The sequence below is a fragment of the Cyprinus carpio genome, chromosome A7 (assembly GCF_018340385.1).
Source record: "Cyprinus carpio isolate SPL01 chromosome A7, ASM1834038v1, whole genome shotgun sequence".
Lineage (NCBI taxonomy): Eukaryota > Metazoa > Chordata > Actinopteri > Cypriniformes > Cyprinidae > Cyprinus > Cyprinus carpio.
In genome coordinates this window covers 1712641-1784729 of record NC_056578.1, presented here as the reverse complement: position 1 = coordinate 1784729, position 72089 = coordinate 1712641, and the positions used below count along the sequence as shown (strand labels likewise).

Genomic DNA, 72089 nt, shown 5'->3' with positions numbered 1-72089 from the left:
TCTTTCATTCTTTGCAGAAATAAAAAGCAAAGAAGCACAGCTGTAGTTAATTTCATAAACATGTTCCATTAATGCTTGACATTGTGGAAAATCAGAAAGTGTCTTAGGTCCTCATTTTGAACTGTCATGCTGTGCTGTATACAGACACACAAAGATGAAGATGAATATGTCTTTAATCCAACGCAGGTAATCCAAACACAAGAGTACAACATCAACAACACAACACAAAGAAAACACATACAGAACTGAACTAATATACATGTGAATACAAGACACACCTGAACATAATCAAAAGAATAACCACGATAACCAACTCAACAATGGGAAATGGTGCAAACGGAAAACAAAGTCTAAACTAAAACATTCTGTGACAGTACACCCCCTCCCGGAAGGCACAACCTCACACTGACAGATGGAAGGACAAGGATGAGGTAAAGGTATGGTGCAAACAAGCAGAGGGATGCATGAGGAGGCTTTGGAAAAATATACAAAAACAACAAGAATATAAAAAAAAAAAAAAAAAAGGTGCAGCAGGAAGAAAAGAAGACGAGCAACGAGCCTTGAGCAGGAGAGGGCAGATCAAACCCCAGGCCACAGCCAGGACTGCGCTCCATGGTGGTAGCACTGGAGGGAGGAGCCAAGGCATGATGGGAACACACAGCTCCGTGGGGACGACCAGAGATGATGGTGGTGATGGAGGTGGAGCCCACTCCACAGACAAAGAGCTGAGGAGGTGGATGAGACAGTCGGCACACACACCTCTTCGGACAGAATCCCCTCTGTCTCGCTGATGTTGTCAGACTCAGTCGCTTCTCTTGGCGATGGCTCTGATGTCGCGGCTGAAGCACTCTCTCCGTCTACAGTGGGCTCAGACTGTCACTGCTCGCAGTGGGGTGATGTCTGGCTGGGCACTGGGTTGGGAGTGAGGCTGGTGTAATCATCGTTTTTTTTTTTTTTTTTTTTTGTAGGCTCGTCATTTTTGATGAGGACACCACAAGTGTGACTTTGTTAAATTTTTTACAAGATAAATTAATTTTAAAACAAACTTCTCAGTTAAACATTAAAGCACTTAAACAGTGCAATTATTTCAAATTTGATTAAATATTGACAAAATTATCCACAAATAATGCATTCATTCAAAAACTAATGTGCATAAGCTCCAGATTAATGACACCTGCACTCAATTAGTAGCACAAGTGTTACAAGGTGGGGAAAAAATCCACAAAAAGTATGACAATTATCCAAAACATTTTGGGAAGTTGTTATACCCTGTGTGAGTAAAGTCAGTAAGTTTTAGTCCAATGTGATAGCATTAACTTGCATTTTTGGGTAAAAGAAAATTCTCTCTGGGTCAAAATGTCCTGAACACAAGATGAGGGTGGAGTCGATGTTTTCAGTGTCTAACAGGAAGTGAGGCTGTGTTTTCCAAACACTTTGACCTGATGTGGTTTGGAGTCTGTAGTTTGTTTTGTTCCAGTGAATAATTGCTGGTGTGAAACAATGATCACATTAATGCTATTATTTGCTTGTATAATGTGTGCAAGTGTGCAAGTACTTTACTGCATACGATAGATAGATAGATAGATAGATAGATAGATAGATAGATAGATAGATAGATAGATAGATAGATAGATAGAATACAAAACTTCAGAAAAAAATTAAAAACAAGCAAAAACACTTTGGTTGATCAGAATATCATCATGTGTTGTATATTGTGAACCTCAGTGGTTTAAAGTGATTATCTGGAAAGCAGTGAATCAATCAGTGATTCAACTCTCATATGAGTTCACAAGTCCTGTGACATCATTGTGTATGTTTATGTTAAATGATGGAGAATATCCTTTTTTCGGGTCTCTTGGATGAGCATCAAAACACAGAAAATCACTTTCAGCTGACACTCTAGAGGTGTTTCTGTGATCTGCATTGTGTTGAATCAATGGAAATACTTCATATCTGTTTCTTCTGCTTTTAGTGCTGATGTCCCTCATCCTCGCTGGACTCACTCAAGGTACTTTGCAGTACTAAAGTACTTGTCTACATGGATCACATATGTCTCTTTGCTGATAATTCATGTCCATATTTTGCTGTCATTCATTCTTCACCCAGCATAATTGTGTGTGTGTAGGTCCTCATGCTGCTAAAACATTTGTGCATTACTAAATCAGCCACAAAGCAGAAAACAGATACACAGAAATCAAGTGGTGTAGTGGAGGAAATCTTCTAAGTCTTGCAAAAATATTCAAAGTCTGAGTTTTAGAAGACAAAATTATACTTTACTTTCTCATGGTCTCCTCATTAACTGACTGTATTGTTCTTGAAAGAGTGCCAGACTGCTAACTAGCCTGTCAAAACATGTCACAAAGTTATTATTCAGTGTTTTCTTCATTATTTTTTTTTATCAAAAGACCATGTTTGAAGGCCATGTGACCTAAAAGTGCAACTTATCATCAGCACAGATGCCAAAATCTCATTCTTTCCCGTGTTACTTCTCTCACAGTCATGTAGGCCATGAGGCCTTCAAAACACGACTGGCTTTTATAATATATAATATAAAGTATTTCTACAATTGTTTTCTACAAGATAAATAACATATTTAATCCGTGGCAACACTATAAAACATCCACAATGTGTAACTCTGGTGATCTGGCATGCATGGTTCATGAGGACACAAATGTGTATGACAAAAGATTTCCTCTGTTACATAATAGATAAAAAAAAAAAAAAAAAAAACAGCTACTATGGAGAACACACTGAAGTGAAGGAGTGACGACATACATCCACGATGGAGAATAAATTGCAAACACACACACACACACACACACACACACACACACACACACACACACACAAAACACCAAGCTCAAGTTTTAGTGTAATATTGTAAAACAATTCTTAAAAAAAAAAAAAATGTAAAATGTTATAATGATTTAAATATCAACATAAATCTAATGAGCCATTGAGTGATCACTGCAGCCATCTAGTGTCTGTAGTTGAAATTGTGTTATTTTATTCTATGGCAAGAATCTACCACAAAACCATAGCACATTGTCCATGTTATCTCCATGAGTGAAAGTTAGAATTTACATAAAAAGTTATTTTCTTAAAAAAATAAAAATAAAAATACATACACAAAAACATACACATTAGAGGCCGACCGATAGTGGATTTTAACGATACCAATAGCTAGGTTGGGCCACACTGGCTGATACCGATTAATTAACCTATAGTTTTTTTAAATGGATATTGAACAAAAACAAAAAAAAAGTGCTTTATTAAAAAAACAAACAAACAAAAAAACAACAACAACAAAAAAAAAAAAAAACGGAACTGAACCATACTAGTAGTAGTAGTAATAATAATAATAGTAAAAGTTAATGTTGAAATTACCACACTCTAACAAGGAACAATACTTACACAGCTTTCATTAATCTTAATGCTACAAATGGACTCTTACTTTAAAGTGTTACCATTTCATTTCAACAGTCATGCTTAAAGATGCACATCTTTAAAATATATACACAAGTTTACTTCAAGAATGAACAATGAGGCATAGATAAGTTTGAAGTTCAGTGTTAAAAAATAGAGCAAACAGAAAGAGCAATCTATATTATAACTATAAATGAAGCATACAGACATCATTAGAGCAACAGAAAGACAAACATTTCGATGGAAATGCTCAATATATAATTCATAATGTACATCAACAACGAATCAGGGCGAATATAATGTAATTTATTGGAAAACTATGAATGGCGCTCTGTGGCGCGGCAGGATTTTCTGTCAGCTGCATTTAAATCCGGGTCTGAAGTTTCTTGCTCTGTTCAGCCTGCAGCATCACGTGTCTAAACAAACAGCACATGCTGTCAGTGATTTCAACCACTAGAGGCCGCTCTCGCACTGTATAATGAAAACAGACCCTTCTCAGCCGCTCAAGCAATGGACGCAACCCGGAAAACTATCAGCATGGATTTTTGCCGATAACCTATTGTTCCAGCAATCAACTATCGGTGCCGATTAATCGGCAAAACTGATACATCCATCGACCTCTAAAAAACCACTGAGCAGCCATATCACCCTGCAGCCCAACACTACCTACACGCTAAACCTAATCAGAAAAGACCTCGTCAACACCTATATCTGAGACCTCCCTAAAGAACTAGGTTGCTGCTGGAAGAGGTGCTAGGGAGGCCAGCAGGGGGTGCTCACCCTGTGGTCTGTGTGGGTCCTAACGCCCCAGTGTAGTGATGGGGACACTATGCTGTCAAGAAGCACCGTCTTTCGGATGAGACGTTAAACCGAGGTCCTGACTCTCTGTGGTCATTAAAAATCCCAGGATGCCTTTTGAAAAGAGGAGAGGTGTGACCTCGGCACCCTGGCCAAATTCGCCCATTGGCCTCTGACTATCATGGCCTCCTAAAAATCTCCATATCTACTGATTGGTTTCATCACTGTCTCCTCTCCACTTGGCTGTATGTCACGTCACTTTACATTCCCTGTATTCTAGCCCCTGACACAAACTCCCACAGAAGACAGAGGTTCAAACTCACTCCCCCATTTTCAATACCATAGAAGAAAAAAAAAAGGTGAAAAGTAAAAGAAAACAGAAAAGTGTGTTGTATAACATCTCTTTAACTCCTGATGGCTGACCACAGACAGAATCATGAATATTTAATGAATGTTTTAACCAACATCAGTCTGTGATGTTTAAAACCTTGAAATGCAGATGTTCTCTTTCTCACGGAGGAAAATATGTTTTGAAACCAAACAATCATAAGATTTAACAACAATAGCAAGCATTGCAAAAGCAGGTAAAGTATAATAATAAAATGAATAATTGATTAAATTGAATAATTAAATGATAAATGATTTTTATTAGACATAAATTAAAAAAGAAAGAAAAAAGAAAATAATTACACAGACGGATGGTCGCTCTCTTGAAGCAACACACACAGAGACTGTTATTGAGAATCCTGAGATGCTTCATGACGGAGACACAGCCTCCTCAGATTGAATGTATAAACTTTATAGTTTTATAACACATTTACAAAGTAATTCTTTCCACTGAAAGAGCTGTTTATATTTTTGTCTTTCTTCACAGATTTACCCAGATCTACACTGACTGTGACTCCATGTGATAACGTATTCACTGGAGAGAAAATTAATCCTAACAGAGTGATAAACTCTGATCACAGTGACTGGAGATATGAGTGGTATAAAGACAGAACTAAAGTGTCTGAGAGTTACACTGTAAAAGGAAACACTCTCACTATTGAACGATCTGAAACATCTGATGTGGGTCTGTACACGTGTAGAGGACACATAGATAGAGGATCATTCTCATCACAATTCAGCTCTGTTTCTCTCTCAGTGAAGGGTGAGTTAAATATCATTGTCCTCATAAATAAGACTATTTGACGATATTTAAATTTTATGATACTCTTAAATTATGTAAATGTTGTACACTATGAAATTGTGTAATATGTGAATTATAGAACATAAATGTTGACTGAATATACAAATCAGTGTTTCATTTAGTTGTTACCAATAATTGGAAACATTTTTAATAATCAACACCAACTACTTTAATTTTATTTTAAATTTATCAGATCAGTGTGTGTTCAGAGGAGAGACAGTCACTCTCTTTACTTTTACTGCTGTCTCTGTCACTATGATTACAGACAGGGCTTGACATTAAAGAGGTCACATGACGTTGCTAAAAAGAACATTATTTTGTGTGTTTGGTGTAATGAAATGTGTTTATGTGGTTTAAGGTTAAAAAAACACATTATTTTCCACAAAATGTATATTATTGTTTCTCCTCTATGCCCCGCCTTTCTGAAACACATCAACAAGTTAAGACTTGTCCACGCCCTCCTAAAACACTTTGTTTAAACATGGCCCCATGTATATGTCACTGTGTGGGAAGATTTGCATAAGACCTCCCAAATGTTCACGCAAAGAAAGAAGACGTAACTTTTATTCTCGCTGTAGTGTTGTTGTGGAGACAATGTGTTTCATTGTGAAAGCAAAACTACTTTGTTTGTCTTTCCAAAAGAGGACACGACTAGAAATCAGTGGTTAAGTTGTATTTACAACACTGTTCCAGAACAGTTCGACCCAAATATTTAGATGTGTGCTGCACATTTTATGGAGGACTGTTTCCTGATCCTGCAGAGTAGCCTACAGTGTGTCTGTGCTCAAAGGCTGTTTCTATAAAGTTGGGCAGTTCCAACTTTGCAAGGACAGTCTGGTGCTTCTGACTCACAGCCTGTAAGTATGTTTTTTATATTTAAAGAATTGATGATTCAAACGTGAGCTTTGAGCAATGTAGACTAGTGCATGTTGTTTGTCATTTCTCTGATCGCAAATGCAGACATGTGCTGTGTCCTAAACTGAAGTGCATGGACACCAGATCGTGTGCGTTTGAAGTGTGATTGCGTCACAGCGGCGTGACGAAGACTGACAACTATTATATAAGTCAATAGTCTTTCCCGTTGTTGTGTTTTTGTAGTGCTGTCATGCAAGACATGTCTACAAATGTTTTAACCAAACTTCAGTATTTTGTATACTGTGTCGTATTTTCTAATGTTAAGTTTGCATTGCAAACCTGTCTTTATATTTTCCGGAAGTGTTTCCATTTTCTCTTGTTTTAGTACTATTCTGGAGAAAATGAGCCTGCTGGGGAAAAATAAAAAAAAAACAAAGTAAGCAAGTTAATAGAGAGATTTTTGCTGAAATTCATTGTGCTGTTGTTGTTAATGCACCTGTCTTAAAATACAACAATGCATATATGGAATTCTGTAACCAGCTCCAGGCATATATACTGTATATATAGGGGGAAGTCGTGGCCTAGTGGTTAGAGAGTTTGACTCCTAACCCTTAGGTTGTGGGTTCGAGTCTCGGGCCAGCAATATCATGACTGAGGTGCCCTTGAGCAAGACACCGAACCCCCAACTGTTCCCCGGGCGCCACAGCATAAATGGCTGCCCACTGCTCCAGGTGTGTGTTCACGGTGTGTGTGTTACCTGCTGTGTGTGTGCACTTTGGATGGGTTAAATGCAGAGAGGGTCACCATACTTGGCTGTATGTCACGTCTCCATTGTCACTTTATATATATATATATATATATATATATGTGTGTGTGTGTGTGGGTATGTATGTATGTGTGTGTGTAGAAAAGATATTTGGGAGTTACCTTTGGCAAACCTTAACTCAACTTTGTTGTGTAGTCAGTAAAGTCTACTGGCTTCAAAACCTCTCTAGCAATTTATTTTGAACAAGGAAAATTCTACATCATTAACAGGCATGGTTTATTTGCTCTTCCGGTTGCAAGTGTCCTGGGACAGGTGAGGGAGTGAGTGTCCTGAGACAGGTGAGGGAGTGAGTGTCCTGAGACAGGTGAGGGAGTGAGTGTCCTGGGACAGGTGAGGGAGTGAGTGTCCTGGGACAGGTGAGGGAGAGAGTGTCCTGGGACAGGTGAGGGAGTGAGTGTCCTGGGACAGGTGAGGGAGTGAGTGTCCTGGGACAGGTGAGGGAGTGAGTGTCCTGGGACAGGTGAGGGAGTGAGTGTCCTGGGACAGGTGAGGGAGTGAGTGTCCTGGGACAGGTGAGGGAGTGAGTGTCCTGGGACAGCTGAGGGAGTGAGTGGAAGCTGGTGGAGCTGCTCAGAGAGGACATCAAACTCCAGAGAGAGACAGAGAAGAGAAGAGCACAGGAGAGAAATGAGGGACTGTTTTCTCTTCTTGAGAGAATGCTTAACAAATACATTATTTATTAGCCATTCTCTATTATCCAAGAGATAGCAGTGGAAAAAATAGGTAACGTTACATTACAATTTTTCAATATATTTTTTTAAATGTCACATTGTCAATGAAACAACCTAATTTCTGTAGTTTTTTTATGTGATGTAAGTTGTATGATATATATTTATTAATTTTTGTAGTGTAATTTATTTGTTAATGAGCCTGAGTACTTTCTGTACAATTTTTGTTTTGCATATTCACATGTGCAAATAAAAGAGTAATTATGTACATTGTTAATTTTTTAATGCAGCTTATATTCTTTTCACAAAACATTCTTCTATGATTATTTTTTTTGTCATGTAAATATATATTTTTTTCTTTTTCTTTCTTTCGTTTTTTACAAATTAAAACAAATTTTTCTAAACATTAGGTTTAAGGTCAGAAAAACAGCATCAGTTTGAGCCCAGCCATGCCTCCATGTGTTCTGGGGTCTTCAGGAGGCAGCACAGTCAGGGTCTCTCTGCTCAGCCCAAAACCACGTAATGTGCCATGGTACAACAGTAATACCCACTCTCTCAAGAAAGAAACTCGTAGTCTTGAGCGCAAATGGAGAAAAATTAACTTGGAAGTTTTTAGAATTGCGTGGAAAAACAATATGTCCAGCTATAGACAGGCTCTAAAAAATGCCAGGGCCGAGCATATCCACAAACTCATAGAAAACAACCAAAACAATCCAAGGTTTTTATTTAGCACAGTGGCTAGATTAACAAATAACCAGACGCCACCCCATCTAAATATTCCCTCACAGTTAAATAGTAATGACTTTATGAATTTCTTCACTGATAAAATAGATAACATCAGAAATACAATAACAAATGTAGATTCTACAGCGTCTAATACTTTAGTTTTATCCATCGCACCCAAAGATAAACTGCAGCGCTTTACAACTATAGGACAGGAAGAGCTAAATAAACTTATCACTGCATCTAAACCAACAACATGTTTATTAGATCCTGTACCCACTAAATTACTGAAAGAGTTGTTACCTGTAGCAGAAAAACCGCATCTCAATATTATTAACTCGTCGTTATCTTTAGGTCACGTCCCAAAACCATTCAAGCTGGCGGTTATTAAGCCTCTTATTAAGAAACCACAACTAGATCCTTGTGAACTGGCAAATTACAAACCCATTTCAAATCTTCCATTTATGTCTAAAATTTTAGAAAAGTTGTGTCTGCTCAATTGTGCTCCTACCTGCAAAAAAATGATCTCTATGAAGAATTTCAGTCGGGTTTCAGGCCCCATCATAGCACAGAAACTGCACTTGTTAAAATTACAAATGACTTGCTTCTTGCATCAGACCAAGGCTTCATCTCATTGCTAGTTTTACTTGATCTTAGTGCTGCGTTCGACACCATAGATCATGACATACTCATAGATACATTACAAAACTATACAGGTATCCAAGGGCCGGCTTTAAAATGGTTTAGATCCTACCTGTCCGATCGCTACCACTTTGTTTATTTAAATGCGGAGTCATCTCATCTATCACCAGTAAAATATGGAGTGCCACAAGGATCTGTCCTAGGTCCTCTGCTATTTTCAAAATACATGTTGCCCCTTGGTAATATCATTAGAAAATACAGGATTAGTTTCCACTGTTATGCCGATGATACTCAACTATATATCTCAACAAGACCAGATGAAACTTTTAAATTATCTAAGCTAACAGACTGTGTTATAAATGTAACAGATTGGATGACCAATAATTTTCTCCTATTAAATTCAGATGAGACAGAGATATTATTGGACCAAAAAAACATTACACAGAATCTCGTAGATTACAATTTGCAATTAGACGGATGTACTGTTACTTCCTCTACTGTCAAAAATCTGGGTGTTATATTAGACAGTAACTTGTCTTTTGAAAATCATATTTCCCATGTTACAAAGACAGCATTCTTCCATCTTAGAAACCTTGCCAAGCTACGAAACATGTTACCTGTTCCTGATGCAGAAAAGCTAGTTCATGCATTCATGACCTCTAGACTGGACTATTGTAATGCACTGCTAGGTGGTTGTCCCTGCATCCTCAATAAACAAGCTACAGGTAGTCCAAAATGCAGCGGCTAGAGTCCTTACCAGGTCACGAAAATATGATTATATTACCCCAATACTACAGTCTCTGCACTGACTATCTATTAAGTTCCGTATCAGTTACAAAATATTATTACTTACTCATAAGGCCCTTAATGGTTTAGCTCCTGTATACCTAACTAGTCTTCTACCACGCTACAATCCATCACGCTCCCTAAGGTCACAAAACGCTAGACTTTTGGTAGTACCTAGGATAGCAAAGTCCACTAAAGGAGGTAGAGCTTTTTCGCATTTGGCTCCCAAACTCTGGAATAGCCTTCCTGATAATGTTCGGGGCTCAGACACACTCTCTCTGTTTAAATCTAGATTAAAAACACACCTCTTTGGCCAAGCATTCAAATAATGCATCTCATAATTTTGGACTGCAGTTATATCTGATCAGATGCGCATTATTATTCACAAGCTTGGGTTAAACTAATTAATTTTACTTGGCTGGAACAGCAGCTACGCTAATTATGTCTCTATTTGTTTCTCTGTTTCTGCTGGGATTCACATCCCGTGGTAACTAGGATTAACACAAGCTCCAGTCTGGATCCAGAACACCTGAGAAGAGATGATGCCAACCCCTCAGAGGACCTCAGATGATGCTAACCCAGAGACAACATACAGAACTACCACATTTTGCTATAAGTTTGATTGTATAATTGCTGTTAATAGTGTTAATCGTCTGTTTATTTACGTCTTTTATTGATTTTTCTGAACATTTCTGCCGTATGCACATAAACTGACAGTCACCACTGATGAGCTACTCCTAAATATTGTAGAAACTCAATTGTCTGTAAAGTTGCTTTGCAATGATTTGTATCGTAAAAAGCGCTATACAAAAATAAACTTGAATTAAACACCTGTCCAGCACTGCCACATTCAGCTTTATCCTGCAGTACAGGGGTCTGGTCTGATTAAGGGAAAGAAGGAAAAGAGAAATTGTTTAGAGCTATGACAAAGTACTCAGTAGAAGAAATATTAAGATACTTTAGTAAACTACTTTTGGTAACTACTAATACCACACTGGGGAAAAACTACTAGTCATATGTATAACCTTAGCTAAAGGGATAGTTCACCCAAAAATGAAAACTCCAAACCTGGAACAACTTAAGGGTGAGTAAATGATTACAGAATTTAAATTTTTGGCTGAACTATCCTTTAAGTAAAAGTATTATCTTGCATACTCTTTTATACTTAAGGTATTAAGAGTAAAAGTAAAGGTATACTGTATTGTTCTCAAAAAAATAATTAGTCAGGATGGTTTTCCTTTAATATTACTGCTGCACTGATGTGTATGTTGCAGTTTACTTCTGAATATGTTCAAGGTTATTAAATTTAAAGTTGCCTACTAAATATACTGTTGGGTAGTCTAATCTACACCAATGCATCATGTTGTAAAAGACCATATTTTTGTAGTGCTGCTGTCCTGTGAGGAAAAAAAAAGGAAGATTAAAAGATTTAGTACTTTATATTTGTACGAGTATACTTAACAAATGTACTTACTACTTAGTCCGCTTCTGATTATTTTGAAAATGAAAGTAACAACATTTATTGTCAGAATATTAACAAATTGTTGCTAACTATATCATAGGCTGCATCTGAAGGACTCAGAACGGTCAAACAGAGCACTGTTCAGCTGTGACAGCTGCCGTTGAACATTGAGCTGTACTATGCTCTATTTTGTATATACATATTTTTTTTTTTTCCAGTTTTTATTTTTTATGCTTAACTGCCTAAAAAAAAATCCGGGTTGCAAACCTGTCTTCATATGATCACCATGGTCAAGACAATAAAACTATATAAAATCGCACCTTTGTAAGATAGCTGCTCCTGCTGTGTGTGTGTGTGTTTTGTAGTTTTTCATATGTATCATTACATTACTTAAAGTGGTCATATGATGCAATTTCAAATTTTCCTTTCTCTTTGGAGTGTTACAAGCTCTGCATAAAGAAGATCTGTAAAGTTGCAAAGACTAAAGTCTCAAATCCTAAGAGATATTCTTTATCAAAGATAAGACTCGTCCACGCCCCCCTAAAACGGCTCATTCTAACACACCCCCACATCTCTACATCACTATGTGGGAAGATTTGCATAATAATGGGTTTTGTAATGGGTTTTATGTTTATGTCTCGTCACTCCGGTTGGACAAGGCATAACAATATAAAAGTGAAAAAAAGAAAGTGAAAGTGAAGTGACATGTTGCCAAGTATGGTGACCCATACTCGGAATTAGTCCTCATCAATCACACCAAAAAAACTGCACACACACAACATGAACACACACCCGGAGCAGTGAGCAGCGATTGTTTTGCTGCGGTGCCCAGGGAGCAGCTAGGGGTTCGGTGCCTTGCTCAAGGGCACCTCAGTCGTGCGCTGTACATTCACTCCCCCCACCTACAATCCCTGCCGGTACGAGACTTGAACCCACAACCTATAGGCAAAAAACAAAAATCTCAAACAAAAACGAAAAAACTTCCCCATATGTTAAGGGCCGTAACATTTCCGCACAGGATAGCTGGCCAATCACAGCACACCTCGCTTTTCAGAGCGATGAGCTTTGTAAAAATCGATGCGTTTCAGAAGGTGGGGTATAGAGGAGAAACAATAATGTACAGTATGTGGAAAATAATGTGTTTTTAACCTTAAACCGCATAAACACATTTCATTACATCAAATACACAAAATAATATTATTTTTAGCATCATCATATGACCCTTTTAAGTAAGCTCCAAGCCAATTCCTGCATTTAAAGTTGTAATCCGACAAAGGACGCAGCCAACCAGTGTAACTTACCTGGCTTTGGTCTTTGCTAAGTCTGAGGTACATCACCGTCTCCTCCATTATGACGTAAAACATTAAAACAAAAACGAGCAGTTCTGGCTCCACTTATCCTGGCAAGATTGTCCTCTCTTCAGCTCTCCTCTCGCACCATTGCTATGCGACAGAGCGATAATCGGGAACACCTGGTGGTGGAATTAGGAAATCCTGCAAAGGCCGAGCATCTCACGCACTTCGGAGGGCCCTTCGTGCACTTTGGAGGCCTGGTCTTCAAAGTCCGTGGCCTTCGAAGTGTACACTCAACTTTGGGACACAGCTAGCATTTTATGTATGTCGCAATACGCGTATAACACAGTATAAGTCATTATAATCAGTAATTATGTCCTCACTGGATGCAACAAATGGCTCGTTTGTAAAGGGTTTTATTGGTTTTGTCTCGTCGTGTGGGGGGGAGATGGCATCACAGTATGTTAAGGGGCGTAACATTTCCGTCACACGCATGAGGCATTCGGTCAATCACAATGCACTGGATAGCTGGCCAATCAGAGCACACCTCTCTTTTTTTCTTTTTCTCTCTCTTTTTTTCTTTTTCTCTCTCTTTTTTTTAATTAATGCCAAGTTACAAAAGATAAAAGTACAGAAAATATCAACATTTCGTACAAAGAGGTGACATTACATGCGAAGCACCATTTATATACATATGTAACAATGCATAAATAATACAAAACGAAAGCTTTAACAAAACAAATTAAAACGATTAAATAAATTAACTGTTTTAAAAGCCTTAAGATTTTTGGAAGATGAAATAGTTTGGATATACTGTTGAACCTCTTTTTCAAAAACAATATACTGTATAAAGTATTTTGAAGAGTGGATTTACTGCGGTGAATATGAATATTGTAGTGTAATATGAAATTTTTTTAAATATGAAATTTTGCAAGAACTAATTATAGGTTAATAATAAAATATTAATTAATTTTGTCTTTTTGTATATTAAAGAAGCCAAACAGTACATCCTTAAAAAGCAGAGAGAAACCCTGGAGCACACTGCAATTGATAACATTAGATCAGGAACGGATTATGACCCAGCGGTGCCCTGGACACAGACCGATTAAAGGCCCCCCTCAGTTGAATTTTTGTTCCTTTTTATTTGAAATTTTCCCAAATTATATCATAAAATATCACGATTCTTAAATATAAGTAAATACATTTTGCACCTTTATAGATCATGTTAGTTTATCTATGGGAGAAGTAGCCTAATATTAGTGTAATCTATTAACTAGCCTATGTATAAAACCCATCTTTTAACTTGTACTAGATACAGGTGTCATGTCATAAAATATTTTTTAATACGACTGACTTTGCATTTAACGTACATTTAATAAAAACATTGTAAGTTACTAATTATAACACTTTTATTGTACATAAAGAGAGCAAAGAATAGTTGCATTATCAAATAATATTAACTTTAGTCTAGATTTAGTCTAGTTCAAGCACTCTCAAAAGCTCCCATTATAATCACTTAATCTGTTTATACTGTGAAATGAATATCTTACTTACATCGTGCACACATCCGCACTTTGATTATGATGAGAGAATTCTCCCAGAGAGCACAGACGTTTCAGTCAAGACTCATCTGAATGCCTCTGATTGGCCATTTTCATTCACAAGCTCAACCGAATCGTAAGTGATTGGTTTTAATGCGTCTGGCTCTACGCCAGCCAAAGCTCGAGTGCATATTTGAATTTGGCAGCTGATGCAGTGCGCACTGAACGTTCTAATCGTATCAAATATATTATTCAGCCATTTTTTGGGCTTTTGGAAGCTGCATTCAAATTCCACTTTGTTTAAAATCCTGAGGGGGCATGGTTGAAATCGCGTTCCTAGAGGAGCAGTATTTCGGCTGGGCCCCGCTCTGGTCTAGTGCCCGTGCGTTAATCCGTCCCTGAATTAGATAATTAAATCCAAAATAGCTGTGTGTGAGGAAAATCCCAAAAGATATGCATATCAGTTTCATTAGGGTCACCACAAAAAGAAAAGCTTGTATCAATGTCTGACTTAGACCTTTTCAAAAACACTTCAGCTGGGTAAAATCTGTGTAACAATTTGAATAAGATTTCTCTAACCTTGTCAGTTAGTATGTATTTCAAAGACAGAGACCTTTTTTCAGTCAGTATGATCCACCACATTCTTCCAATAAGATATCACATATGGAGTTATTACAAGCTCCTTTTGAAAAAGAGATCTAATCTTATAGTTACGTGATGAAGGAGGTGACAAAAAGCATAGTTTTCCTAGGATGATCTAACAGAGTCCCTTAAAAGCATAACAGCTCCTTTAGGAATAGCGTCCATGACAATGGAGAATTCTTTGGGAGTTACTGGAAAAGTACATTTACATAAGAATTCTTTGTAACTTAAAAGAAGACCTTCTGAGTTAAATAACTGGGAAACAATCAAAATGTTTTTCTCAAACCAAATACTAAAAAACAAAGAATTTCTCTTATATACAAAGTCTTGATTGTTCCAAATGAAGTACCGGTGAGGGGAGAAATTCTGCTTAAAGATTAACGACCATGCAAGTAATGCCTGTTTGTGAAATTTAGATAAATTGTAAGGGATTCTAGCAATATTATAATTACAGATCAATAAGAAAGGGAGACCACCTAATTTGGAAAGAAGAAATAAGGAATAAAATTCCGGATTGAGTTTGGATTACACAAAAACTGTCTAATCCAATTCATTTTGAAAGTGTTGTTCAAAAAAGAGAAATCAAGGTAATTCAACCCACCATTCTCATACATGTTCATTAATACAGACTTCTTAACATAAAGGATTTTGTTTTTCCAAACAAAATTAAACAGGATTTTATCAACTGATTTACAAATTTGTTGTCCACATATAGAGTGCAGAGTATGTAAGCCTTAGCAAGCAGTACTCTGCCTCTCAAACTCAAGTCTCTCTGCAACCATGCATTGAATCTTCTTTGGGCTTTAATTATTACTGGGTCAAATACAAGTTACATCTTTTATCTTGATTTTTAGTTATCACAATGCCTAAATATTTAATTTCAGATTTAACTGGAACATTATGAATGATGGGTGCTGTACAGTCTTAAATAGACATCAGTTCACATTTGCTTGTGTTTAGATTAAGATCTGAAGCTTCAGAGAACAGTTTTATATAATTAATATCTATAAAGAATCTCTAAAAAACAATTAAAAATAATCTGCCAATTCACTAATAAATATTTCTCAATCCTCTACACACGGATACCCTGAATACCACTTTCACATACAAATGTTGAAAGATATTGACAGTAGCTGCACACAAAGGAAAAACACCTCACTGCGATGAGCTTTGTAAAAAACAACGCATTTCAGAAGGGGGGACAGAGGAGAAACAATAATGTACAGTATGTGGAAAATAAGAAAATAATTTTTTTTTTTTTTTTTTTTTACCCTTGTGGGGTCTTCGGTCATTTCTGACCAGAATATTTTACGTTTTGAAATGTTAAAAATCACAGCTTCATTGGAATGATATGAAATGCAGCGACTTTTATGGCACTTGGGATGTGAACACACACACAAAAATTGAGGGCATGATTCGAACAGTCTAAGTGGGCGTAAAAAAAAATAGTAACACTCAAGGTCTTCGGTCAAAAATGACCAGCCATAGGAAATGAATGGGAAATAGAAAGAAACACAACAATTCAGAGAATATTTGTGTACACAATCTACAAATCAATCACAAAACTGAAAAAGTGCACAGTAGTGAAGGGATGACACTATAAAACATCAACAGACACACACACACACACACACACACACACAGATGCACACACACACACACACACACACACACACACACACACACACACACACACAGATACTTACACACAGACACCTATGAAACTACTGTGTCTGTAACACAGAGCAAAGTTTTGAGAATGTGAAATCCATTCAATAATTCAGTCATAATGCAGAAAAATCTCACAGCAGTGAAGGTATGATGCACTAAAATGCAAAAATCCAGTTTGCAAGAGACATTAATAACAGTTAGGCTAGCTGTTATGTAGAGTATGTAGGTAATATACAGTTATAGTAGTTAGTATACACAGCAGTTACATAGTAGCCCGCATAGGATAAAGTTAGAACAGTATTTATAACTCTTATTTTATTTTATTATTTCTCTTTTTTTTTATTTATTTACTGTTTCATTTTTTAATGCTTCCTGTTATTTGAGCTTGTTTGTTATTGTTGTTTCCTTTTGATTGCTATTCCTTCCTTTTGTTAGTGTTCATTGACATTTTACAAAAATAGACATGTTCATTGCAAAATGTTTACATAAACTGTTGCATGAGTTGCCTTTTTTAAATTAAATTCTAAATCAAAAAAGGTTAACAAAATGCTTACTTGTGTTCTCTTTCTAACATAATGTTCAGCTTTGATTGTAATCATAAACTTAATGCAAATAATGCATGAAATCATTATTTATGACAAAAAAAATCTAAAACTATACAAAAAGTACTCTTTAGAATGTATTAATATATATTCAAGTCCACTACTTAATATGAGTAAGCAATTATGTCTAAAAACAATAAGGGAATTCACAAGCCTCTCTATAGATTCCTATACTGGCAATACGTGGTTGCACCATGCACTAATATGTTTTTCTTTCTTTGCTCTGACCAGGTGGCGCTAAAAAAGCTTCAAAAAAAAAAAAAAAACAAGTATTTGAAAGGCCTAGTCTCTGTTTTAATCTGAAATACAACATTAATAAAAAAAAAAAAAAATTAAAATTTAGAAAAAAAAAATTATGTACTATTTTCAATGAGAACATTTGTTCATAATTATTGCATAAATTTTCATTAATACCTTAAAATTTTCTCAAAATACAAAAGAAAAAAGAAAAAAAAATATTATTGAATAAAAATATATTCCATTGATTTTACTGGGGAGGCAAAAAAGTTTCATTTCAGGTGTCCGGTCACTTTTGACCATGAAGAGCCTGAGTGTGACTCCCAAATGAGGGCCGCACAAGGGTCAAACCACATAAACACATTGCATTACAACAAATACACAAAATAATGTTCTTTTTAGCAACGTCATGTGACCACTTTAACTAAGCAGAATCATGAACATTTGTGTTCTGGTGTCTCTATTTCTCTCTGCATGAGGATCTTATTCAAGTCCATTCCTGATGTAACACTACATTTAGCTGTTTGTCTGAGCATGTGACGGTTAGAAGGGATCTCCATGTGTGAAATAAGTGAAATACTAAATAATAAAAATGAATAAATGATTATTTGATTAAATGGAACAATGAAATGATCAATGATTATGATTACACATTAATAAAAAAAACTAAGAAAATAATGTTTATTTGTTAAAAATAAGGTGGATTGAGATTCCTGAGATCCTTCATGACTTAACCAGAGCCTCCTCCTCCAAAAAAAAAAAAAAAAAAAAACACTGAAATGAGAAAACTAATGACAGTAGAAAAAATAAAACAGAACCAGTATTATGAAATATGACATAAAATAATAAATTGCAGCTTTATAAAACATTTACAAAATAGTTGTTCCCTGAAAGAACTGTTTGAGTCACTTCATATTTTTGTCTTTCTTCACAGATTTACCAACATCTACACTGACTGTGACTCCAGACAGTCCTGTATTCACTGGAGAGAGAGTGAGTCTGAAGTGTGTGATTGAGTCTCACAGTAACTGGAGATATGAGTGGTATAAAGGCAGTGTAATGTTACAGACGTCTGAGCGTTACACTGTAAACACAGACACACTCACTATCAGAGGAGCTACTGAGTCTGATCAGGATCAGTACTGGTGTAGAGGACAGAGAGATAAAAGACCAAACTCATCACAATCAAGCTCTGTTTCTCTCACTGTGACGGGTGAGTTAAATATCATTGTCCTCATAAACTCACTCTGTTATGATCACATGTCCATCTGAGAGACTGTAGTTTTGATCAAAATGGAAAACTCTTACAGTTTACCAAATTCAGCTCAATATAAACTCTATTCTGTCTTTTTTCTTCATGTGAAACAAATCACATCATACATCGAGTGATTCAAACGGTCACATGACTTCATTACATTGCACGTGTATTTCAGCACACTTTTTACACTCTTAAATTATGCAAATGTTGTACAGTCTGCAATTGTATGATCTGTGAATACAACAACATACTGGATATGAATATCAATGTTTTATGTTATACCAATATTTACAAATATTTTTATGTAATTAATATCAATGGCAAGCAAACCAAATCTTAAACCAAATCTCTGCTAAACCAAATCTTAAATTTAATGCACACTGTTAGACATTTCAAGGGGTTGGCACGGTTGCCAATAGGTTACTGTAATTAGATAAAAATATTAAGATACTGTAATTAAAAAGATTACTGTAGTCATATCTGTGATTCAGTTTTACAGTAAACTAACATGAAAACAATATGAAATACACAAACCTCTCAAAATCATAGTTTAGTTCTTCTCTCGTCATGAATTTTCAGTCTCAGTGTGGCTATAAATAATATATATATATATAAAATGGAATTTAAGATTTACTGCATTTGTGTGTGTTTTGAAGGCAACTGCACTGAAGCATCAAGAGACACATGAGCTTCTGCCAGCCACACTGAGACTGATAATTCATGACAAGAGAAGTCTCTGTATGTGGTGTTTGATGTCACAGAAAATTCCCATGATGCATAATTACAGTTATTTGCTGTAAAGGGGATGAAGGGTGAAGACCCTGAGTGTGACTCCCAAATGAGGGCCGCCCAAGGGTTAAACCACATAAACACATTGCATTACAACAAATACACAAAATAATGTTCTTTTTAGCAACGTCATGTGACCACTTTAACTAAGCACAGTGCCGGCGCTGTGGTGGGGCATTCGAGGGCCGTGCCCCCCCTAGCGGTCATTGATGCCCCTCCTACAGGCCATGGCGTGGCCCAAAAAAAAAAATCCCTTTTAGTTATTATTTTAATATTAAATGTTCAAACTGTAACTTAAAGTAAATAAAATAAAAAGAATGGGGAAAATGCATAATTTTGGTTGCTCATGGCACGTTACTAGGCTTCGTCATGGTGAATGCTTATTGGTCGCCCCGAGTAAACTTGTTACATTTGATTTGCAGCGCGCGCGCAAAATCCATTTCAAGTTGAAGAACAGTTTGTCCGTCTATATTATAGACAGTTGTTAGCAGCTAATTATAAAAAAAAAAAACACACAGGTGAATTGTTGATGAATGTTTGTGGGTTCTAACTGCATTTGTGTTTTATACTTGGCTGTCTGTAAATATATACGGGCTTTATGTCATTTCTGCTTGGTGCGTGCATAAAAACTGTTGGGAGGTGTGTAACCCAGGTTAAAACCAAATATTAGCATAAAGTAATAGCAGAAAATACATTTATTTTTGTCCTTTATTTATTTTGTTTAGAAAATGAGTCCTTTAGAGTATTTAAAGTCCTTGAAACCCTAAGAAAAAACGGTGTTTAAAGAAATTATTTTATTTGTTGAAGCACACTTTGTATTTTCTGTATTTTATTTTTTTCCATTTCCTGTATTTTCTTTTCTTTTATCTATTTCTCAAGTTCTACAGAATTTGCATTCTACGCAAATCAAAAACTACAAAATCAGTTAAACCTTATACCCTGTGTGAGTGGCTCATTATTGTTGTGACATCCTTATTCTCTGCAGGCGAATTTTAGTCTTCTGTTGGTCCATACGCAGACATTTGTGTGATGATGTCCAACTCGTTTTATTAAGAAAAAAAGCCTTAAGTTTTCAGAAACATCTATACGAAAACACTTTGTCTGATGGGGACATTTTTTTTTTTGCCGGTTTTTCAAAGCTTCAAACTGATTCAGTGTTTTTATTTTTTTGTCGTCGTAATTTGTAAATTATTTAAGTATAAAAAATATATAGCTATTCATTGTAGGCCAATTTTATGTTTTTTATTTAGCCTATATTATATTTATATTATTATTTTCTGTCCTGTTCTGTTGTTTAGGCTATCTGTTCTGGGCCGGGTTTCCCTCGATGTAGCCTAGCCTATCTTAGCTCTTAAAAGCGCTCTCTACGTGCAAGGTTATAAACGTTAGCCGCAATTCCTCGCGCGTTTCCCAAAAATGTACATTTTCCCAAAAAATGTAACGCGAGAATGAGTCGCTGTACATTCGCTGACGTGCTGAACTGCTATACTAACCTTATATTGAATCGTATTCTGAACGTTTAACCCTAACAATCGTCATCTGTTGTGTGTTAGGAATCAAGACAGGTATAAAAAAAATTTTTTAAAAAAAAATATATAATGACATTCTATATAGATAGATCATTGGAGCTAACATTATAGGGTAGAATGTCATTCTATATAGATCATTGGAACCGTATCCGGTCGGCAAAACAGCAAATTTCAGCGCTGTCTTCTGTTCCTCTTTTAGATAAAACCCAAAGTCTAAAGGCCCGTTCACACCAAGGACGATAACTATAAAGATAACGATAAAGATATAGTTCTAAAAATCGTTTTCAGTATTAAAGAACAGCAGCGTCCACACCACAACTATAACGATAAAGACAAAGAAAAAACGATATCGTTGGAATCACTTTCAAAACGATTTTTTCCAGCTGATGAACGATAAAAAAAATTGACAGCCAATCAGAATCCATCCTGTTGTAACGCGCTCGAGAATTTAAAGCGCCAGACGAGCGTGCGCTTAGAATAAACAGAAGATATCGTTCGCTGGTGTGGACGCTAATATCGTTATCTTTATAGTCATCGTTCTTTGTTGGAACGGGCCTTAAATCTTTCATTGTCATTCTATATAGATCTTTCAGATTTAGGTCTGGATTTCCATGCTACTATGATGTTGCCAATGCGTCAAAAAAATATTTATCAAACGACAGTGCCCCCCCGCCGATGATCCAATGCCCCTCCAGTAGATCTGCTCTGACGCCGACTCTGACTAAGCAGAATCATGAACATTTCTGTTCTGGTGTCTCTATTGCTCTATGCGTGAGGATCTTATTCAAGTCCATTCCTGATGTAACACTACATTTAGCTGTTTGTCTGAGCATGTGACTTTAAATATTGTATTCAGTCACTTCATCAATCTGTGACGTTAAAAACCTTGAAATATAGACGTTCTCTTTCTCACGGAGGCAAATATGTTTTGAAACCAAACAATCATAAGATTAAACAACAATAGCAAGCATTGCAAAAGCAGGCAAAGTAAGTAAATTAATAAAATAAAATGAATGATTGACTGAATTAAAATGATTTGCGGGACTACCGTAAAATAGAAATATCTAAACATAAAATATATCTAAAACAAATACATTTTTATTTATCTATCGCACAAAAGCAACATGAACTAATATAAAATATAAACGATTAACAGGTGCAAGCATATGCAGAGTTTCTATTTAGGCTACAACACGTGTTTGCAGCGTTGAGCAATGCAGTGCTGAAATTTGCGTGCTCACGAATCCTCTCATTATTATACACGAATTGTAGACATTATGAAAGATTCATTATGCATGTATTTGTTGTGTTATAACGGAGATTAGTGAGATTGCGATGAACTGAGATGTATGGCTCTTTGCTGGCATTCTGCCAAACCATGCACGCAGCAGCCGCTTATTGATTTAGTTAAAAATAACAATATTCTGTAAATGTTGATGCTTTAATAACAAATATTTATCGGAAGCGTGTATGCTGGGATTTCATAAATTTCATGGAGAAAAAAGTAATGTAACTAATTAATAGTTACTTTTGTAAAGTAATTAAGTAAATCAGATAGAGTAATCAGAACAGTAACGTGATTACTTTTAAAAGGAGTAATCAGTAATTAGTAATTTGATTACATTTTCAGAGTAACTTGCCCAACACTGCAGCAACACACACAGAGACTGTTATTGAGAATCCTGAGATGCTTCATGATGGAGACACAGCCTCCTCAAATAAACTGAGATCAGAAAACTTATCACTATACATACATAAAACACCAGAATTATAAAATTACATTAATGTATAAACTATATAGTTTTATAACACATTTACAAAGTAATTATTTCCACTGAAAGAGCTGTTTGAGTCACTTCATATATCTTTGTCTTTCTTCACAGATTTACCAACATCTACACTGACTGTGACTCCAGACAGTCCTGTATTCACTGGAGAGAGAGTCCATCTGAAGTGTGTGATTGAGTCTCACAGTAACTGGAGATATAAGTGGTATAAAGGCACAGACAGTGTAATGTTACAGACGTCTGAGCGTTACACTGTAAACAGAGACACACTCACTATCACAGCAGTAACTACATCTGATGCGGGTCAGTTCTGGTGTAGAGGACAGAGAGATAAAAGACCAAACTCATCACAATCAAACTCTGTTTCTCTCACTGTGAAGGGTGAGTTAAATATAATTGTCTTCATAAACTCACTGTAAATGTGCGGTCACAGATCTGATCGAGAGATTCTCAGACGTTACATTCACACCTGCTGATAAATACACTTGTCTTTTCTTTTGAGAATTTAATTGTTTTAATTGTTGCTGTTTAATATTTATTTAATACTGTTTAATAATATTTTAACTTGCTAATAGGTCGTTGACACGTCTTTTCTTGTGTTCAAAACAGAGCTAAACAAATCGCAGGAATCTCAACATGTATTTTAAGTTTGAAGTATTAGGGGTAATCTTAAAAACACAAAACCCATGGCTCCAAAATCCTGATAAGAACAGTGAGACACGATAAAGGTAAAGATAAAGGCTTCTGTCTGACAGACCTGGGCCAGAATTCACAAAAACTCTTAGTGCAAAGAGTTGCTCCTAGTGAACAAATTCAGAAAAAATGATTCGATGTGAATGTTTCCCCTTACTAAAGAGAAGATCCTAGTAAAGATAAAAGTTATTCACAAAGCGTCTTAACCCCTTAAAAGTGTTAGAAGTAGGGAGGAAGACTTTTAAAAGAGAGAGAGAGAGAGAGAATGGCTGAAAGACGAAGAAGCAGAAGAAATATTTCAGACAATGGATGACAATATATATATATATACTGTATATACACAGGGGTGTTGCACAAGATCCCGGGCCCTATGCATAGGCAGTCCTGATGGGTCCCCATGCCCCCCCGGAAATTATCAAGGGTAAAATAAAATATATTCCAGACTTTTCAAGGGCCCTCTCTTCCTTTGGGGCCCTGGTAATCAGTACTGGTTTTACCCCCAGTCCGACGCCCCTGTATATACATATATCCGAAGCGTGCAAACCCACATCCCGGAACACACGCAAATATTAATCTCTCTCTGAAGTATTGTGTTTGAATGGACAAATTCACACAAAAATTGTCAAAATGTCCGTCTTGGTAAGTATCCTATAGCAGACATAGCTGCACTGGATCAGTGCATTCTCTTAATATTAATCGAACAGCAACAACAAATAAATCACTCACTGCTCTTGATTGGATAGCTTTTGTGACTTGGATAAAGATTAATCTTTAATTTATACAGTCAAATATGCAATGCTGTATTATATTTGATTACTTTATTCAATTTCTGTACCTAAAAACTTATGCTACACCTACCTAACACCCCCCCCCCCCCTGTCTTTCTTCACAGCTTTACCCAGATCTACACTGACTGTGACTCCAAACAGTCCTGTATTCACTGGAGAGAGAGCGAGTCTGAAGTGTGTGATAAACTCTGATCACAGTAACTGGAGATATGAGTGGTATAAAGGCACAGACATAAAGTTACAGACGTCTGAGCGTTACACTGTAAACAGAGACACTCTCACTATCAGAGGAGCTACTGAGTCTGATCAGGATCAGTTCTGGTGTAGAGGACAGAGAGATGGACGACCAAACTCATCACAATCAAGCTCTGCTGTTTCTCTCACTGTGAAGGGTGAGTTTAATATCATTCTCCTCATAAACTCACTCTAAATGTGCGGTCACAGATCTGAATGAGAGATTCTCAGACGTTACATTCACACTGCTGATAATACACTTGTCACTTTTCTTTTGAGAATTTAATTGTTTTATACGCTGTTTAATATTTATTTAATACTGTTTAATAATATTTTAACTTGCTAATAGGTCGTTCACACGTGTTTTCTTGTGTTCAAACAGAGCAAAACAAATCGCAGGAATCTCAACATGTATTTTAAGTTTGAAGTATTAGGGGTAATCTTAAAAACACAAAACCCATGGCTCCAAAATCCTGATAAGAACAGTGAGACACGATAAAGGTAAAGATAAAGGCTTCTGTCTGACAGACCTGGGCCCGAATTCACAAAACTCTTAGTGCAAAGAGTTGCTCCTAGTGAACAAATTCAGAGAAAATTCTTCAATGTGAATGTTTCCCCTTACTAAAGAGAAGATCCTAGTAAAGATAAAAGTTATTCACAAAGCGTCTTAACCCTTAAAAGTGTTAGAAGTAGGGAGGAAGACTTTTAAAAGAGAGAGAGAGAGAGAGAATGGCTGAAAGACGAAGAAGCAGAAGAAATGTTTCAGACAATGGATGACAATATATATATATATATATTGTCATCCATTGTCTGAAACATTTCTTCTGCTTCTTCGTCTTTCAGCCATTTTCTCTCTCTCTCTCTCTCCTCTCTCTCTCTCTCTCTCTCTCTCCTCTCTCTCTCTCTCTCTCTCTCTCTCTTTTAAAAGTCTTATAATATACATATAATATAATATACATATATATAATATACATATATCCGAAGCGTGCAAACCCGCGTCCCGGAACACACGCAAATATTAAGCTCTCTCTGAAGTATTGTGTTTGAATGGACAAATTCACACAGAAATGATGTCAAAATGTCCGTCTTGGTAAGTATCCTATAGCAGACATAGCTGCACTGGATCAGTGCATTCTCTTAATATTAATCGAACAGCAATAACAAATAAATCACTCGCTGCTCTTGATTGGATAGCTTTTGTGACTTGGATAAAGATTAATCTTTAATTTATACAGTCAAATATGCAATGCTGTATTACATTTGATTACTTTACTCAATTCCTGTACCTAAAAACTAATGCTACACCTACCTAACCCTACCTAATTTGTGCTGTTGCTTGTAGTTAGATATAATATTCTTATTTTCTTTATTTTTATTTGAAAGTATAGTTTTTCCATAAACACAGCACATATACCGAACCATAATGAAACTGTGACTCTAAGACGTGATACAAAATACTAAATGTGAAAAAGTTGAACCATTCCACCCCTAATATATATATATATATATATACATATATATATATATATATATATATATATATATATATATATCTATATATATAGGGGGGTGTGTGTGTGTGTGTGTGTGTGTGTGTGTGTGTGTGTGTGTGTGTGTGTGAACAGTGCTTATCAGTGCTTTCTTTAATAGTTAATCCACCAGTACGTGTAAGCTCTTTAGTCACAGTGGTGTTTCTAATGTTAAAATATAATTATTGTTGACATTCAGTGGATTTAAAGATAGATTGCACTGAAACTTTTTTTTAAAGAAAGTTTCATCAAAAGTCTTTGAGAATAACTAGAAACTATTTGGAAGTCAGTAACAACACAGACTTTGAAAAAGTACATAAAAACAAGGCCAGCAAGAATGGAAGCTGATATCAAGACCAAAGGAGACCATATATTGCAGCCTGCACTGCAAACTGTGCTGAAGATACATGTCAAAGTCAGGCAACACAAACCTGTTTCATAATTTGATACTATCATCTACCAGCACAAACCCTAAATTAAAGTTGTGAAGATAATTATTTTCCTTACCATAATGTATTCTCTTGAAAATTATTTATTGTCAAATGTGTGTTGAATGTGAACTCCTATGAATTTAACCATTCAATGTGAATTATCTGAGAATATTCTTAAATAAGGAAATCTATTCAGTGATTTTCGTCATCCAAAATCCCATTTATGGCACAGCAAAGTGTTGTGAATCAACTTTAAGACTGACACTTAAGATTTATTCCTACACTCGCTTACACTATAACTGAGATGCTTGATAACTAACGTTTAAGCGCAGCTCTAAGCCAATAATTTTTTTACACTTAAGTCAATTCTTAGCGGCCCGGATGGTTTAATGGTTTAATGTTTTAACAAATACGGGCCCAGATATTTAATTTAGTGCAGTTTTTTTCTCATAAGGATATTTTGAGTTCATAACAGTAATCATGATACTGTGAAGCTGTTTCAATCGATATTTACTCATAAGTGTATTAATACATGGAGAGCAAAACATGTAGTAAAAGTGAGGCCAGATCAGCATGTGTCATTAGTGAGAGAGTTCAGTAGAGATGAGTTTTGTCCTGAAGTCAGAGAGAATGAAGTGACTTACAGATGATGTTAAATGAGTTGATGAAGTCTTCAGATAGTCTGTTGAAGTTGATTGAGATTCAGCTGCTCCTCATATGCAGAGGCGTGTCTACGTGGTGGCCAGGGGTGGCACCGGCCCCCCCTGAAATTTGGCTGGCCACCCCAGGTGCCCCCCCACCAGATGTCTTGCGATAGACATTGGTTTTTAGTAAATTTCTAATGGCAGTGGCGGATCCTGGCATGTGTAGTTGCCTAGGGCCACTTTCTTCTCCTCTTTATACTTAATTTTAGGCGGCTTCTATAGTGTGATATTTGACATATCGAGAGCGCATAATGTTTCGTGATCCATGTAATGCGCGAGCACGAATCTCCACTCGCAAGTGGATTTCCTTCATTCAAACAAAACTGGATGTGTGCTTTTAAATATACATTGTTCTTTTATGAATTGGCTCTGCTTTTGCTCAGAGATTACGTGTATGCTCAAACGTATTTGTATCACTGAAGACTAGAAGCGCTTTTGTCAGATGAGGAGTAGGCTTATCTCATTAAATGGAAGCAAGCTAATTATAGTCAGCCTTCTTTAGTTATTTATTTTATTAATAGCCTATTTATTTTAGTTAGGTGCTTAACTTATAAATATGCATTTATTCAATTGTTTTATTAAGTGCATTTGTATTTTGTTGTTTTTGTATATATTTTTGCAATAAAAGCGTATTAATCAGGTTCCAGAAATAATTACTGAGGGTGCTTCTAAAATTAGTGAGGGTGCTCTAGTCTTAATGCCCATTTTCACATCCCGTCTATTGCTTTGGTCATCATTGTGTCAATCACTGCTACTTCGAGAGTGAATCCCACATAAATAAGCAGATGTCATTCCCGAAACTTTGCAACGTGTGTGTGGCTGAAAAAAAGTTCTACATTTTAAATGGATCATAGACTAGAAAGCTTGCAAAGAGTGCTCTACCACTAAAAAAGCTGTCACTCTTTGTTTAGTGATAGTGTATACACGATGTATTTTAACATACATTGTGCCGCAAACCATAAACCCCACCCCCGGCCACCCTCTTTTTGAGCCAGTGCCCCAGACTGGCCACCCCATTTAAAATGCTCTAGACACGCCCCTGCTCATATGAGGTTGTAGTTGGAGGTCTTCAGCTCTCCTTCAGCAGGAGCTTCATTCTGCTTTCTATGACGAGTCAGAGGTGTTTGTCTGAGGACGAGACCGAGCCAGAGCCTCCAGAAAACACTCCCATCAGAAAACCAACCACAGGACAAAACCAAAACACAACAAGTGTACACTCTACTTTGGGACACAGCTATCATTTTATGTATGTCGCGATACGCATAAAAACATAGTATAAGTCATTATAATCAGTAATTATGTCCCCACTGGATGCAACAAATGCCTCGTTTGTAATGGGTTTTATTGGTTTTGTCTCGTCACGTGGGGGGAGACGGCATCACAGTATGGTGAAGGGCTTGAGGCATTCGGCCAATCTTTTTAGCAGCATCATATGACCCCTTTAACTAAGCAGAATCATGAATATTTGTGTTCTGGTGTCTCTATTGCTCTCTGCATGAGGGTCTTATTCAAGTCCATTCCTGATGTAACACTACATTTAGCTGTTTGTCTGAGCATGTGACTGTTAGAACAGATCTCCATGTGTGAAATAAGTGAAATAATAAATAATGAAAATAAATAAATGATTATTTGATTAAATGGAACAATGAAATGATCAATGATTATGGTTACACATTCGTATAACAAAGAAAATAATAACAGATATATATAATGGTCACTCTCTTGAAGAAACACAGAGGTGGTTATCAACCTTATTTTTTAATGTGGAAGTAAGTCATTTTCTGTGAATGTGCAAGACTTCTGGTTAATTAGCCACTGTAGAGAAATAACGAGAAGAATAACAAAGTGCAGTAAATGGTAAAACTCTGTGTGTGAAACCAGTTGTCACAATCATGGACTTCTATTATCCTGTTTCTTTTGAGTTTTCCTTATTTGGTCATGTTCCTTTTCTTGTTTAGTTAATTGATTACTCCCCACCTGTTTCTGTTCTCCCTGATTATGTTCCATCAGTTTATAAGCCCTGTCTGTTTTGCCTTCATTTTTTTTTTTTTTTGTCGGTTCTTAAAGTATCATTGTGTTAAGTTATGTATGTGTTTGTTTTTAGCCCTTAAAAACCAACTTCTTTTTGGATTTTCGACTGGCACCCTTCATTTGGAGACACGCATGTGTTACACCAGTGTGTTCATAATTAAAATAATATGGTAGGACACACCAGTTTGCAATATCAATATAGATGGAAGTGAATGAAACCATAAGCCAGACACATTAAACTTATAATTGGCTCTTACAAGAAAAAATAAGATAGATTGAGATTCCTGAGATCCTTCATGACTTAACCAGAGCCTCCACAAAAAATTGAAATGAAAAAAACTAATGACAGTACACAAATATAAAACAGAACCAATATTATGAAATATAACATAAAATAATAAAATTGTAGTGTTTTATAAAACACTTACAAAGTATTTTTCCCTGAAAGAGCTGTTCGAGTCACTTCATATTCTTGTCTTTCTTCACAGATTCACCCAGATCTACACTGACTGTGACTCCAGACAGTCCTGTATTCACTGGAGAGAGAGTCGATCTGAAGTGTGTGATTGAGTCTCACAGTGACTGGAGACAGAGAAATTATGGGTCTTATATCTGGCCATATTACTGGACACCTGAGTGGAGATATGTGTGGTATAAAGGCAGTGTAATGTTACAGACGTCTGAGCGTTACACTGTAAACAGAGACACTCTCACTTTCACAGCAGTAACTACATCTGATGCGGGTCAATTCTGGTGTAGAGGACAGAGAGATAAAAGACCAAACTCATCACAATCAAGCTCTGTTTCTCTCACTGTGAAGGGTGAGTTAAATATAATTGTCTTCATAAACTCACTGTAAATGTACGGTTACAGATCTGATCGAGAGATTCTCAGACGTTACATTCACACTGCTGATAAATACACTTGTCACTTTTCTTTTGAGAATTTAATTGTTTTATACACTGTTTAATATTTATTTAATACTGTTTAATAATATTTTAATAGGTCATTCACACATGTTTTCTTTTGTTCAAACAGAGCAAAACAAATCGCAGGAATCTCAACATGTATTTTAAGTTTGAAGTATTAGGGGTAATCTTAAAAACACAAAACCCAAACCAAAATCCTGATAAGAACAGTGAGACACGACAGATAAAGGCTTCTGTCTGACAGACCTGGGCCCGAATTCACGAAAACTCTTAGTGCAAAGAGTTGCTCCTAGTGAACAAATTCTTTTTGTGACCGAGCTTATTAGAGGCACTGCATATATATATATATATATATATATATATATATATATATATATATATATATATATATATATATATATATATATATATATATAAAACTAAACTAAGTTTTGCCAGTTTAAACATTTAGGAGCCAGAGCGCGAGCAGTGAGAAGATTTGTGCATGCGCTCATCGGAAGCGCGCAAACCCGCGTCCCGGAACACTCGCAAATATTAAGCTCTCTCTTAAGTATTTTGTTTGAATGGACAAATTCAAAATGATGTCAAAATGTCCGTCTTGGTAAGTATCCTATAGCAGACATAGCTGCACTGGATCAATGCATTCTCTTAATATTAATCGAACAGAAACAACAAATAAATCACTCGCTGCTCTTGATTGGATAGCTTTTGTGACTTGGATAAAGATTAATCTTTAATTTATACAGTCAAATATGCAATGCTGTATTATATTTGATTACTTTATTCAATTTCTGTACCTAAAAACTAATGCTACACAACTACCTCTTAAAAAAAAAAAAAAACAACTGAAAATCACTGTTTATTTTATTTGTATCTTTACTCTTTTGTATTTATTTGTGCTGTTGCTTGTAGTTAGATAGAATATTCTTATTTTCTTTATTTTTATTTGAAAGTATAGTTTTTCCATAAACACAGCACATACCGAACCATACCGAAACTGTGACTGTAAGACGTGATACAAAATACAAAATGTGAAAAAGTTGAACCACTCCACCCCTAATATATATATATATATATATATATATATATATATATATATATACGTGTGTGTGTGTGTGTGAACAGTGCTTATCAGTGCTTTCTGTAATAGTTAATCCACCAGTACAGTACGTGTAAGCTCTTTAGTCACAGTGGTGTTTCTAATGTTAAAATATAATTATTGTTGACATTCAGTGGATTTAAAGATAGATTGCACTGAAACTTTTTTTAAAGAAAGTTTCATCAAAAGTCTTTGAGAATAACTAGAAACTATTTGGAAGTCAGTAACAACACAGACTCTGAAAAAGTACATAAAAACAAGGCCAGCAAGAATGGAAGCTGATATCAAGACCAAAGGAGGCCCTATATTGCAGCCTGCACTGCAAACTGTGCTGAAGATACATGTCAAAGTCAGGCAACACAAACCTGTTTCATAATGTGATACTATCATCTACCAGCACAACCCTAAATTGAAGGTTGTGAAGATAATTTTTTTCCTTACCATAATGTATTCTCTTGAAAATTATTTATTGTCAAATGTGTGTTGAATGTGAACTCCTATGAATTTAACCATTCAATGTGAATTATCTGAGAATATTCTTAAATAAGGAAATCTATTCAGTGATTGGTCCATGTGTATTTCGTCACCCAAAATCCCATTTATGGCACAGCAAAGTGTTGTGAATCAACTTTAAGACTGACACTTAAGATTTATTCCTACACTCGCTTACACTATGACTGAGATGCTTGATAACTAACTTTTAAGCGCAGCTCTAAGCCAATAATTTTTTTACACTTAAGTCAATTCTTAGCAGCGTTCTTGAGAGTAATTCTCAGAGGCTTGATAAATACGGGCCCAGATATTTAATTTAGTGCAGTATTTTTCTCATAAGGATTTTGAGTTCATAACAGTGATCGTGATACTGTGATGCTGTTTCAGTCAATATTTACTCATATGTGTATTAATACAGAGACCAAAACATGTAGTAAAAGTGAGGCCAGATCAGCATGTGTCATTAGTGAGAGAGTTCAGTAGAGATGAGTTTTGTCCTGAAGTCAGAGAGAATGAGGTGACTTACAGATAATGATGTTAAATGAGTTGATGAAGTCTTCAGATAGTGTGTTGAAGTTTATTGAGATTCAGTTGCTCCTCATATGAGGTTGTAGTTGGAGGTCTTCAGCTCTCCTTCAGCAGGAGCTTCATTCTGCTTACCATAAAAATTCAGAGGTGTTTGTCTGAGGACGAGACGGAGCCAGAGCCTCCAGAAAACACTCCGATCAGAAAACTAACCACAGGACAAAACCAAAACACAACAAGTGTACGCTCTACTTTGGGACACAGCTATCATTTTATGTATGTCGCGATACGCATAATAACACAGTATAAGTCATTATAATCAGTAATTATGTCCCCACTGGATGCAACAAATGCCTCGTTTGTAAAGGTTTTTATTGGTTTTGTCTCGTCGCGTTGGGGGAGACGGCATCACAGTATGGTGAGGGGCTTGAGGCATTCAGCCAATCTTTTTAGCAGCATCATATGACCCCTTTAACTAAGCAGAATCATGAATATTTGTGTTCTGGTGTCTCTATTGCTCTCTGCATGAGGGTCTTATTCAAGTCCATTCCTGATGTAACACTACATTTAGCTGTTTGTCTGAGCATGTGACTGTTAGAACAGATCTCCATGTGTGAAATAAGTGAAATAATAAATAATGAAAAAATAAATAAATGATTATTTGAATAAATGGAACAATGAAATGATCAATGATTATGGTTTACACATTCGTATAACAAAGAAAATAATAACAGATATATATATGGTCACCTCTCTTGAAGAAACACAGAGGTGGTTATCAACCTTATTTTTTAATGTGGAAGTAAGTCATTTTCTGTGAATGTGCAAGACTTCTGGTTAATTAGCCACTGTAGAGAAATAACGAGAAGAATAACAAAGTGCAGTAGATGGTAAAACAGTGTGTGTGAAACCAGTTGTCACAATCATGGACTTCTATTCTCCTGTTTCTTTTGAGTTTTTCTTATTTGGTCATGTGCCTTTTCTTGTTCAGTTAATTGATTACTCCCCACCTGTTTCTGTTCTCCCTGATTATGTTCCATCAGTTTATAAGCCCTGTCTGTTTTGCCTTTTTTTTTTTTTTTTTTTTTCGGTTCTTAAAGTATCATTGTGTTAAGTTATGTATGTGTTTGTTTTTAGCCCTTAAAAACCAACTTCTTTTTGGATTTTCGACTGGCACCCTTCATTTGGAGACACGCATGTGTTACACCAGTGTGTTCATAATTAAAATAATATGGTAGGACACACCAGTTTGCAATATCAATATAGATGGAAGTGAATGAAACCATAAGCCAGACACATTAAACTTATAATTGGCTCTTACAAGAAAAATAAGATAGATTGAGATTCCTGAGATCCTTCATGACTTAACCAGAGCCTCCACAAAAAATTGAAATGAAAAAACTAATGACAGTACACAAATAAAACAGAACCAATATTATGAAATATAACATAAAATAATAAATTGTAGTTTTATAAAACACTTACAAAGTATTTTTCCCTGAAAGAGCTGTTCGAGTCACTTCATATTTTTGTCTTTCTTCACAGATTTACCAACATCTACACTGACTGTGACTCCAGACAGTCCTGTATTCACTGGAGAGAGAGTCGATCTGAAGTGTGTGATTGAGTCTTACAGTGACTGGAGACAGAGAAATGGCCTGAAATATGACCGGAGATATGACTGGACACCTGCCTGGAGATATGAGTGGTATAAAGGCAGTGTAATGTTACAGACGTCTGAGCGTTACACTGTAAACAGAGACACTCTCACTATCACAGCAGTAACTACATCTGATGCGGGTCAGTTCTGGTGTAGAGGACAGAGAGATGAAAGACCAAACTCATCACAATCAAGCTCTGTTTCTCTCACTGTGAAGGGTGAGTTTAATATCATTCTCCTCATAAACTCACTGTAAATGTACGGTTACAGATCTGATCGAGAGATTCTCAGACGTTACATTCACACTGCTGATAAATACACTTGTCTTTTCTTTTGAGAATTTAATTGTTTTATACGCTGTTTAATATTTATTTAATACTGTTTAATAATATTTTAACTTGCTAATAGGTCGTTCACACCGTGTTTTCTTGTGTTCAAACAGAGCAAAACAAATCGCAGGAATCTCAACATGTATTTTAAGTTTGAAGTATTAGGGGTAATCTTAAAAACACAAAACCCATGACTCCAAAATCCTGATAAGAACAGTGAGACACGATAAAGGTAAAGATAAAGGCTTCTGTCTGACAGACCTGGGCCAGAATTCACAAAAACTCTTAGTGCAAAGAGTTGCTCCTAGTGAACAAATTCAGAAAAAATGATTCGATGTGAATGTTTCCCCTTACTAAAGAGAAGATCCTAGTAAAGATAAAAGTTATTCACAAAGCGTCTTAACCCTTAAAAGTGTTAGGAGTAGGGAGAAAGACTTTTAAAAGAGAGAGAGAGAGAATGGCTGAAAGACGAAGAAGCAGAAGAAATGTTTCAGACAATGGATGACAGTGCTAGATTACATCGTGCAGGGATCATGTTTGTGACCAAGCTTATTAGAGGCACTGCATATATATATATATATTTATATATATATATATATATTATATATATATATATATATATATATATATATATACACACATACATACACACAGTGTTGGGCAAGCTACTTGGAAAAAATGTAGTAAGCTAAGCTAACAGTTACTCTTCGTTAAATGAAGCTTCACTACACTAAAGCTACAGCCCTGTGAAATGTAGCAAGCTAAGCTACAACAACACGGCAAAAGTAGTTTACTACATCTAAGCTATTTTTTTAAAAAAAATAATTTTTATATTGAACCAACATCATACCAAGTCAATGCTCTCTCAGTGATCAATACAACTGTCAGTCAAGCAGATAGACAGGCATAATAGTTCAGTTTAGTTGTTTATTCAACAGCTGTTCCAAATCAATTTGGCAACAAAAATCAGTCTTAACCATCTTCAAGAATCAAGAAATAAAAGACTTGCACTCTAAAAAAACATTTATTTACTAACTGCTTGTTTTCTTTCAAAGAAAAAAAAAAAAAACTAACACTTGCTTCTCTAATCTTTTTGTATTCTATCTTTGTTTTTCTTTTTATTTATTATACAATTAACAAAAGCAAAAAAAAGCCTCTAAAACCTTGCTACATGTTACTGCGTTAAGCTAACTGAGACTTTTTTATAGCACTTATATATCATTGGCTCTTTTGTTGATTTTGATTTCTTCCATTGTGCTCATTTGTAAGTTGCTTTGGATAAAAGTGTCTGCAAAATGACTAAATGTAAATGGTTACCCTTCACAATAAGGTTCATTAGTTAACATTAGTTAACTAGTGTAGGTAACACGAACTAAAAATGAACAATCCTTTCAACATTTACTAATGCATTATTAAAATCAAGCTGTGTTTGTTGTCATTAATTAATGCACTGTCTGAACTAACATGAACTACAAATGAACGACTGTATTTTTCATTAACAAAGATGAATAAATACTGTAATAAATGTGATTGTTCATTGTACGTTCATGTTAGTTACATTAGCTAACATTAATGAAATCTTACTGTACTGTATAGTGTTACCATACAGATGTATAGGCCTACAAATAACTTAGGCTACGTTTATTTGCATCGTTGCATGTGTCATTCATTATATTATTAAACGTTTCACCAAAATCAAGTTTTAAATACTACGTTTTTGAATGTTTCGAATGTTTTTCCCCCGTCATTAACGCCACATTCGAAGGCAGTGTACGGGCATCTACGGGCATCATGAACTTGCAGGTTGTACAGTTTTCTGTCGTCGCTATGGAAGGGCGCTCAGTTTTTTTCTGTTATTAGGCCAAAGTATCATATTCATAAAAGATTCAGCGCTTCTCACAAGCTATCTGACTGTGACTTCACACCAAATGCTAAGACACTCTCATCTCCGCTCCTCAAATACAAAAAACATGAGCCTTTATAAATAAAGTGTTTCTTGAGTAAAGAGAACGCTGTACTTATTGAACGCTGTACTTATTCAATCAACAGTTATTTTATTTACCTTCATCCTGCAAACAAACTAAGATCCTCCAAACTGCGTGCCGCAATTCATTCACGAGAGAGGCGGGAAGAATAATGATGTTTGACTGACAGTTGAGGAGCCAATGACGTTACGAGGTTTAGTGGCGGTGGCGTCACTTTTACTGGTCCAGGATCAGTGATCCTTAGCAGTTATATTTCCGATTTGAGCTTGAGTTTCAGAAATGCTTTGGATAATGTAACGTCAGCTTTTGTTACTGAAAAGCACGCTACTTGATCAAAAAAAGAGCTTAGCTACTGAAAAGCTATTTGATTAGAAAGCAGCGACGCTACCACCACGCTACTTAGAAATGTAGTTAAACTACTAGCGTCACTACTTCTAAAATATAAGGAATAGTTCACTCAAAAATATATATATATATATAATATATATATATATATATATATAGCGATAATATATATATATATATATAACCGTATATATATTAGGGGTGGGACGGCTCGCGACAAAAAGAGATAACAGACCGTTCGGTTCTCCACACACGGTTCGGCACGCGTTAGGACCGCGGTTTAAGTTAAATCTGACAACGCATCTGTATGGTTTCTTATAAATAACAGTAAAAAAAAAAAAAAAAAAAAAAAAAAACGGGTTTGGCTAATGTATGTTTCTGTTGATGGATGCGCATTCTGGCTTCCCAGTACATTACAACAACAGTGAGGAGAGAAAAAGAAAAAAAAAATTCCCTGGACACACCATTCACTCTTGTTCAATGCAAATGCTGTATGCTGGAATATGAGCAGTCATTTATTTTCTTTATCACCCGGGCGCACAGAGAACTGAGCAGCACATGTTGATTTCTTTGTTGAAACTACACTGATTTAAGTTTTGCCAGGTTAAACATTTAAGAGCCAGAGGCGCAAGCAGTGAGAAGATTTGTGCATGCGCTCATCGGAAGCGTGCAAACCCGCGTCCCGGAACAGGCGCAAATATAAAATAAAGCTCTCTCTTAAGTATTGTGTTTGAATGGACAAATTCACACAAAAATTGTCAAAATGTCCGTCTTGGTAAGTATCCTATAGCAGACATAGCTGGATCAGTGCATTCTCTTAATATTAATCGAACAGCAACAACAAATAAATCACTCACTGCTTTTGATTGGACACGCGCATAGCTTTTGTGTCGACTTGGATAAAGATTAATCTTTAATTTATACAGTCAAATATGCAATGCTGTATATATTTGATTACTTTATTCAATTTCTGTACCTAAAAACTAATGCTACACCTACCTGTAAAAAAAAAAAAAAAAAAACTGAAAATCACTGTTTATTTTATTTGTATCTTTACTCTTTTGTATTTATTTGTGCTGCTGTTTGTAGTTAGATAGAATATTCTTATTTTCTTTATTTTTATTTGAAAGTATAGTTTTTCCATGAACACAGCACATACCGAACCATACCGAAACTGTGACTGTAAGACGTGATACAAAATACTAAATGTGAAAAAGTTGAACCACTCCACCCCTAATATATATATTGTGTGTTTTATTAGACAACCACCCAATGTAAGGTTGTACTATTTTTTTTTTAATATATATATTTCTTAAATAGTTAATCCACCAGTACGTGTAAGCTCTTTAGTCACAGTGGTGTTTCTAATGTTAAAATATAATTATTGTTGACATTCAGTGGATTTAAAGATAGATTGCACTGAAACTTTTTTTAAAGAAAGTTTCATCAAAAGTCTTTGAGAATAACTAGAATCTATTTGGAAGTCAGTAACAACACAGACTTTGAAAAAGTACATAAAAACAAGGCCAGCAAGAATGGAAGCTGATATCAAGACCAAAGGAGACCATATATTGCAGCCCTCAAACCAAACTGAACATAAGATACATGTCAAAGTCAGGCAACACAAACCTGTTTCATAATTTTATACAAAATCACTCAGAGGACAAGGGAATATTGTTGCGCTCAGATGAAGGCTAGTTGTAAGTCCAGGTGCGTGAAAACCAGTAAAATGTTGAAGAGACTGTAGATTGTTCGCACTCTGAAAAACTAGACCACTAAATCACTCCCCAGAAGATGCAACCTCACGTGACTTAACATCAAGGGTGGGCACCTCGATGGTCCCTCGGGACAGACTTGAACGGGACGCCTCCAAGGCAGTACCGGATCTGGGTCCCATGGTGGAGCAGGCAGTTCAGGGGGCCTGGCCTCGGCACTCAGCCCAACCTCAACAGACAGATCCCTATAACCCCCCACACCCCACCCCCCCAAAAAAATAAATTAGGGAGAATATTGGCTTCTCAGGCCCTCCGTGGGAAGGATGTGGGAACAGCGGCCCTCACTGGGCTGGACATGAGGACTGGGGCCCTCCTTTGGCTGGACTTGGGAAACTGAGTCCTTACTGGGCTGGTTGGGGAAACAGGGGCTGGAGCTGACACTTGAGTGGGCTCAGGGGCTGAAGCTTACAGCCCTTTTCTCCTTATATTCCTCTTCTGGTTTGGGGTTAAGGGGCGGGCTGCTGCCAGCTGAGGGCTTGGGAGTGGATTGGCCAGCAGGCTTGACTTGGGAACATCCGGTGGGCTTGACTTTCGAGCAGCCAATGGCTCTGGGCTGAGAACTTGGAGATACCTTGGGTTGGACAGGTGGTCAGAGCCGTTGGTGAGGTATGTGGGGGATCCTGGCATAGGGTGAGCTGGGGAGACAACGTGTTTCAGAGGGGGCTGGACGAGGAGACTTTAAATAATTCTTTACTTCTTCCACTTGGAAATTGGAACAGTTTAAATAAAGGATGACATCAATCAGCTCAATCAGGGGAAAATAACACATGAGGAGATCGCAGAAGATCGTATCATCGTCCATCCCCAGCTGGAAACACGTATCAGGAGCAGCATCATGCCAGCTAACCTGGTTGGAGAGCTCAAGGAATTCCTCCACATATCTCTCCAACTTCCGACCAGCCTGTTGCAAACACCACAGCCTGTCCTCAGCCTCTGTTATCTTTGTATAAGGTTCAGTCTTCTGTCACACAGCTACTGTGAGGAGACAAAGGAGATCCAGAACAGAAATACTCTTTAATTAAACCAAAATCACAGGAATCACACACGTAGCACACGGGGTAGATATTTTACAGCAGATGAAGAAACTCTTAACAGAATGATCCTTAAATACACAACTCAAACAGGGGAAACGAGACACACCTGGAATCAAATAGAACAGTCAGGGAACAGGAACAGGAAAACCAAATATGGGCACAGGAAAAACAGATGGAAAACTAGATCAAAAGGAACATGGGACACAAGGGAAACAAAAGACGTGACAGATAGAGGCACAATGGCATTATTTACAGCTGAATGTCCTGGCTTCTCTTTTCATTGACAGTGAGGATCAGAGACTCTTAAAAAGGACAAAAATCACCATTAAATTATTGATATGGCTGTTAGACCAAAAGTATTAGTTGAACACATTTATTTCTTTATAACAGCATAAAAATTGACATTTTTTGACAGTTATTGCATTCAGTTAACACTTAATCTATGAGCTCCTACAGAATGTAAAGTGCGAGATTTTACATGCAAAGATTAAAAGGATATAACACTTCATTGTAACCTTTACAATTGATTATTTCTCTGCTTTTATCTGTTCACAGATTTACCCACATCTACACTGACTGTGTCACCAGACAGTCCTGTATTCACTGGAGAGACAGTCAACCTGACGTGTGTGATAAACTCTAATCACAGTGACTGGAGATATAAGTGGTATAAAGGAGGAAACAACAGTGTGATGTTACAGACGTCTGAGCGTTACACTGTAAACACAGACACTCTCACTATCAGAGGAGCTACTGAGTCTGATCAGGATCAGTACACGTGTAGAGGACAGAGAGATGAAAGACCAAACTCATCACAGGAGAGTGAACGAATAAATCTGTCTGTTAATGGTGAGTAAATACTGTGATAAACACTCACCTGTTGTTCAACATTACCAGACACTACAATATATGAACTGATGCATTTAAAATTAAGTATTTATCAGTTTTGTTTGTTTGTTTGTTTTCAACACACTTCCTTTTTAAGTAAACAAGGTTTATTAGAATGTGCTAATAAATCTAAACAGGGAACAGGAACTGGGAAGTCCAAATATGGGCATAGGAAAACATGAGGGAAAACTAAATAAAAAGGTACACGGGACACGAGGGAAACAAAACAAAACACACAGAACAGTCCTGGGATGTGCACCCCCCCAGAAGGTGCGACCTCACGCCACATAACATCAAGGGTGGGCACCTTGATGATCCCTCGGGACAGACTTGAACATTACCATACACTACAATATATGCACTGATGTAATTAAAATTAACTAATTATCACTTTTGTTTGTTTGTTTTCAACACACTTCCTTTTTAAGTAAACAAGGTTTATTAGAATGTTCTGGATGCATGAACATAAACACTATCTTTCTGATGAAATTAATGTTATAACCAGCAGAGACACAGGGAGTAAAGTCAGAAGTCTGGAAATAATGACTGATTTCATGTACAATTGTAATATTATCATACAGTGTGTTATGTTGAGTAATGAATCTGATCATGTTCTCCAGTCTCAGCAGCTTCATCTTCTCTTCTGGTCACTGGTGTGGTTGTGGGATTGAGTGTTTGTCTGTTGTTCTTCCTCTCACTGCTGCTGATGTGGAGATACAAGAAGAACAAAAGGTGTGGAGCAGTTCAGAACCATGATTAACACAACTGAACAGCAACAATAAAGTTTCTGAGTAAAGGCTCATGAGAAGATTTAATATCAGACTAAAGAGTCACTGCAGACACTCTTGAGTGATCATAATGCTCTTTGTTTCTGTTATAGATCAGCAGCGTAACATTAACCAGACATCAGTCCCAAATCAATCTGCACAATCTCAACTGGAAAACTTTCCTCTACAGTCTGGTCAGCCTCAATAACTAATTATTTAAAGGCATACTTAACACACAAAAAAATGAATTAATAACCTAAACCTATATCTGTGGAACAAACACACACACAAAGATGTATGGTTATTTTTTTTTCCCCCATACAATGAAAGTCAATGGGGTCCAATGTTTTTATAAGCAAACTTGTTTAACACAGCTCTAGGTGAAACTGCTCTAAATTTATTGCTACATTATATAATCACTATGCATCACCAATAGAATAAAATAGTTTGTCTGATAGATCTTTAACACAATGTATTTTTTGTCTTATAAAATAGTGTCTGTTTTTTTTTTTTTTTTGTCAACACAATATATATTGCTTATATATACTGCTTACATTCATATGTTTTCAGATATTTCATACCTCATATCTGAGATATTTCAAGTGTGAAATTGATACTTGCTAAATAAACATAAAAACAATAATTTATGTTTTTTGTGCAATATCTTTTGCAATTATTAACACGGTCATTTTAAGTTAAATAGTTTGGGTAGTTCTATGTTAAGCTAAAATAGTTATATGTTAGTAGCAATGAACACACCAAGCTTTTTGCTTTGAATGTTGAAAAAAAAAAAATACTTGCATGTAATTATGCATAATTAATTGTTGTTATAATAGTATGTAATGTGTAACAAGGACACTTTAAAATAAAGTGTTGTAAACTTACAATATTGGGGGGACAATTTGGCCATTTCTAACTATTTGGGGGAATTATTGTCCTGGTACAACCCCCAAAAGGACAAGAGAGGCGAAACACCACTAACTGTCCAAAAATAATTCCCATCCAATGCACCAAAAGCTTCTGTGAGATGAGAGAATATGTGGCACTCAAATCAAACTGCCGGATGCGAGTTTGACCCTAATAACAGCCAACTAATGTAAGAGAAACCAGAGCATAAGGGTTTCTCAAGATCAACTCTCAATGTCAAGTCAAGTCACCTTTATTTGTATAGCGCTTTATAAAATACTGACTGTGTCAAAGCAGCTTTACATTGTCACAACAGGAAATAGTTTGTCAATAATGCAATAGGACAATTACAAAGAGTCCTTTTTCAGCTACAGTCAGTTTACTGAGGATTCAGTGATGTTGTCATCGTCCAGTACAGCTCTCTTCCAATAGTGTCTGTGCAATCAAACAATCCCCCACTAAAAAACAAAAAAAAGGACACAGCCAAAAAAAAAAAAAACCACATCTGACACAAAAATGGAGAAAAAACCTTGGGAGAAACCAGGCTCAGTCGGGGGCCAGTTCTCCTCTGAAGAGACGAAACCAGCATGGTGTGGTTTAATTCCAGCCTGTAACACAGGTGCAGAGGACTCGTCTGGTTCCCGTGATTTTGTGCCGATGGTCATCGATGTGATGAGGTCTTCGCAGGGGGGCTGTCTCTGGGGCTCATCTAGTTAACATGGTCTCCACTGACATTCAGGGGTGTAGAGGTAGGAAGTGTTCCCGGTTCCAGTTGACCTAATTAATGCAGCCTAACAAATATTATAGTAGATTATGTGTATGCCAGGTTAAAGAGATGTGTCTTTAATCTAGATTTAAACTGACAGAGTGTTTCTGCCTACCGAACAACACTAGCTAGACTGTTCAAGAGTTTGGGCGCTAAATAGGAAAAGGATCTGCCGCCCGCAGTTGATTTTAATATTTTTGATATTATCAAATGGACAGAGTTTTGAGAACGCAGCAGATATGAAGGACTATAATGCGATATGAGCTCACACAAGTACTAAGGAGCTAAATCATTTGGGGCTTTATAAGTAATTAGCAACATTTAAAAATGTATTAATTGTTTATTAGGTAACCAGTGCAGAATTGACAGAACCGGACTAATATGGTCGTACTTCCTGGTTCTAGAAAGATCAGCTGGAGGTTATTTATTAAGAACGCAGAGCAACCACCCAATAAAGCATTACAATAATCTGACCTTGAGCTCATGAACACATGTATTAACATTTTAGCATTTGACATTGAGAGCATAGGTCATAATTTAGATTTATTTTTAAGATGGAAAAATGCGTTTTTACATATGCTAGAAACATGTTTCAGCACACCTAGTTTCCTAACTGATGACGATGAATTAACAGAGCAGCCATCAAGTGTTAGACAGCGTTTTAGGTTATTACATATGGAGGTTTTTGGTCCAGTAATTAAAACTTTTTATTACTAGTCATCCATTTTTTTTTTTTTATATCAACTATGCATTCCATTAGTTTTGCAAAATTGTATGTTTCATCGGGCCGTGAAGAAATATAGAGCTGAGTATCATCAGCATGACAGTGAAAGCTAAATGGAGCGTGGCGGTAGTTCTGGCAGGTCACGTTAGTCAAGCTCACATCAGCTTACACTCAGCTGATCCATGTCTACCTATAGGAAAACGACGCAAATCATAATTCCCCTTATAGGGTCCTTTCAGTCATTATTCAGCAGCTATCGCTTTGCTCAGGAGCTGATCACCCACCTCCATCCCCAACTCCTTCTTGAGACAGACCACTGAATTATGTTGATATATAAAATAATCACTTAGAATATTGATGATATCTGCTACATTAATCATTCAAAAGTTGCTCTTTCACCAATAAGCACAAATCAATAGAATATCGACTTGAATGCATGTACTGTACAGCATGTACTTGTATGCATCTACTGTACAGATTTATAACAGAATATCAATTAGAGGCTAAATAAACACCAAAGATGTTAGATATACTCACACTGTCTACGTTATGAAAACTGGTGTAACAAAAACCTACTCTCAAATATTATAACAGAGTGCACATCACACCTCTCTTTATCAGTTTGCACTGGCTGCCGATAGCCGCTCACATCAAATTCAATGCACTGATGTTTGCCTACAAGACAACCACTGGCTCTGCACCAAAGTACCTAAACATGATAGTCCAGATTTATGCACCCTCCAGAAGCTTGTGTTCTCATGGACCTTAACCTGGACTGTTTCAAGCTGGAGGAATGGTCTGCCTATCTCAGTTTGAGCAGCTGAGTCTTTGGCCATCTTCAAAAAACATCTAAAGACACACCTTTTTCGTCAGAACTTGAGTAACTAATGCTAACATTTTTTTTTTTCTCCTCATTGACTATTTTAACAGTCCTTACTACCTTTCTGTGCCTTGAACATTTCTTTTGTATTGCTGTCAGGGTCTGAAAGGTCTTGGATTTCATTAAAAATATATTCATTTTTGTTCTGAAGATGAACGAAGGTCTTACAGGTTTGAAACGACATGAGGGTGAGTAATTAATGACAGAATTTTCAATCTTGGGGGAACTATCCCTTTAAGAGGTCTAATAAAAGCATTGAGCGAATGGTGGCATTGAGCTGATAGTTGTGGTTTTACTTCAGCTTTGTTCTCTGCAGCTCTTTTTCACTCGTCTTGACTGCAGCCGCTTACTGTCGTCTATACTGAAGGCAAGGCTTTTGACCGACAAACCGAGACCAGAGAGCTACTCACAATCTCACCAGAACGAACCACAGTTCAGCTGCAAATTACAGCTGAAAGTATAACTCAAATTACATGAAAAAATCTACAGTAGATGTCACCTTGTGATTTTACTTGCTATTTTCTGAACTGTCCTTATCTTGTGTGGCTGTGGGTGTGAATGAGCAAAATAACATAAACAATAAAATAACAGAACAATTCTAAAACAACTTTTCTGTGAAAGTCTTTCCAAGTAGAGAAAAGAATCTAAATATCTTAGAATGCATCTCTTTTTCTTAGAATTTTCATCTCTTCTTAAGGTGTGAAATGACACTTTAAACACAGGAAGTGTCTGTTTAAGAGCACACAGGGCAGCAGTTGTTTTTATTAATGTGTCAGTATGGGGTCCAGTGCACTGCCTCTAATCCTCTGTAAGTATTTTATTATATTCTATACTAGGGGTGCAAAACTCAGTTCCTAAAAGGTCACAGTCCACCAGTGTTTCAACATTGTTACCTTTAGTTCTCAAATCAGCTCAAATTTGCAGGGCTGCAGACCTCCAGGAACTGAGTTTGGCTCCCATCTTCTACACTATCTTCTATTTTCTGTTTCTAATATACTGTATTCAGTTGAAGATGAATTTCAGCAGGTTGTGCTATGTGCAGGAGGGTTTGTGTCTTTAGTCTCAATGCTAATTGTATCCCCCCCCCCCATAATCATGAGATTTGCATAGTCATGTCTCGCACACTTTAATACCCTTTGAATGGAACGTATATGCAGGGCACTTACGGTCGAATAGAATAAAGAGATGAAGTGATAAGAGAAACATACAAAAAGTGCCAGGATTAAGAACCGCTGGCATTAGACACAACATGTCAAACCAAACGCCAACAAATGATGCTCAAGCTTATTTAAGAACTAATTTCTATTTTCTGAGACAATTTTTCACTTATTTTTAACCAGTTTGTCTCAGTGTCATTTTTAGCGGATGTGTGAAGTCAGTTCTCTTCACATTTTTAGCAGAAAAACCAGAGCTGTAGTTCATTACATTAACATATGAACATGTTCCACTATTGCATGACAACCTCAAAGACTTTGGACTCCAGTTTAAAAAACATAATTATTATACAACATATTTATTATCATGTTTTATTTTGTGAAATGTTTTAATTGAAAATTGAGTTTTTGCTATATTTCTTTAAAATAAAGGCCACTTGTTTTGAATGTTGCAAAGATGTAAATGTTGTATCAGTCTGTTTACACTGTGAACACTAAAAGCACTGAGGTCACTTGCAGCAGTTTTCTTTTCTGGTTCACTTTAACTGAACTGAGTTTGGTTCATTTAAAATATACTTTATGTGTAAACACATTAAGTGTCTAAATTCTTTTTGCGGCCACTGTAAAGTCATAATTAAGTTGATGGTACCAACGTCGAACAGGAAGTGAGGCTGTGTGTATCTCAAACACTTTGACCTCATTTGGTTAGGAGTTTTGTAGCTTGTTTTGTTCCAGTGAAGAATCAGTGGTGTGAAACGTTAACCACATTACTGCACATAACGTGTTTGCAAATATCTTTGCAAAGTGAATTTTTATGTTGTAGTGAACAGCAAATTCCAGGGCCCAGTTTAGTCCCCAAGCATATAACAGTGAAAACACGAAAAGCCGGGAAATAATTGTGTTTGGCAGGGAAGGAGTTAATAACCATCTAACTCATAAATCAGTTCACTTGCGCCTGTGCTTGCCGTATGCCAGGTGCTGATGGCCAGTTGTCTATATCCAGAATGCTGAGATCATGAAGCCTTTCACCTTGAAATGAGAGGCGCTTTTCCAAGTTGTTGATTAGACTTTGTAGGAACTGCTTTGCATTGATTGGTGTAAACTTTGCATCTGACACCAAGGGAATGATTCAAAATGTCCCAAAGCCTGTGCTGCCTCAGATTTCTCTCCTGGGGTGTCATTGAATAATGCCATCACTCTGATGGAGCACTTCAGCAGCTGGTCTGCTCTCAAGAGTATAATTGAATGGGCCTGGAGTTCCTGAGACAGGTTTGCAAGTTCAGACATTGCATTGTACATGAGTCCAAGGTCACACAAAAATGCCTTGCTTTGCATACAACGTGCCAGACCTCTGTGAGTTTGTCTTCCTATGTACTTAAACTCTGCCAATTTTCAGGACTTCTGAGCCCTTGCGCTGCTTCCTGAAGCTCCAGTCGCGTGAATTTGTATTGGACTGACTGAAGTGATTGTGGATCTTCTTCATCAATGCTCTGAAGTGGTTGACTGCCTGAACCTCATCCACAGCATCAGATACTGTCAGTTCCAAATGGTGGTTCATGCAGTGCCATGAAAATAATTTAGGGTACCTTCAGTCAGCCTGGTTGCCACACAGGAGTTCAGAATCAGAATCAGAATGAGCTTTATTGCCAGGTATATTTACACATACGAGGAATTTGTTTTCGTGACAGAAGCTCCGCAGTGCAACAGAATGACAGCAAAAGAACACATAAAAGAATAAAAAATACAAAAAATACAAATAAGTAGGTAAGGAATGACAATATACAAATTGACAATTGTATGGCAGGTATATTACAATGAGCAGTTATGTATGTACAGGTATATTATGTGCAAAAAATTTAAGTGTACACTAAGTATGCGTGTTAGATAATAAATGTATGTGTCTGTAAATATAAATAGTGTAATGTGTTCCACAGTTATTGTCAAGTGTTCATTAGATGGATTGCCTGAGGGAAGAAACTGTTCCTGTGTCTGGCCGTTCTGGTGCTCAGTGCTCTGTAGCGTCGACCAGATGGATTGATAATACAGTAAGAGGTTCAAGTTAGGTATCTCACCAATCTTTCTTATCTGATGTACTCAGTGACACATGATCCTGAAATCATAAAGTCATCTGTGACGTGAATCTCCATCACTCACTATTTCACCTCCCTAGGTTGGCGAAATCAAAATCACTACAATGCACTATGAGATAATGTCATAGTTACTGGTGTAAAATTGCATGATTTTACATTTGATATATTTTCAATTGCATTTTTCATGTTTTATGAAAAATTAGCAAATAAACCGTGGAAGCAAACAAATTCATTTGGGACATGTATGGTACAGAAAGCAAAAATACAAAAAGAGAGCAAAATAAATATAAAAACAAAACGAGCAATGAAAAGCTAAACAGACAGCACTACAGAGATTGACATCACATTGATTGATGGGAATATTGTAATTTGTTGTATATATATAAAATAAAATAGACATGTTTCAGGGACTTGCACTGTGTTGAATGAATGAACATGCATCATATCTGTGTTTCTTCTGCGTTTAGTGCTGATGTTCCTCATCCACGCTGGACTCACTGAAGGTACTGTGATTTGATTTAACAAATGTGAATTGTTTTCTAGTTCTTTTATGTTTATTTGCCTACAATGCAGTGTTTTTCTCATGAGGAGGTTTTGAGTTCATAACAGTTACTGATACAGTGATGCTGTTGGTGATCAATATCTCCTCATATGTGTATTAATACAGCGAGACCAAAACCTGAAGTGAAGGTGACTCCAGATCAGCGTGTGTTCAGAGGAGAGACAGTCACTCTCACATGTGACATACAGGGAGCAGGAGACATTCAGTGGACATACAGCTGGTTTAAAGATGGAAACACTTTATATCCATACAGAACAACAACAGCAGAGATCAGTTTCAGAGCTGATTATGTGTCTGATAGTGGTGAATACAGCTGTAGAGGAGAGAGATCAGACTCACAGAGATCATCGTTCATCAGTGATGCTGTTACACTGACTGTATCAGGTGAGTCTTCAGATTCACATCTGTTTAATGATCATTTATGTGTTGCTCCAGTGCACACAAGTATAATATTGTTCAGCTCTGACTGATTTAATGGAACAATGTATGAAGAAAATGATTTGCTAAAATAATTATATTAATAGCAACAATGAAATAAGAGAGTACAGTTTATCCGTCAATCAGATACATGTGAAAGTTGTAGGTTACCATAACCCTGCATGTTTTCTTCAGAAAAATGAAGAAAGCTTGAAAAAGTGTTAAAACTCTCAGGACTCACATCCACATTTTACAGTCACAAGGAAACATAAGTAGTGACAGATCATATCTTCTGTATTTTGAGTGATTATCAAAAAAAAAAAAAAAAAAAGAAAAAAGGAAGGTGGTTCTGTCCATCACTTGTCAGTGTTTCAGTAGATCCTGAGATGTGTTCACTGCACTAAACAACAGAGACAGATGTGAATGTGAGCTTGCAGTCGAAAGAAAGAGCCAGAGTTTTAGTCAAGGGTGCAAAACTCAGTTCCTGAAAGGCCACACAGTTCTGCAGCCGTTAGTTTCAGCCCTGTTATCTGTAGCTCTCAAACAAGCCTGAAGGACTTGATTATTGTCACACCTGCCAGGAGTGCCTATGACAGCCACAAGAGGGCAATCTTTCCATCTTTGTCTTCTTATCATGAACTTCATTTCCCATCACCCATTGCCTGGACTCATCATGCCTGATTACTTTCAGCTGTTGCTCTTTACCTTGTTAACTCACCCTGTATAAGCCTGGGCCCGTATTCACAAAACATTTTATCTTACCACTAAGAGTTCTCCTAAAGAGCAGTAAAAGTTTTTAGCTTAGAGTTTCCTTTTAAAACCCATTCACAAAGCTACTGAGACCAACTTTTACTAAAGACTTGGGAGAAATCTTGAACTGAGAGAAAGGGCAGGGTGACCTTCTTATGGATGACATCAGCAAGTTTACTAACAATGCCCACAGTGATTGGCTAAGAGGGAATGTGTTTCTGTGAATGATTTGATCATAGAAATATTGTAGAAGGAGGTAAATGTTTACCTAATTAAAGTATCATTTGAAAATTAAAACATGTAAGTTGTAGCAACTTTACATCCCTGCTCGCTCTAGTATTAACCTGATAAATGTGCACTACTGAGTGTTTGTGCGGAAGCTAGTAGCACACGAAGGTGTCGCGGGTCACTGGCACTTTTTTTCCTGATAATTGTGGAAATAAAATATGCTGTCATTTTTCTCATACAGATAAGAGAGTAATACAGTACATCATTCTACTCTTCTTTGTGTGCGAAGCACAAGAACTTCACGTGTAATCAGGTGTTAAAATCACAAGAGAAATATGTGAAACTCATGAAACGTGGTCTTGACCCTTTACCTACTATTTGGATTAGGACTGTAGATTACCCTTAATAAAGCTGTGTTTGGTTCTTCAACCCAAGGCTCAGAGCAGTGATTCGTTACAATTAGCAGGATCAGGTGTGTTTAATTAATGATGAAGCTAAACTCTGCAGAGCTGCAACAGTTAAAGTGGACTGAATGGAATAAACTGGAGAAATCCAGCAAACTTCACGAAAAAGAAGTCTGTGTCATTTCACTGGATGGATGCATAGATGAATTAAGTTCTGTGTAACATTTACAACATTTACAAAAAAAGAGTCACTTTATGTTTTAGTCTTTCTTCACAGATATCCCCAGACCTACACTGACTGTGACTCCAGACAGTCCTGTATTCACTGGAGAGAGAGTCAATCTGAAGTGTGTGATTGAGTCTGACAGTAACTGGAGATATGAGTGGTATAAAGGTATATACTACAGTGTAATGTTACCGACGTCTGAGCGTCACACTGTAAACACAGACACTCTCACTATCAGAGCAGTAATTACATCTGATGCGGGTCAGTACTGGTGTAAAGCACACATAGATGGAAGATCAGTCTCATCACAATCAAGCTCTGCTGTTTATCTCTCAGTGAAGGGTGAGTTTAATATCATTGTCCTCCTAAACTCTCTGTACTCTATATTTGATCATTTATTCAGGTGAGACATTTACACTAAATACACAAACTCCTGAAGTTCTCAGCATAACATAAAAAACCATTAACTTAAAGAAAACAAAACACATTCACTGTAAGTCTGATGATTGTTTCAGATAATCTAATGTTGAATCACATTAAACCTGTAGTGAACCAGACGAGGAGAGACCATCACTCTCCTCTTTAACATCAGTGTCACACAAATACAGGAACTCAGATGATCAGATCATGTTTCTGACTAGTTCACTGAAAGAGCTCCGTCTTCTTTCTTCACAGATTCACCCAGATCTACACTGACTGTGACTCCAGACAGTCCTGTATTCACTGGAGAGAGAGTCAATCTGACGTGTGTGATTGAGACTTACAGTAACCTGGAGATGGAGAATTGACAGGACTTATGACTGGAGAGATGACTGGAGATATGAGTGGAGATATGAGTGGTATAAAGGCACAGACAGTGTAATGTTACAGACGTCTGAGCGTTACACTGTAAACACAGACACTCTCACTATCAGAGGAGCTACTGAGTCTGATCAGTATCAGTTCTGGTGTAGAGGACAGAGAGATGAAAGACCAAACTCATCACAATCAAGCTCTGCTGTTTCTCTCGCTGTGAAAGGCGAGTTGAATATCATTGTCCTTCTGTATCACATGAATGATCACACATCCAATCAAAAGACATTCTTATTCTCAGATGTTACATTTACACTACTCATAAATATGAATGTTACACTCCTTTTTAGGGTTTAATTCTGTTTAAAATTGCTACAGAGCTGTTCACACAAGACCTATTCTTGTTTACAACAGATGCAACAATTAAACGGTTTACAGGAATCTCAAAATGTATTTTAAATTCGAAGTACGAAGTGTCATCTTAAAAACACAACACTGGCTCTATAATGCTGATAAAACCTAGAGACACGACACAACAGCTAAAGGCTTCTGTCTGATGTATGTGAGCGCAGACCTGAACAACAGCTAATAATAGTTCTGTGTGAACTTACAAGTACACTCTTGAATAAAGGTTCTTTATTGGCTTTGATGGTTCCACGAAGAACCTTTAACATACATCTTTCCATTGAACTAAAGTGTCTTTATATTGTTAAAATGTTCTTCACACTATGGAAAATGGTTATTTAAGAACTGTTCACTGAATGTTTCTTTAGGGGACACAATATGTCTCTTCTATTGCATCACTATGACAACTTAAGTCACTTATGAATGGTGACTGGAGCTTTCAAAGTTAAAAAATGACCTAAAAACACCATGATTGTTTTAAAACAACCATCATATGACCCATTGTTAATTAATATACAAATAAACTGATCCCGTCCTATCTCGTTGCCACCAAAGTTTTCTCAGTCCTCCAGAAGTGTTCACGGCCGTGGGAAGAAAAGGCACAACAGACACAAAATCTGAGTATACCTTCACTTCAAATCATTATTGTCTTACACAGGGTATATATAAGGATAAAATGAGGGTGGTACAGCCCTTTCAACCAATAGGATACAGATTATATATGTGTTGAGTATGAGCCAAAACAACAAGTTATATAAGTCATACATATGTTCAGGAACTACTGGACATATAAGGAATAATACTGGAAGTGGGACTCTTCAACTTTCAGTAAAGGACAACCTAAACCCGGTAACCTGGGCCCACAAAGGTCCCCCACCATTCTTCACCGATTGAACCCTATGCATCAACTGCGCATGCGGGTATACATTGAGGTAAAGAGATATAGGAATAGAAAAGAGAGAGAGAGCACACAGATGGGAGGAGGGAGAAAACCAAGGGGAAAGAAAGGGAGGGTAGGAGCAAGGCAGCAGATGAGATCTCATATAATAGAAAACATCTGGAAGGGAGGAGGGATTATAGAGAGGCACAAAAACATCTGGCAGAGAGCATAATATAATCTAACACCCATGTGCTATATTCCAATTCTTCTACGTTTGTACAATAGGTTATACACTGGTTCAGACTCACGTCATCAAGAATTCACTGTGAATATTCACAAAGTTGGACTGCTGCGCTGTATAACAATACCAAACCTGTGCTGAGGGGAAGCACTAATTGTCTAGTAGTGAGCAGAAAAAACTGAAAGCTTAAAAAAAATCACAAATAAAGACATTTTTAGATGTTTAATTGCTATGTGGAGCACTGGGATTGCTAGACGAGAACGTAAACTCATTTTTGTGAAAACCTCAAATTCATCCAGCACTGGTCACATATATACTGAGTATTAGGGTGCTTTCACACCTGCCTCATTTAGTTCGGTTGAATCGTACCAGAGTTCGTTTCCCCCTTTGGTGCGGTTCGTTTGGGCAGGTGTGAAATCAGCAATCGCACTCGGGTGCGCACCAAACAAGCGTACCGAGACCTGCTTGAAGAGGTGGTCTCGGTACGCTTTCAAATGAACTCTGCAGCGGTTCGTTTGTGGTGAGAACGTGATCCGACCTCAAACAGACCCAACTGCAAAAAACACTGATCATTTTTGGACTAAACCAGCTGCCGTAGTCAGCTGTGCTGTGCATTATGGGATGACGAAGTGTTTGTTGACAGTTTGCACTTTAGCATGGCGCTTGAAGTTACGAGTGATGCCGCTCGCCTTTTGCATTGCATTATATTCATTATAGAAATGTATTGTTTGCATATTGTCGTGTATACAAACAATGTAATAGATTATGGCCAGGGACAAAACCAGCCCGCGCAGTCGTCTCTCCATAGCTGTGTTGTTTGCTGGCTTTTCCTCTTATGTTGGAATTTTCCCGCATGTAAATTCTGACCAATCGAAAAGCAGTTTAGGAAATACGTAATGGCCAATGAGTGATGTGGATGTTGTCATGTGACTGCATTTTGGTTCGTTTCAACTGGTTCGGACCAAAGCAATCAGTGTGGTGTGAAAAGGAAACCAAAAAAAGCTGAAAAATGCAACAATGTATAATTGTTTGCCCTTGGTTCGGACCAAATGAACTGAACTAGAGATGTGAAAGCACCCATGCAGAGAAAAATACAGCTGGAAGAAAGTAGAATGTTTATCAATGTGTATTTATCATTATGACAGTTATACTGAAAGTTTTAATTTATTTATGATTTCATTTCTTAATCAAATATTGTGTAAATATTTGCATAACTAATAAAAATTAAAAACAAGTCATTAACTATACTATACCTAGTTATCAGAAGAATGGGCATGAAACCATTTAGTTGAAAGGAGCAAAAAAAAAAAAAAAAAAAAAAACTGAGACCATCACTCTCCTCTTTAACATCAGTGTTACACAAATACAGGAACTCAGATGATCAGATCGTTTCTGACTAGTTCACTGAAAGAGCTCTGCTGCTTCTTTCTTCACAGATTCACCCAGATCTACACTGACTGTGACTCCAGACAGTCCTGTATTCACTGGAAAGAGAGTCAATCTGACGTGTGTGATTGAGTCTTACAGTAACTGGAGACAGAGAAATGTCCTGAAATATGACTGGAGATCTGACTGGACAGATTTCCAGACATATGAGTGGAGATATGAGTGGAGATATGAGTGGTTTAAAGGCACAGAGAGTGTAATGTTACAGACGTCTGAGCGTTACACTGTAAACAGAGACACTCTCACTATCAGAGGAGCTACTGAGTCTGATCAGGATCAGTTCTGGTGTAGAGGACAGAGAGATGAAAGACCAAAATCATCACAATCAAGCTCTGTTTCTCTCAATGTGACGGGTGAGTTGAATTTTATTCCTCCTAAAAACTCACTTTACTACATGAACACACACACCATCCAGATTTCAGCTCAACAACAAAAACAGTTCTTTTGCAAATTTAATCTAAACTGGAGGTAAAATTATGAATAAGGATTCTGGTTAATAATTGTTATGCATTGCATATTTTAGCAAACATAGTAAGTCATTCTATGGAGAAACTTCTGTTCACAGTCCACTTCAGACGTCGGAGGCTGAAATTCTGTACACACTTTACATATAAACTGTAGACATAGTGAGGGTCGTACAGTTGTGTTTTATACTAAACCCAACACTTCAGATCAGATGATAAACTCATACTGCAGCTAAATTCAGTTCAGAATGAAGATGTCAGTTTTGTGAATGAACAAACTAAAAAGTGTTCAGCACTGAATTAGAGTGAGAGAGTATCTACAGTGAATACATTACACACTGTTTAAAGCAGAGGTGCCCAAGGTTTTTCCTATGAAGGACTAAAAATCTGACTTGATTGAGGGCCGTGGGCCCAAAATAAACATTATACTTTAAACTTTAAAACCATTGGACTACCTAAAATGATGTAAACCATCCTAGGGAAATATATATATTTTTATTTTTATTATTATTTATTTTTTTTATTTTTTTTGAAGTGTAATTTGATGTTTATTTTGGCTCACGTCCAATTCAGTTTCATGGAGAGGTCAGGGTTTATGACCTACAGTACACTGCAGCAGCCACCAGACGGTGATCAAACTGTTTGGGCTTCACTTGTTCTGAACTAGTGTTAATTTCATTAATGAAAACTATGAAGAAAAATGTTTGTTGACAAGATTTTTTCCCCATAACTGGAATGAGATGACAGTATTTTGTATTGTAAAGTAACCTCTTATGTGTGTAAACCATCAAGAACATTTGATTTACTGTTTCATGAACCTTTAAAAGCTTCATCTTAACAAAACAATGAATGTGACTTATGACATCACCTATTTGTGCCTGAAAAACTTTCATAAGGTAAGAAACAGATTAATGTTCTAAAAACTAAAATTTTCCACCTTAGACCCAAAGTACCAGAGATCTAATAGACATTCAGCTTAAATATCAACCAATATGTGTTTTTAATATAATATATAATTTCATTTTATATATACAATTATATATACAATTTCATTTTATATATAAAATAAGACTGAGAATACACAGTTAATTAATTTGGAATTAATACTTCATTGTGAGTCTCTTTCATCTTTATCTTTGTCTGCTTTTATCTTTAACAGCTTTACCCAGATCTACTCTGACTGTGACTCCAGACAGTCCTGTGTTCACTGGAGAGAGAGTGATTCTGAAGTGTGTGATTGAGTCTGACAGAGACTGGAGATATGAGTGGTATAAAGCAGGAAACAACAGTGTAATGTTACAGACGTCTGAGCGTTACACTGTAAACAGAGACACTCTCACTATCAGAGGAGCTACTGAGTCTGATCAGGATCAGTTCTGGTGTAGAGGACACAGAGATGAAAGACCAAAATCATCACAATCAAGCTCTGCTGTTTCCCTCAATGTGACGGGTGAGTTGAATTTTATTCCTCCTAAAAACTACATGAACGCACACACCGTCCAGATTTCAGCTCAACAACAAAAACAATTTTATTTTTGCTAATTTAATTCAAACTGGAGGTCAAATTATGAATAAGAATTGTGGTTAATAATTGTTATGCACTGCATATTTTAGCAAACATAGTCAGTCATTCTATGGAGAAACTTTATTCTGTTCACAGTCCACTTCAGGCGTCGGAGGTATATAGGTTTTAGAGTCACGGTTTCGGTATGGTTCGGTATGTGCTGTTTATGGAAAAACTATACTTTCAATAAAGAAAATAAGAATATTCTATCTAACTACAAGCAACAGCACAAATAAATACAAAAGAGTAAAGATACAAATCAATTTTTTTTTCTTTTTTTTTTTTTTTTTAGGTAGGTGTAGCATTAGTTTTTAGGTACAGAAATTGAATAAAGTAATCAAATATAATACAGCATTGCATATTTGACTGTATAAATTAAAGATTAATCTTTATCCAAGTCACAAAAGCTATCCAATCAAGAGCAGCGAGTGATTTATTTGTTGTTTCTGTTCGATTAATATTAACAGAATGCACTGATCCAGTGCAGCTATGTCTGCTATAGGATACTTACCAAGACGGACATTTTGACATCATTTCTGTGTGAATTTGTCCATTCAAACACAATACTTCAGAGAGAGCTTTAATTTATATTTGCGCGTGTTCCTGGACGCGGGTTTGCGCGCTTCGGATGAGCGCATGCACAAATCTTCTCACTGCTCGCGCGAGCTCGGGCCTCTGGCACTTAAATGTTTAACCTGGCAAAACTTAAATTAGTTTAGTTTCAACACAGAAATCAACATGTGCTGTTCAGGTCTCACCTGTGCGCCCGGGTGATAAAGAAAATAAATGACTGCTCATGTTCCAGCATACAGCATTCGCATTGAACAAGAGTGAACGGTTTGTCCAGGTTTTGTTGTTGTTTTTTCTCTCCTCGCTGTTGTTGTAATGAAGCCAGAATGCGCATCCATCAACAGAAACATACATTAGCCAAACCCTGTTTTTTAATGTTATTTATAAGAAATCATATTACAGATGCGTTGTCAGATTTAAGTAAAACCGCGGTCCTAGCGCGTGCCGAACCGTGTGTGCATACATGAAAAGCAAACATTTCTTTGTAGTCAGCTTAACTAATGCGGTTTTATTTTCAAAGATTTATAGTTCAATTTAAATTCTAGCACAATAAAAGACAAATACTTTCATTTATAGTATAAGAGAGTTCAATGCCTAACACAGCTATTCAAGATAAAAGCAATACAGCCATATGCTTGCAAAATCAGTGACCTCTAATGAGAGACATGAAGCTGCTCCTTATTTTTCAAAAGTTTTACAAATATATCTGCAGCTGAATTACTGACAAAGTCAGAATATTATGGTGAGAGTCAGTTTGCTTGCTGTTCAAGTTAATCAGACTGAAAGTCTGTTCACAGAGGTAGGTGCTCCCAAACAGAGACAATGGCTCTCATTCACTTAGAATTGCGTAAATCATTCACATTTATTCGCACATTCAAACTTCTTACAGAAACTTTCTGCCTCACAGCTCGTGAGTACACACATGAATTTGTTCTTAACCTCGTATTCTAGATGTTTTCACTGAACAACTTAAATGTATTTTGTAAATATAAACAAATTTTGATTTTGATGGCTGCAGCACTCTCCAAAAATGTTGGGACAGAGGCTAAATAAAAGTGACAATGTTATAGAATATCCAAATTAAATGGGTCCATGGTTATTAGATCAAGACAGTGGCAGCTCTCATTCTGCACTTGCAGAACAGCGTGGTTTTGGAGACGCAGAGTGAATGTGTTTGACCTGCCTGCTGCCCAGATCTGTCTCCTATTGAACATGTATGACCAGTCATGAAAATGAGAATCAGACAACGACGATCACAGACTGAAGTCTTCTATCAAGCGAGATTAGATGAAAAGTTTGCTTGCAAAACTTTAACAATTAGTATCCTCAATTCCCAAACAATTAAACACTGTAATTAAAAGGAAAGTTGATGCGACACAGTGTTAAACATTTCTCTGTTCCAACTTTTTTTGGAGTCTGTTGCAGTCATCAAAATCAACATTTGTTTATATTTACAAAATAAAATTAAGTTGGCCAGTGAAAACATTGGATTTCTTTTTCTTTAGTCAATTAAACAAAGGTTAAAGAGAAGGAACAAATATTCTTGATTTTTATGGCGTTTCACAAAATGTCCCAACTTTTCTGGAATTTGGATTATAATTCCTGTCAGACTTTTAAAATCCTTAATGACTTCAATTGAGATGTAATATAATATAATAATTTAATTTTAACCTCTTAAAGGGATACTCCATTCCAAAATGAAAATTTTGTCATTATTCACTTACCTCCATGTCGTTCCAAACCCATAAAAGCTTTGTTCGTCTTCAGAACACAATTCAAGATATTTTGCATGAAAACCAGGAGGCCTGTGACTGTCCCATATGCCAAATAAATAACAGTGTCAAGGTCCAGAAAAGGTATGAAAGTCGTCATCAGAATACTCCATCTGCCGTCAGATGTGCAATCTGGGTTATATGAAGTGACGGGAACACTTTTTGTAAGCAAAGAAAACAAAAATAATGGCTTTATTCAATAATTCCTTCGTCAACAGTCTCCTCTGTGTCTCCATATCACCGTATGCTCTTCTGTATCATCCGCGCCACAAGGATGCGCTGTTTCTACGTGTATTTAGCTTTGATTTGAAATAAAACAGCACATCCTTGTGGCGTGGATGATTTGAAACTCCATAACATTTTCCTGAGATGTTGATTTATGACACACAATTTAAATATTAGACAGATTTAAATGATAATTACAAAATATTATCATATTTCCATAAGAGTGTCACTAAATTAATTTCAGACATATTTGATGACCAAGAAGAGGGAGTGATCATGGTGAAACATCCAATCATTTGGTGTCTCTGAAAAGCCCTGAATGTGCTCTGAACAGCACATCCAGACATAAAACTGTGGCATGTACAGTCTCAGAGAAATTCACGAAAATATAATGTCATCATATGAGGCCGCAGGGTCTTAAAGGGGCCATATGATGCGATTTCAAATTTTCCTTTCTCTTTTGAGTGTTACAAGCTCTCAAGCTGCCCGCTTTTGCTCACTCAAGGCCACGGTGTGTGAGGCTGTTTCGTTGAGAAAGCGAAACTACTTTGTTTTTGCCTTCCAAAAGAAAACACGACTACAAATCATGCTTACATTACATTTATAATGGGTTTTACGTTTATACATCATCGCTCCGGCCGGACCAGGCATCACAGTATGTTAAGAGGCGTAACATTTCCGTCACGCGCTTGAGGCATTCGGCCAATCACAATGCACTGGATAGCTGGCCAATCAGAGCACACCTCGCTTTTCAGAGCGATGAGCTTTGTAAAAATCTACGCGTTTCAGAAGGCGGGGTATAGAGGAGAAACAATAATATACAGTATGTGGAAAATAATGTGTTTTTAACCTTAAACCTCATAAACACATTTCATACCACCAAATACACAAAATAATGTTATTTTTAGCAGCATCATATGACCTCTTTAAGAGGATAAAGCACAGCCACCACAAAAAGTACACTTACTTTGAGATCATTCTGAGGTTAAATACAGAGTTAAAATCAAAATAAGAAATAGTGTAATAGCTATACTGTTTTTTTTGGGTGGTGTTTATGACCTACACTGCAGCAGCCACCAGACGGCGATCAAACTGTTTGGGCTTCACTTGTTCTGAACTAGTGTTAATTTCATTAATGAAAACTATGAAGAAAAATGTTTGTTGACAAGCTTTTTTCCCCATAACTGGAACGAGATGACAGTATTTTGTTGTAAAGTAACCTCTTATGTGTGTAAACATCAAGAACATTTGATTTACTGTTTCATGAACCTTTAAAAGCTTCATCTTAAAAAAACAATGAATGTGACTCATGACAAAACAATTTCATTTTATAAATAAAATAAGACTGAGAATACACAGTTACTGTGTGGAATTAATACTTCATTGCAAGTCTCTTTTATCTTTATCTTTGTCTGCTTTTATCTTTAACAGATTTCCCCAGATCTACACTGACTGTGACTCCAGACAGTCCTGTATTCACTGGAGAGAGAGTCAATCTGAAGTGTGTGATAGAGTCTTACAGTAACTGGAGATATGAGTGGTATAAAGACAGTGTAATGTTACAGACGTCTGAGCATTACACTGTAAACAGAGACACTCTCACTATCAGAGGAGCTACTGAGTCTGATCAGGATCAGTTCTGGTGTAGAGGACAGAGAGATGAAAGACCAAACTCATCACAGGAGAGTGAACGAATAAATCTGTCTGTTAATGGTGAGTAAATACTGTGATAAACACTCACCTGTTGTTCAACGTTACCAGACACTACAATATATGCACTGATGCTTTTAAAATTAAGTATTTATCAGTTTTGTCTGGCTTAAAGACGCCTCCTTTTGGGCAAACAAGGTTTATTATAGATGTTCTATTTGAGTAAATATCAGTGCTATCTTATAAGTCAGAAGCCTTTAAATATTAGGTTAATTGAAATATTATCATATGCAACTTCTGAACAGATCTGATCATGTTTGTCATGTTCTCCAGTCTCAGCAGCTTCATCTTCTCTTCTGGTCACTGGTGTGGTTGTGGGATTGAGTGTTTGTCTGTTGTTCTTCCTCTCACTGCTGCTGATGTGGAGATACAAGAAGAACAAAGGTGTGGAGCAGTTCAGAACATGATTAACACAACTGAACAGCAACAATAAAGTTTCTGAGTAAAGGCTCATGAGAAGATTTAATATCAGACTAAAGAGTCACTGCAGACACTCTTGAGTGACCATAATGCTCTTTGTTTCTGTTATAGATCAGCAGCGTAACAATAACCAGACATCAGTCCCAAATCAATCTGCACAATCTCAACCGGAAAACTTTCCTCTACAGTCTGGTCAGCCTCAATAACTACTTATTAAAAGGCATACTTAACACACACACACACACACACACACACACACACACAAAAGAATTCAAATATACATGTCATCTGTGGAATACACACACACACACACACATATATATATATACATATATATATTATCCATTTATTTTACATACATGTGTGTGTGTGTGTCTATATATATATATATATATATATATATATATATATATATATATATATATATATATATATATATATATATATATATATATATGTATATGTGTGTGTGTGTGTGTCATATAATAAAAATTATTCACCCCAGCATTGTTCAAAATATTTTTGAACCATCCCTTTAATCTTCATAATATTTTTTTTCCTCTTCAAGACTGCTTTGCTTTTTACCTTTTTTCTCAAATGTCTCAAATGTTTGCCGTCCAGCAGATTCTGATCACATTTATGATGATGTGACTGAAGTGGATACGAGATACAGAGGTTGAGTGTTAAATCATCTAAACGCATACAGTTCAAAATCAGCAAATATCATTCTCTCATGTCGACTTGTTTGTTTTAGATGATCCAGAGCTATTTTTGGAGGTCACATATTCAGAAGTCATTGTTACAAAAAATATATATCTGGATAAAGGTTAAAATCTCTTCACTACAATTAGACAATAGAGTCATCAGTCATTAACCAATAACTTTGATGGTGTGTCTATGTATGTTGCATAATATTATTATTATTATTATTTTTATTTTTATTTTTTTTTTGCAGATGATACCATGACAGAGTCAAATGATGTGATATACTCAGAAGTCAGCACAAAAGTAAAGAAATGTAAAAGCAAAGGTAAGCAAAATTATGAAAATTTTCAATTTGGGTGGGGGGTGGGGGCTTGGGGGTAAACTCTCCCTTGTATTAACCGTTAACTTTAGTATTAACCATCATGCACCGGTTCTACTACAGATCTGAATGACTCTTAAAGTCACATGAGGAAATGTATAAATCTGACATTTTATCATTATTTTATTGTTATTGATCATTTGTGTTCTTCAGATGCTGATGCTGGAGTTGGTGATGCCACTTATGCTCAACCTATTAGGAAGAAGAATAAAACACGTAAGAATTGTTACAACTGTACATGAATTTTACAATAACTGACAACAAGATCCCGATTAACACTCGTTACTGCAGATTGTGGCATATACTGGTTCTTTTACATTATAAATCTGCTTTCAGTTCAGTTACTTGTGATGATTCATCGTGATCTTAGAACAGTAAATCATCAGCAGAATGAGCTCAAATCAGAGGTTTGTGTTATTCACATCAGCTGCATAAAGCATCATCTTTTATCTGTTTAAAGGTCACTGAGTGCAGAGAAGACACCAGACGATTAAAAGAGATTCACAGCAGCAGACACAGTAATGCTTGCATTGCTTAAGAAATGTGAACTGATTATGCACATGCTTGATTGAAATACTTTAGAGATATTTATGCACTGTATCATATGTACAATCGCAAGTAATCAAATCTATCTATACATATAGTGAAACATTTTTACCAGTGAGCACTCATGTTTAACAAAATTCAGTGTTAACTGCCCTAAAAGTTATGACATTATTCTATTGGTGCTGAACAACCGTTAAATAAATAATAAAAAATACAGAATAAATAGTATAAAATAATAAAGTCTAATTAGACACTAGGTTGATAGGTAAATATGTTTGTCTTCTAAAATAATGATTGTCTTTTTGCCAAGTCATTAAGATGGATAAAGATTTCTCTTATCCACATACTGCTTTTTATATTAATATATTTGTCATACTTTTTTTTTTTTTTTTTTTTTTTGATGCAGTTAATGTAGTGTGAGATTTATATTTAATAAAAATTCAAACAAAATCAACATTTGTATGTTTTCTTTGCATGAGTTTTTCACAATTATTAATCTTCTGCCACTTTAGGTAAAAGTTATTCCAGGTCTCTGACATAGTGATAACACTCGTTGTCTTCTCTAGTGCAGCTCAACCAGGTCTCGTCCCATTAGTTGGTATTTGTGATATCACAAATCCCGGAAAATATGCATTGTAGTCCAAACCAGTCGTTCGTTGTAGTTTTAGAAAAGTGATTTCTGCTAAATGAAATATCTCCTTTTGAATTGGACTTTGAGCTTTGTACCTTTGCAGATCTTTTTTATGCTCAAACAGCAACATTACAGAATAACTAAAGTTGAAAAAAAAAGGGAAAAAGAATAATAGGACTTTATTTATTTATTTAGCAGTAGGAAATTATAGTCATCCAACAACTATGCTTTCCGTTAGTTTTTGAATTTTTATGTTTCACTGAGCCGTGAAGAAATATAGAGCTGAGTATCATCAGCATCACAGTAAAAGCTAATAAGTGTTAATTTTGTCATCTATTTTTAATTCAGTCTTAGGCTTAATTCTGTGTCAACTGTAACTTTTAGGTTTTATCATATTTAGTCAACTTGTCCTGTTTTAGTTTTAGTTGAATAAATGTCTGAGCAGTTTAGTCTAGTTTTTGTCAGTAGAAACTTACACATTTTTGTCATATTTTCATCTTACTGTATAATAGTAAAATTATAAAAAATGTTATTTTGCTCAGTTTTAATTGCAATGATGGTTGTCATTTGGGAAATGTATTTTTACATTTCATCAGAAGTAGCTCTTTCACCAATAATCACGAATCAATAGAATATTGACTCGTATGCATGGCTTATTTTACCTCATCTACTGTACATATTTATAACAGGATATCAATCAGAGGCTAAATAAACACCAAAGATGTTAGATATACACTCACACTGTCTACGTTATGAAAACTGGTGTAACAAAAACCTACTCTCAAATATTATAACAGACTGCACGTCACACCTCTCTTCATCAGTTTGCACTCACCAAAGCCAATCACTGATTTGGACACATCAAGCATGCTACACGCTTACTGGCTCACTGACATTGACAAGATTAATCCCTTAGGTATCGAAATTCGGTACAGAACAACGAAACTTCTTTTGATACTCAATAGTATCTAGGCAATTCGGTCGGTGCCTAAAAAGTATCGAACATGATACCTAGCCTTATTAAAGAGCAATGTTGTGCCATCTACAGTATATTGGATCCTACAGGAATGGCGCAGCACAAAAAATATTTGTTCTATGTGTCACTATTGCTTTGTTAGAGATGGCTAGATATGTCCTGATTATGTATGTGTCCAAACAAAGTCACAGAAGGCTCCAACTATGAAGAATGTAGCTTGTCAAACAGACACACAGAAAGGTAGTTTACTATGCAAAATCACAGCTGTGGGCATTTACTTCCAAGTCTTCATAAAAACAGAGTGTTTCTCAAGCCGGCCTCAAAAACAGGGTAGAAAATAGCCTATTGCTTATTGATTTGGATGTTTTTGAATGTAAAAATCACACAAACTTCATAAGTGGACCTCAGTCAATTAAGTAGTTTATGTCAGGAGTGCATAATAATAAATCTGATTGTGGCATTTTTTAAATAGGCCTAGATATTCATGACACATTCGTATTCAGTCCCGTCTGCAGCGGTTTACTTGTGTTCACATAGATTCATAGATTCAATACGGTTTTATAGTCCTAAGATGCATATACATGGAGATATATAGATATATTTACACGTTTACTTCATATTTCTTTAGACAGAATCACCATTTCTATTAATTTTCCACTGATTTACATGATCTGATGAAACTTAGCTGCTCCCTGGGCTGTCTCTGTATGTTTACTCTTCCCTGCTCGCACTATGACTCAGACAGAAAGGCTATTTGTTGGTTAAAATGTCGATATTATTACGCTTCACATCCTGCCCCGTCATCCTGTGATGCATTTCCTGTGCTCTTACTCTTACATATCTGACCATAACAAAACACAGATAAACACTTTTACACACAATGAACACAAATAATAAACACACGATTACGATAGGATATGTTTGTATGTGATTTTCTTGAGATTTGGGGTATTTTGATAACCATAATAATATGTACAGCTGAAATGCTAATTTGTGCAGCGATATAAAGGGCTATAAATAGCATATTTTAACAACAGTAAACGACCAAATTCCACATGTGATAGCAAAAGGAAGTTATTACAAACACTCGATGGTGGTTTAAAGTGAGTTTTGAGTGAAAGTGTACTAATAATCTCATAAATTGTAGCTTGATGCTAATGTTAGCTCTAATGCAGCTGCAGAACAGGTGCAGTTCTTCTTCACAGTGCATTTTGTCATAATAATTGACGTAAGGTCATAAGAAAATGCTTTCTTGTATTTTTATAGTGAGACTTTTGATAATAGTTGGGTAAATGTATACTGGGATGGAAACAATGTGGCTTGGTAAACATTGAAATACCAGAACAAAGGCTAATAATGGCTGAATAAAAACAAAAGAATAATGATAAAGGAATAATGAGGATTATGTGTCATACCTGGCCAATGTGTGAAAGGCCTGTCTTGTTAGTACAATATAATCATGAATGGGGCAGTTTGCAGAGCCAAACATGAAGAGGCAGCACACAGGAGAGATTACAGGGGTCATAAATCAATTTTATTATCCTTCTCTAAAAACACACATGCCATGGTCTTAGAAAATGTTTCATACAATTCACAGTAGACTTGTGGTTTTAGCTTCATTATGTTTCTAAAATCATATCCTACATCAACATTTTTTTATATACATTTAAAAAAAATGTTTTTAATATTTTTTATTTTTGTTTTAATGTTTGAGCTTATATATCTTTATTATCATAAGTCTAGAGTAATTTTGATTCTTGAACAGTAAACTTTGAAGTGTCAGCTTTGTAAACATATGTTGATTATTTATTTAGTCAGAAAGACTCATGACCAGCAACCTTTTTATTTTGTCATTTGTGTCTCCATGCTAAAAATGGGGGGGGGTGACAGGTAAGGGGTTAAAGAAGCAAATGCAGCAGTTAAACTATAATGCTAAAACATCCTACCATTTTTTTCGCTCATTAGGTGTATCTAAATATCTATCAACTAAATGAATGAATGCAAAATGAATGTATGTAACTATTTTTGAGAAATTATTATAAATTGTTTATCTAATGCAATAATCTAATGTAATAATTCAGATATCTGTAACTAAGAATGAATTGCATTAAATAAATAAAAAAATTCACTTCAAAGAAGAACAAACAGGAGATTGTTTCCATACAGTTTTGTTCTTCTGGAAGACTTTCCCATTGGGTTGTGTCCTCCATGTCAGTGTGACGTCCTCATCGCTCAGCGTCTGATTTAACTAAACACAAAAAATGCCTTCAATTACTCAGTGGATAAATCCCACACAGACAAGTTTGATGCAATTCAGCTCAAAATGAACATCTTACTTTACAAATCTTACAGATCTTACAAAAGATCAGAATTTGTCAAAACTCCAAACACAAAGCATCTTTATCAAATCAAAGTTTATTTATAGAGCACTTTTTTTAAAACAACAATTGTTCACCAAAGTGCTGTTCAAGCATAATCAAAATAAAACAATTTTACACACAGCAAAAAAATAAAAGATATTAACACTAACAAAATACATAAAACAGCTCTCATACTGAGTTATATGCCAGGGTATAAAAATAAGTTTTATGACTCGATTTAAAAACAGCAAGTGTCTGGGACTGCCTAACATATAGGGGCAAGTTATTCCAAAGCCTTGGGGCTGCGACATTGAAAGACAAAAAAGACTTGCATCTTGATAATTGCCTCAACTGAAAAAAAAAAATATATATATATAGATATAATTACTGATTTAATTTGTTTATCCATTTTAAAATCACTGTCCATTATAACACCCAGGCTTTTAACATTTGGCTTTACATATGATTTTATAACACTCAACTCTACATCAAGACTGACTGAAGTGGGTTTTTATTCACACTGGTGGGGAAATCTGATCATTTTCTTAAATCTTATTTTTTAGACTGATGTGTAAACTGACCTGATGTTTTCTGTTTGCTGTATGTTAAACAATCAATTTTAGTCAGATGATGCAAGATTCAAGATTTTCACAAATTATATGGCATGTAAGTCTGGCATACTCTTTTTAGACTGTGCAAAAAAAAAAAAAAATAAATAAATAAATAAATAAATAAAAAAATAAATAAATAAATAAGAGAAAATTGAACACAAATAATGAAATATACGAAAAAAAAATTAAAATAAGAAAAAAAAAGAAAATTAAATACAAATAATGGAATATACACAATATATTAAAGTACTACACAGATGATGTGTAGAGATGCTACACAGAAACTGCTACACAGAATTATGTGCAGAGATGTATACAATGTGCAGTGAGGGTGAGTTGCATAGCTAACTTATCTCAAAAAAGTGAGTCTCTAAGTGCAGTGTGTTTAACCCTCTGGGGCCCAAGGGTGTTTTGGGGGCCTAGAGAAGTTTTGACATGCTCTGATATTTGTGTTTTTTTCAGTTGCTTATAAACATATAAATGGCTAAAGTCTAATAACACTGTAATCAGCACAAAGTGGGCTACAATAATATGTGAGCAGCATGTATGTACATGATTGTGTTTTTGAGAAAGCGACGTTTATGCGTGGTTAGTGAAAAACTAAAGTTTTGAAGTCACTGAAATAAGGCAATAAAACACCTAGAGAACATTTGTTCACAAGACTTTTGAGAACAGATTTTGAAGCCTAGAGTTTTTGCTTCAAAATGTTGTGAAAATCATCTTGATTACTTGCTCACAGAAAACAATATATTGAAGATATAGGAAAGGTATATGCGAGAAGGCGTGAACTATCATGCATAATGCTGTGATTCACACCTGAGAAGACAAAGGCCTGCATAATGAACCGCATAATGAGCCTTTCAGCCAGGAGTGTGACTGAGAGGGAAGAGTTACAAGAAAGAATGTGAGGACAAAATAAATGTGGTATAATTTTTTTTTTTAGTTTATTTAGAATATTTTTAGCTATCACAAAAAATAGAGATTCACTTGTGAAAATATATTTCAAATATTTTACAATATTCCTGCTTTAGCAAATGCAACTTTATATATTTTGGATCAAATAAATGCAGGCTTGGTGAGCAGAAGAGAATTCTTTACAAAAAGATTAAAAATCTTACCGTTCAAAAGCTTTGACGTGTATTGTGTCATGTTGAAATACATAAATGAACATCACAGACCTGGCATTTCCAAAGTGTATATTGTCTATTTTACATTTTGAAGAGACTCATGGGAGTGTGACCCTCGCTTGGTCTTAGCTGTGTTCCAGGTTCCTGAGTGGGCTGCTTATTTGCATTGGCTCGCTTTGCAACAGGTTCTTTTGCAATGCTATCTTTCCTCACATCTGAAATAAAAAAGCAAGCATGCTATTTACACAAATAAACTACATTATTAACATTATTGTGATGGTCACTGATACTAGTACTAATTTATGAAAAAAAAAAGAACACAGTTACCACATAGCACACATATTATCAGTGATATTTACAGCTTACTTGAAACATTTACACCTCAGAAGATCCCGGGCATAACACATTCAAAATATTTACTCCAGAGTAGATATTTATGAACAGAAGCTAAGTTACATTCATAAACACAAGCATGCTTTGTATGTAGGCCTATACAATATATATAGTTATAAACATATATGGCTATATTCGTGAACAGAGAATAGCTTATCACAGTAAAGTTTTGTCTAACCATTCTTACTGACATTAGGCTAGCAACAATATTTATATATATATATATATATATATCGTATTGCTGTTTATGTTATATAACATAAAAAAAAAAAAAAAAAAAAACATCCGGGCATGGTGAGACATTTAGATGCTGTGAATGAAACTTTATAATGTTTCACTTGATTATACGTTTAGTCAGGAATTATAGTTTAAAAAAAGTCTAACTAGTAAAATGTGTACAGGTTATGTGAAAACTAATACAAGTAGGATAATAAAAAAAATAAAAGACTTACTCATGTTTAGGATCTCTGCTTGATTCAGTCTCATTCCTTTTAGTGCGAAGTGCAAAGTAAAATTTAAAAAACTTGCTGCTTTGTTTGTTGTTATGGGGCGTTTACCCACCGTGAGCTTCACGTGGATGATTATAATATCTATAGGGCGCTCAGCGCGTGGGCATGGTCGCATTAGATATAATGAAGGGAGACGAGAAAGACTGGACATCGCGTTGGTTTCATATGGATTACGTTATCACAGAATATTTGTAACTCAGCAAATACTCAACACAGAGACATGAGAGAGATATCTATAGAAAGCTTGACATGTCTACTTTTAATGTCAATGTTTAATAGTCTGATAGCGTGAGGGAGGAAACTCCTTCTGAGCCTCTCCATTTTTGCCATCAGACTGCGGAAGCGTTTGCCTGGCTGTAGCAAATTAAACAGTGGGTTTCCAGGGTGGATGGAGTCTTTGAGGATCTTAACAGCCCTAAATTTACATCTCCTGGTGTGGATGTCTTGCAGAGAGGGAAGATCAGTTCTGGAGATGTGCTCAGCTGAGCACACTACTCTTTGCAGGGCATTACGATCCTGGGCTGAGCTTTTTCCATACCACAATGAAATGCACTGAGTCAATATACTTTCTATAGCCCCGATATAGAAAGTTTTCAGGATTCCAGAGGAAGCCTTGAATTTTCTCGGGAGTCTCAGATGGTACAGTCATTGTCTGGCTTTTTTTAACTTGAGCTTGAATATGATTAGTCCAGGTCAGGTCCTCGGAGATGTGTACACCAAGGTATTTGAAGCTGCTCACTCTCTCCACTGGGGTTCCGTTAATGATGAGTGGGTTGTAGATCCACTGCTGCCTCCTCCTTAAGTCCACAACCAGCTCCTTGGTTTTGCTAACATTCAGAAAGAAACAGTTTGTTTGGCACCATGATGTCAGACTTTCTATCTCATCAAGGTAGGCAGCCTCATTGTTGTTGGAGATGAGGCCCAACTTGATGACAGAAGTGGAGGTGTGAGAGGACACACAGTCATATGTGCAGAGGGAGTAGAGCAGCGGGCTAAAAACACATCCTTGTGGGGCTCCTGTACTCAGGGTGATGATGTTGGATGTGGTCTGACTCACTCTCACTACCCGAGGTCTGCATGATAGAAAATCAAGAACCCAGTCACAGAGTAGGGCATTCAGTCCGAGGTTTCTGAGCTTGGAGACCAGATTGTGGGGGACTATAGTGTTGAAGGCTGAACTATAATCTATAAACAGCAGTCTCACATAATTCCCTTTATTGCTGTCAGTGTGGGTGAGAGTGGCATGCAGGAGATGGATATATATATATATATATATATATATATATATATATATATATATATATATATATATATATATATATATATATATAGATATATATATACGATTCCACCAAATTCCACCAAGATTATCTTTGTAAAATGGCACAGCTTCTTTAATCTTCGCTTCTTAATCAGTCAATCAAGCATTATATTATGATAATTAGAACTTAAACTTGGTAACCATTTATGAATGCATATTTGTTTTTTTAACTGAACTTAGGACTAGTATGATGCTTAAGATATTGTTGGTCATTCAGGGTTTCTGTAAAAAATATATAATAGTAATTGATAATAGTAATTATTATTAAAATATATTACTACTACTAATTCAACTAGTATACTCACAATATAATAGTCTTATAATAGATGAAATTATAAAATACACCTTTTTTAAGACGAGCGCCTCAAGTTCAGCTTCATCCACATTCTCAGCAGCTTTTACCTGGACTCGGATCACCTGCCTCTTCTTCTTGACTGTAGGATAAACATCATATGTTACTTGGTTTTACTATACAGGTGCTGGTCATATAATTAGAATATCAACAAAAAGTTGATTTATTTCACTAATTCCATTCAAAAAGTGAAACTTGTATATTATATGTATTCATTACACACAGACTGATATATTTCAAATGTTTATTTCTTTTAATTTTGATGATTATAACTGACAACTAGGGAAATTCAGTATCTCAGAAAATTAGAATATTGTGAAAAGGTTCAATATTGAAGACACCTGGACACACTCTAATCAGCTAATTAACTCAAAACACCTGCAAAGGCCTTTAAATGGTCTCTCAGTCTAGTTCTGTAGGCTACACAATCATGGGGAAGACTGCTGACTTGACAGTTGTCCAAAAGATGACCACTGACACCTTGCACAAGGAGGGCAATACACAAAAGGTCATTGCAAAAGAGGCTGGCTGTTCACAGAGCTCTGTGTCCAAGCACATTAATAGAGAGGCGAAGGGAAGGAAAAGATGTTGTAGAAAAAAGTTTACAAGCAATAGGGATAGGATATAGGGATAACCGCACCCTGGAGAGGATTCTGAAACAAAACCCATTCAAAAATGTGGGGGAGATTCACAAAGAGACTGCAGCTGGAGTAAGTGCTTCAAGAACCACTACGCACAGACGTATGCAAGACATGGGTTTCAGCTGTCACATTCCTTGTGTCAAGCCACTCTTGAACAACAGACAGCCTCAGAAGTGTCTCGCTTCAAAAAGGACTGGACTGCTGCTGAGTGGTCTAAAGTTATGTTCTCTGATGAAAGTAAATTTTGCATTTCCTTTGGAAATCAGGGTCCCAGAGTATGGAGGGAGAGAGGAAAGGCACACAATCCACATTGCTTGAGGTCCAGTGTAAAGTTTCCACAGTCAGTGATGGTTTGGGGTGCCATGTCATCTGCTTGGTCCACTGTGTTTTCTGAGGTCCAAGGTCAACGCAGCCGTATACCAGGAAGTTTTAGAGCACTTCATGCTTCCTGCTGCTGACCAGCTTTATGGAGATGCAGATTTCATTTTCCAACAGGACTTGGCACATGCACACAGTGCCAAAGCTACCAGTACCTGGTTTAAGGACCATGGTATCCCTGTTCTTAATTGGCCAGCAAACTCGCCTGACCTTAACCCCATAGGAAATCTTGTGGGGTATTGTGAAGAGGAAGATGCGATATGCCAGACCCAACAATGCAGAAGAGCTGAAGGCCACTAACAGAGCAACCTGGGCTCTCATAACACCTGAGCAGTGCCACAGACTGATCGACTCCATGCCATGCCGCATTGCTGCAGTAATTCAGGCAAAAGGAGCCCCAACTATGTATTGAGTGCTGTACATGCTCATACTTTTCATGTTCATTCTTTTCAGTTGGCCAAGATTTCTAAAAATCATTTCTTTGTATTGGTCTTAAGTAATATTCTAATTTTCTGAGATACTGAATTTGGGACTTTCATTAGTTGTCAGTTATAATCATCAAAATTAAAAGAAATAAACATTTGAAATATATCAGTCAGTGTG

The 72089-nt window shown here is 36.3% G+C and overlaps 1 protein-coding gene across 1 annotated transcript; it reads left to right on the top strand.

Annotated features, from left to right (window-relative positions):
* Nucleotides 1-24361: 24361 nt before the first annotated feature.
* Nucleotides 24362-62561, top strand: LOC109070042 (basement membrane-specific heparan sulfate proteoglycan core protein-like). The gene is made up of 12 exons (XM_042759288.1): nucleotides 24362-24596; nucleotides 29622-29954; nucleotides 33724-34056; nucleotides 55456-55746; nucleotides 59859-60140; nucleotides 60411-60521; nucleotides 60669-60749; nucleotides 61179-61232; nucleotides 61312-61383; nucleotides 61513-61587; nucleotides 61795-61857; nucleotides 62102-62561. The coding sequence occupies exons 2-12, from the start codon at nucleotides 29801-29803 to the stop codon at nucleotides 62107-62109; spliced, it is 1524 nt and encodes a 507-aa protein (XP_042615222.1). The 5' UTR covers nucleotides 24362-24596; nucleotides 29622-29800; the 3' UTR covers nucleotides 62110-62561.
* The last annotated feature ends 9528 nt before the right edge of the window (nucleotides 62562-72089 follow it).

Coding starts and splice junctions, on each gene's coding strand:
- LOC109070042 (XM_042759288.1), top strand. CDS start 29,801: ATGTTACAGACGTCTGAGCGTTACACTGTAAACAGAGACACTCTCACT. Junction 60,522..60,668: donor GAGATACAAGAAGAACAAAG/GTGTGGAGCAGT, acceptor TTTCTGTTATAG/ATCAGCAGCGTAACAATAAC. Junction 61,384..61,512: donor AAATATATATCTGGATAAAG/GTTAAAATCTCT, acceptor TTTTTTTTGCAG/ATGATACCATGACAGAGTCA.